Source organism: Lissotriton helveticus, chromosome 9, assembly GCF_964261635.1.
Source record: "Lissotriton helveticus chromosome 9, aLisHel1.1, whole genome shotgun sequence".
NCBI lineage: Eukaryota > Metazoa > Chordata > Amphibia > Caudata > Salamandridae > Lissotriton > Lissotriton helveticus.
In genome coordinates this window covers 455,511,947-455,584,035 of record NC_136070.1, presented here as the reverse complement: position 1 = coordinate 455,584,035, position 72,089 = coordinate 455,511,947, and positions in this window count along the sequence as shown.

Genomic DNA, 72,089 nt, shown 5'->3' with positions numbered 1-72,089 from the left:
TGTGTTGTGTTTTGATTTTTTTTTTGCATTGCATATATTTTCCTAACTTAAATGTGTCTGTTCAGGGTTCATAGCTCCCAGCAGTTGAGCCGAGGTTTAGATTTTTTTTAATGTGTGTTTGCCAACAGCAGTGGTTCCCAACCTGAGGTATGGGAGCCCCTTGGGGTCTGCGAAGCCTCCTCAGGGGGACTACCTGGAAAATTTAATTATATTAACAGATTATTAAACGTACTATAAATGTGAAGGAATTTGAAATTGGAGGCTAAAATTAAATTAGTATCATCAGATTGATTCGTGGGAGCAGAGCAGGTGCATCAAACAGAATAGAGTATGGACAATGAGCGACCAAAACGGAATTTAGAAAAGTACCAACCTTTCTATTAACATTTACATTTTTTTTTTATTATGTGTTTTCGGATTAAATATAATGTGTCATCATTTGTGTATTTAGTTGATGGATGCTTTTTTTTCTGTATTGTGTTATGGTTCAAATCAACAACAATACTTAGGCCCCGTTCCCAGATTCCAGTAATGTTTGGGTGGGGGGGGGCAGATTTTAAAAATGGTGCAGTGGGGTTCCCCAGGTTCCAATAATGATTAAGTGAGGGTCCGCAGAAGTGAAAAGGTTGAGAACCACTGGCCCGTAAATCAATGATATCCTTCACCCCTGTTATGCCTGCACAACAATAGGTTCAATACCTATGGGGTCACTCCAGTACACTCCGTAGTGCAAGAGGCAAACAGGGAGACGAGTCAGAATCACAAACATTAGGAAAGACTCAGTCAGTATATAGCGGGCCCCGGATGGCCCCGCGACGAGAATGCGACGAGAATGACTCACTAATAACTGTAGTATATCACAGCAGTCATCACTAAAACTTTTGTCATGGAACGTCACAGGTGCAAAGCACTAACTGTAGGATAACACACCACCAGATTATTGGAAAAACTACAAATTAGTAGCCCTTCAGAAAACATGGCTGATCATTCTATTCCAGGTAGCAGGTCATGTCCTCCACATTGTGAAAACAACAAGACCTCAATGATATGGTAGACCAAAGTGTGGGCTTGCCGTTTACATCTCCACTGCATTGAACATCGTATCAGCCCAAGTGTCCACCACAACAAATATGCAAATAATGAAAATGGACATTGGATCAAAAAAGTAGCAGGCACTATCATCCTTATCAATGTTTATGCATTCCCAAAGCAAGAGAACAAAAAAGCCTTATTCAATAAACTGACAATAGCAATAACGGAAATAAGGTTTGAACACTCAGCATAGGAAATAATTATAGCTGGTTATTTCAATTCACACTTAATACACAGACCAGAGGAAGATGATAATATAACAGCAGCAAATGCAATTTGTGCAGCACAACCTCAAGTAAGTTCAGTCCTCAAATGTCATATTCAAAGTGGACAGAAACTAGTGACAGACCTAGAACATCTAGGTATGAGAGTTGTAAATGGGAAAACTCAACAGGACAGACCCCCAACCTGCACATATCACAGTCTGTATGCTCGCTCCATAATAGACTATACAATTCTTACTCTATCGCTGCTCGCCCAAAGGAATTTTTGATCAAATACACCACCAATAGCGATCATTTGTGTAAACATCTCAAACTGATAACTTCCCTACCAAGGCAAATGATAGCACCACCAGAGGCAGGGTTAATATCAACGACTAATCTCAAACGCCTAAGATGGACTAGCAACTCACTCCCTGAAATAGCTACCAGGGCAAAGGAATTAATAACAAACAAAGACTCAAGGGAGGGCTCGATAGTAGAAGGCTGGGCTGCCTTTCTAACAAATTTACTAAAGGAGGCCTCGACAAACCATCCTGGAAGCCTAAGGTATAACTAACACAATTATTTGGTTAGAAAAGCCAGGAGCCTAAGAAAAGACCTAAGAGGTGCAATTAGATCTATTAGGGGGCGCCGTTGTGCCTAAAGCTACATGGAAACAAATTAAAAACTCAAGAAGCAGTACAAAAAGCTAATCTGGGAAGACAAAAGAACCCAATCAGACAACTTCTGGTCCAAACTTCTATTTAATGATAAGCAATCAAATCCACGAGCCTTCTGGGAGATAGTAAATGGCCTCCCAAGATCTCCAAAGGTAATAAATGTTGCAAGCGTTACGGAGTCAGCCTGGACACTTAATTTAACCTCCACTTTTGTTAAAGAGACCAATATAATAGACAAAGTTCTATAAATATCCAACCACTCCTTTACCAGGGTTCAAAGTATAAGAACACAATCAATCCCGACAAAGATAATCGCTGATATAACATCTTTAAAACTGGTTGGCCCAAAAGAGCATACTAAATCTCCACACACAACACTAATGATATCTAAACAATTAGGAGGTAATGCAAAGATCAAAATGGCAGTAGAACAGTCCCCAATCCAACACAGAGAAGAAAAAATATCTAAGGTAGTAAGAATGAGCCGACTAGACGGGGCACCAGGTCCAAATGGTATACCGCAAGCAATTTACAAATTGGATCCGGATTTCTGGGCGGCCCTGTTGTCAAGTCTGTTGCACGAAGTGGGCAATACAAACAAACTTCCAGAGAGTTGGAGAGGCTCAAAAATCAGCCCAGTGTATAAAGGAGGTGATCGTACAGATCCAGCGAATTACAGAATGATCACCGTAATAGACTCGGAAGCAAAATACTACACTGCACTGATCCTTAGGGACCTGGTAGACTGGATGGAGAATAATAATAAAATCCCTATAAATCAGTCTGGATTCCGTAGGGGCATCGGCACCACCACAAATATTCTTGCCCTGTGGCTAATGGCAAACAAGAGTCTTCGGCTGCCAAAAAATCTACATCTATATTTTATAGACTTTAAGGGTGCATTTGACTGAGTTAACAGAGGGCTACTGTGGAACAAACTCAAGCAGTGGGGTCTCCTGAAACCAATACTCACAGCCATAATGCAACTGTACACTACCACATGGCTGCAAGTCAAAATTGCCAATGGCAAGAGGCTCACAAGGAAAATGCGTACGGATGCCAGAATAAAACAAGGCTGTGTTTTAGTTCCTCATTTATTCAATCGTTTTATGGCTGATCTCTTGCCAACACTAGATCAGACTAACTTGCACCCTCCACACTTGGGAACAATACCTTTTACACATCTGTCTTATGCTGATGATATAGTACTGCTAAGCTACACAAGAATAGGCCTCCAAAGGCCAATCGATGAACTGGTGCACTTCACCAAGGCAAATATGCTAGAACTCAACACAACAAAAACAAAAGTCATGACTATAAGTCATTGCACCCAGAAACAACTACCATTCAAACTTGGCAATACCAAACTGGATGTGGTCAGCAATTACAAGTACCTAGGTGCATATATAGACAATCAACTGACTTTCCAAATACACAATGAGTACCTAATAAAAAAAGGGAAAGGCCTAATATCTACCTTCTGTTTAATCGCAAAGAACCAGGACCATAATTTGTGCCATTATTAGCAGTTATTAAAGTAAAACTTTACAGACTGTGGCATACGTGAGCTAAACAGTACGCAAAAGATGCAGCAATTCTGGATAGCATCCAAATACGGACATATAAAACAGTATTTGCTCTACCTCAGAATTCCTCGCCAGCACGGGTCCGGTTGGAATTTGAACTGCAGCAGCAGCATCTAGAAATAAGATGTGTATCAATAAAAACATGGTACAAAATCTGGATTACCCAACAAAACCCATTCAACAACGCTCTCAGGAGGGCACAAGAAGATGACCCTCAGTCTTCTTACACTAAGTACTTACAGTTATCTTTAAAGATCACAATAGTGACGGGCCTCTGGTAACAGAATGTAGCGCTCTCGTCCTTTCAATAAATATTTAAGAAAGCAGCAAGAATTCATTAATTAATGGAAGAGAAAATCACATTAATTAAGCAAACTCATGCATGCAATTTACCTCGGATTAACATTCTCCCCTTACTTAAAAACAGAGTTACTAGCAGTAAGTCTTGGATCATTACCGTCCACTGCAGACCAACCAAGCTGGAAATACAATGGACCAAAGTCATGCAGTCTTTATGGAGCATCAAAGCAGGATTTCATTCAACTGATATGCATTTGCCCAGTTTTAAAATCAAACCATATTTTACTATTAAAAAAACAGGGGCATCCACACCTGTAGATCTGCAATATTAAAATGTCTCGACCCAAAGGATCCACAACTCCATTCTAATTCAATATATTTTTACTTCCGTACGAGAAATTACTAAGAAACAGTTTGATGGGAAAAGCACAATAGCACTTTAAGATCATGCTGTACAAAACTGACTAAATATCTTTTCCTTTTTACTGTACCATAGGTAAAACATAAATGTTTAATCATCTATTCTAATTCACTTAGTTGTATTGGCATATTGTTATGGTTTCAATTAACTTAAACAATAAAGAAATATCAATATCATTAGCCTATAGGACCCTGGGACTTATTACTGGAATATACTCACATATTGCCCAACTAATAACCCATTTTCTTACAAACTGTGATGGAGTATAGGGATGACCCTTTCACTACACAGCCTCCTTGGAAATTGCAATTAGTCACAAAGTGAACATTGAGAGACAGAAAGACTGTTCTGAATAGCAGTGCGCATTGTAACTTACATTTTTTGTGGTAGCAAATCCTACGATAAAGAGAATCACGGGGCATATCATCAACAGCCAGCGATGATTATTGCTGGCCGTGTTTAGCGTGCAGAAAATTAACGCCGCCTATTGCCGGATTCTATCACCTGGTGAGCGCACTATCAGCAACGAGCATCACAGAGGAGATTGAAATCCAGGCAATATGGTGATAAGGGGCATTACCAATGGAATACCTGCGATGAAAAAATGAGTTAGAGATAAACATTGCTGATAGGGAGATGTGGACTCAGCATAATGATCCACCTCCCATTATGAACATAGCCAAGTAAGGGGCATATCATCAAGGGCTGGCGTTAAAATTATTGCCGCTTTTGCGTCCGTTTTCGGGCGAAAAGCGGCGATAATTTTAACACCCTATCAGCATGGACACGCTAACACGTGAATCCATGCCTTAGCACCCATAAACTTATCGCCTCGTCTTGCATCGCTAATGAGATGCGAGGTAGGCATTCCCTAGTGAAATACAGCGATTTCCATCGCTAACAGAGGTTCTCCCTATCAGCAAGGGAATCGCTAACTGGCTTAGCGACATTAAAACTAGCGCTAACCGGCTATATCCCAGGTTTCTTACGCCTGTTAATTTTCTTACTTGGCTATGTTCATAATGGGAGCTGGATCATTATGCTGAGTCCACATCTCCCTATCAGCAAGGTTTATCTCTAACTCATTTTTCATCGCAGGTACTCCATCAGTAATGCCCCTTATCGCCGATATTGCCTGGATTTCTATTGGCTCGGCGATGCGCATTGCTGATAGTGCACTCACCGGCCGATAGAATCCGGCAATAGGCGGCGTTAATTTTCTGCACGCTAAACACGGCCAGCGATAATTATTGCTGGCCGTTGATGAAATGCCCCTAAGAAAATTAGCAGGAGTAAGAAACCTGCGATATAGCCGGTCAGCTCTAGTTTTAATGTCGCTAAGCCGGTTAGCGATTCCCTTGTTGATAGGGAGAACCTCTGTTAGCGATGAAAATTGCTGTATTTCACTGGGGAATGCCTACCTCGCATCTGATTAGCGATGCGAGCGGAGGCGATAGGTTTACTGGTGCTAAGGCATGGATTCACACGTTAGCGTGTCCATGCTGATAGGGCATTAAAATTATCGCTGCTTTTCACCCGAAAACGGACGCAAAAGCGGCGATAATTTTAATGCCGGCCCTTGATGATATCCCCCAGCTAGACTGAACACTTTTTAGACCTTTGGCAGAAGAGAAGAGGACTGGAACTGCAGTTTGTAATCTGTAGGAGACCTGAAGGACTATACCACTCCTAATTGAATTCAGGACAAAGGGGTGGACTCCAATTGTCAGTTAGCTGACCTCCTGTGGGATTACAAGGGCAAATAAGCTACAAATTACCTTTTATCTGGACTGACCAGTGAATCAGTTACCATTGGAGCTGGACTGGAACTTGCTAGTGGCTTTGCTGGAGTGTGTTCAAGCCCCTAAGTGTTGTCCCTGAGTAATTAAGAACCTTAGAAGTGGCAACCACAGACATTTGAAAGTGGAGACTTCCAAGACTACAAGAGCTTCAGTGGGGCCTCATGGCAAATGTTTTTGATTTTAGAAGGACTTCTTTGGATACGTCTTCAGGTTTGCCCTATGGGAAGGTTTTGAGCACCAAAAAAGAGACTAAGGACCAGATTTCACAAAATTTGACACAGTGCAATGCAGTGAGACAACTTGCTGTGCTGCACTACTTCAAATGTAGAGAACTGGAAGGCACCATATCTATCAAGGTAGTGCATTCCTGCTCTATCTCTCTGCACTGGTGTACTTGTGGCTCCCTATCACCAATGAAGGCACACTTGTGTGATGGTGCAAAGGTGCCTGCATTGCAGGCAGCATTGTTTCTGTGCAGCAAGGCACATCTTCCTGCACAACATTAACCCTTAAAGGTTTTTTTGACTTTCTAACCATACTCCATTCAGCAGCATGCTTAGAAAGAGGAAATCATGAGGAGAAATTAAACCATTTCTCCTGATTGCGCCTCAGTCAAGAAGGCACACATGTTTAACACATTCCTAGGTTCATTCAACATAGAGCTTAAGGGGTTCAATACGGACCAGGTCAAACCCCCACTCATTAAGTACTACACAATGTATTTGACCTGACCCTTATGTATGGGGCAGATGAATTATGACCACCTGTGTGTATGTATTCACTATGCCTTTATGTAATACACTGGCACTTGTCAAAGTCCAAAATCTGCCAACATTGGTCCCTGCTCTCTTATGTGTCGTGTCCCTTAACTGTACTCATCTCAGTGTGTAGTGTAACATAGATCATTCTACACTATTGTGGAAAAAAACAACACATGTACTATACAAAGTAATAGACAAAAAAAGTGTACAAAGGTATGTAGTGTCTCACGGAAATAACCCCATGGGAGTCCGCTGATAGGTTCTCACCAGTGGACTCTGGTTCTCATCATTAGCACTTCCATACCAAACAAAAAAATGTGAAGACAAAAAACAATTTTTATATATATATGCAGTGTGCAAGTGCGGTGAGCAAATACTATCCCTAATCAGTGAGTTGTAATTAGCTGATAAGATAAGCTATAGGACGTAGCTCCCTATTGCTTAATTACTGACCCCAAACAATGTGAGACCTACTGCTATTAGGACCACCTTGTTATGTTAAAAATGAGCTAAACCATCACTAGCTACCATTCTTTGTTCTATGCCATGGGTTTTCTTAGTTAAAAGACACTCAGTTGCCTTCTAATTTTAGAGGGCCAACATGTTTCATTGCCTTTGATGACTTTTGGCAATTTCTTCAGGGCAAGGGTCAGTTCTCACCTTTCTGCTTTGATTCAGCAGTCAATGAGTACCTAGAGGACACAATTTAAAAAAACACACAGACAAAAAATAGTCAGTACAACCCGGGAGAATGAATCCCCATCACAGATATTGGTTCACACGCTTAGCCATTGTTTAATTACCGCTATGGTGCCCAGTATGGGCATACCGGTGACCCTTTGTTCGTGATCTTTTTCTCGGTCTTAATCCTCTGCTACCATCGGTTAGTCTGTGGAGATAACATTTATATAATTAAAACCAGTGCTCCTAGTGGTTATTAAATGAGTCTATATCATGACTGTCTGTCGGTGCCACCCACTCTGAATATATTCATGTAGGCGGCTCCGCCTTTAACTGGCATCCTACAGTGTTTGTTTCGGGTGCTTAATAAAGCTTTCTCCCGTTTCTGCCCATTATTTGCTCACATGCCAAAGTTTGTGGTAATCAGTAATTAACCGCCTGCATATATCGCGTGTCCTGGTCTAATGGTTCCTAGGTTTACCAGTCTCGGTAAATCTGGGAATGCACCAAAATACATGGGTGGATGCATGGAAACACCCGTGCTCCACCCATGTAATGGCTTTGCAAGCACAGAGTAACATAATGCAGGAACTTGAGTTCCTTTGCAATACTTCAGATTTACCAAGTCCACAGGGCCACTCAAGGTGTCCTTGCATGGCTTGGTAAATCAGACTAAAGGATTATGTTACCCTTGTGTCACCTTGTGTGATGCAAGGGCAACACCATTCTTAGATAAATCTGGCCCTCAGTTTGAAGGTAGGAATCTTGACTGAGTGAATACATAATACATATCAACATAATGAAAGAACTTTGGGATGGAGAAATATTTACTTTGTCAATCTGATCCTTTCCTCTCAAAACCAATAGAGTCCAGCAGCTATCTAGATTCAAATGGACTTCATCAAATAGAGCCTTTACCCTTGCCCTGCTGGAGGATTTTGACTTCCATAAAAAGGACTAAAGGCCTAGTTACGGGTACAATGGTCCACAGGACCGCCAATCACATGGTGGCAGTCGAATATGCTGGTGGTGCCGCAGCCAGTGCTGCCAAGCATATTCCGAGGTGCCATTTAATGTTCTTTTCATAGCGGTGAAGCCGCCATGAAAAGTGTGGCAGTATGCCAACAGGGAGCCCTTGTAGGGCCCCCTGCTGGATTTGTTTCTGGTGGGCAGGTGTGGGGGCACATGTAGTACCCACTTGGATTTGCACCCCCTTCCTGCTTGGTGAGGCACACATGCCACCCCATGCAGGAAGGTGCAATTGGCGCTCTGACTGCGGCTGTCTGCATGATAGGCTCTTCTATGAGCCTAGAAGACCGCTGCAGGACAGCCCTGCCAGGTCAGGATGTAACTTAAGTCCGCTGTATGACTGCCAAAGTCGCAATCAGGCCCTAAGTCAGAAGGTAAAATCTTTGAGTGGAACAATCCACTTGGTGTATCTAGTCTATGCTCCATTCCTGCCGGCATGAAATTGTGTCTAGGTCCCTGAGAACTGTGAACAGTTGATTCAGATTGGTGTTTACTTTTCTTGGCAGTTTTTGCCTCAAAACTTTAAAGATTCTTAGCTCGTGTCCCCCTTATTGGATTTTAGTCATTTTGTTGTCATTTTTTTATTGATAAATGTTTGTTTAATTTTTCAGAATGTGCTGTACGATTATTATTGTGTTGTGTTTTGATTTTTTTTTTGCATTGCATATATTTTCCTAACTTAAATGTGTCTGTTCAGGGTTCATAGCTCCCAGCAGTTGAGCCGAGGTTTAGATTTTTTTAAATGTGTGTTTGCCAACAGCAGTGGTTCCCAACCTGAGGTATGGGAGCCCCTTGGGGTCTGCGAAGCCTCCTCAGGGGGACTACCTGGAAAATTTAATTATATTAACAGATTATTAAACGTACTATAAATGTGAAGGAATTTGAAATTGGAGGCTAAAATTAAATTAGTATCATCAGATTGATTCGTGGGAGCAGAGCAGGTGCATCAAACAGAATAGAGTATGGACAATGAGCGACCAAAACGGAATTTAGAAAAGTACCAACCTTTCTATTAACATTTAAATTTTTTTTTTATTATGTGTTTTCGGATTAAATATAATGTGTCATCATTTGTGTATTTAGTTGATGGATGCTTTTTTTTCTGTATTGTGTTATGGTTCAAATCAACAACAATACTTAGGCCCCGTTCCCAGATTCCAGTAATGTTTGGGTGGGGGGGGGCAGATTTTAAAAATGGTGCAGTGGGGTTCCCCAGGTTCCAATAATGATTAAGTGAGGGTCCGCAGAAGTGAAAAGGTTGAGAACCACTGGCCCGTAAATCAATGATATCCTTCACCCCTGTTATGCCTGCACAACAATAGGTTCAATACCTATGGGGTCACTCCAGTACACTCCGTAGTGCAAGAGGCAAACAGGGAGACGAGTCAGAATCACAAACATTAGGAAAGACTCAGTCAGTATATAGCGGGCCCCGGATGGCCCCGCGACGAGAATGCGACGAGAATGACTCACTAATAACTGTAGTATATCACAGCAGTCATCACTAAAACTTTTGTCATGGAACGTCACAGGTGCAAAGCACTAACTGTAGGATAACACACCACCAGATTATTGGAAAAACTACAAATTAGTAGCCCTTCAGAAAACATGGCTGATCATTCTATTCCAGGTAGCAGGTCATGTCCTCCACATTGTGAAAACAACAAGACCTCAATGATATGGTAGACCAAAGTGTGGGCTTGCCGTTTACATCTCCACTGCATTGAACATCGTATCAGCCCAAGTGTCCACCACAACAAATATGCAAATAATGAAAATGGACATTGGATCAAAAAAGTAGCAGGCACTATCATCCTTATCAATGTTTATGCATTCCCAAAGCAAGAGAACAAAAAAGCCTTATTCAATAAACTGACAATAGCAATAACGGAAATAAGGTTTGAACACTCAGCATAGGAAATAATTATAGCTGGTTATTTCAATTCACACTTAATACACAGACCAGAGGAAGATGATAATATAACAGCAGCAAATGCAATTTGTGCAGCACAACCTCAAGTAAGTTCAGTCCTCAAATGTCATATTCAAAGTGGACAGAAACTAGTGACAGACCTAGAACATCTAGGTATGAGAGTTGTAAATGGGAAAACTCAACAGGACAGACCCCCAACCTGCACATATCACAGTCTGTATGCTCGCTCCATAATAGACTATACAATTCTTACTCTATCGCTGCTCGCCCAAAGGAATTTTTGATCAAATACACCACCAATAGCGATCATTTGTGTAAACATCTCAAACTGATAACTTCCCTACCAAGGCAAATGATAGCACCACCAGAGGCAGGGTTAATATCAACGACTAATCTCAAACGCCTAAGATGGACTAGCAACTCACTCCCTGAAATAGCTACCAGGGCAAAGGAATTAATAACAAACAAAGACTCAAGGGAGGGCTCGATAGTAGAAGGCTGGGCTGCCTTTCTAACAAATTTACTAAAGGAGGCCTCGACAAACCATCCTGGAAGCCTAAGGTATAACTAACACAATTATTTGGTTAGAAAAGCCAGGAGCCTAAGAAAAGACCTAAGAGGTGCAATTAGATCTATTAGGGGGCGCCGTTGTGCCTAAAGCTACATGGAAACAAATTAAAAACTCAAGAAGCAGTACAAAAAGCTAATCTGGGAAGACAAAAGAACCCAATCAGACAACTTCTGGTCCAAACTTCTATTTAATGATAAGCAATCAAATCCACGAGCCTTCTGGGAGATAGTAAATGGCCTCCCAAGATCTCCAAAGGTAATAAATGTTGCAAGCGTTACGGAGTCAGCCTGGACACTTAATTTAACCTCCACTTTTGTTAAAGAGACCAATATAATAGACAAAGTTCTATAAATATCCAACCACTCCTTTACCAGGGTTCAAAGTATAAGAACACAATCAATCCCGACAAAGATAATCGCTGATATAACATCTTTAAAACTGGTTGGCCCAAAAGAGCATACTAAATCTCCACACACAACACTAATGATATCTAAACAATTAGGAGGTAATGCAAAGATCAAAATGGCAGTAGAACAGTCCCCAATCCAACACAGAGAAGAAAAAATATCTAAGGTAGTAAGAATGAGCCGACTAGACGGGGCACCAGGTCCAAATGGTATACCGCAAGCAATTTACAAATTGGATCCGGATTTCTGGGCGGCCCTGTTGTCAAGTCTGTTGCACGAAGTGGGCAATACAAACAAACTTCCAGAGAGTTGGAGAGGCTCAAAAATCAGCCCAGTGTATAAAGGAGGTGATCGTACAGATCCAGCGAATTACAGAATGATCACCGTAATAGACTCGGAAGCAAAATACTACACTGCACTGATCCTTAGGGACCTGGTAGACTGGATGGAGAATAATAATAAAATCCCTATAAATCAGTCTGGATTCCGTAGGGGCATCGGCACCACCACAAATATTCTTGCCCTGTGGCTAATGGCAAACAAGAGTCTTCGGCTGCCAAAAAATCTACATCTATATTTTATAGACTTTAAGGGTGCATTTGACTGAGTTAACAGAGGGCTACTGTGGAACAAACTCAAGCAGTGGGGTCTCCTGAAACCAATACTCACAGCCATAATGCAACTGTACACTACCACATGGCTGCAAGTCAAAATTGCCAATGGCAAGAGGCTCACAAGGAAAATGCGTACGGATGCCAGAATAAAACAAGGCTGTGTTTTAGTTCCTCATTTATTCAATCGTTTTATGGCTGATCTCTTGCCAACACTAGATCAGACTAACTTGCACCCTCCACACTTGGGAACAATACCTTTTACACATCTGTCTTATGCTGATGATATAGTACTGCTAAGCTACACAAGAATAGGCCTCCAAAGGCCAATCGATGAACTGGTGCACTTCACCAAGGCAAATATGCTAGAACTCAACACAACAAAAACAAAAGTCATGACTATAAGTCATTGCACCCAGAAACAACTACCATTCAAACTTGGCAATACCAAACTGGATGTGGTCAGCAATTACAAGTACCTAGGTGCATATATAGACAATCAACTGACTTTCCAAATACACAATGAGTACCTAATAAAAAAAGGGAAAGGCCTAATATCTACCTTCTGTTTAATCGCAAAGAACCAGGACCATAATTTGTGCCATTATTAGCAGTTATTAAAGTAAAACTTTACAGACTGTGGCATACGTGAGCTAAACAGTACGCAAAAGATGCAGCAATTCTGGATAGCATCCAAATACGGACATATAAAACAGTATTTGCTCTACCTCAGAATTCCTCGCCAGCACGGGTCCGGTTGGAATTTGAACTGCAGCAGCAGCATCTAGAAATAAGATGTGTATCAATAAAAACATGGTACAAAATCTGGATTACCCAACAAAACCCATTCAACAACGCTCTCAGGAGGGCACAAGAAGATGACCCTCAGTCTTCTTACACTAAGTACTTACAGTTATCTTTAAAGATCACAATAGTGACGGGCCTCTGGTAACAGAATGTAGCGCTCTCGTCCTTTCAATAAATATTTAAGAAAGCAGCAAGAATTCATTAATTAATGGAAGAGAAAATCACATTAATTAAGCAAACTCATGCATGCAATTTACCTCGGATTAACATTCTCCCCTTACTTAAAAACAGAGTTACTAGCAGTAAGTCTTGGATCATTACCGTCCACTGCAGACCAACCAAGCTGGAAATACAATGGACCAAAGTCATGCAGTCTTTATGGAGCATCAAAGCAGGATTTCATTCAACTGATATGCATTTGCCCAGTTTTAAAATCAAACCATATTTTACTATTAAAAAAACAGGGGCATCCACACCTGTAGATCTGCAATATTAAAATGTCTCGACCCAAAGGATCCACAACTCCATTCTAATTCAATATATTTTTACTTCCGTACGAGAAATTACTAAGAAACAGTTTGATGGGAAAAGCACAATAGCACTTTAAGATCATGCTGTACAAAACTGACTAAATATCTTTTCCTTTTTACTGTACCATAGGTAAAACATAAATGTTTAATCATCTATTCTAATTCACTTAGTTGTATTGGCATATTGTTATGGTTTCAATTAACTTAAACAATAAAGAAATATCAATATCATTAGCCTATAGGACCCTGGGACTTATTACTGGAATATACTCACATATTGCCCAACTAATAACCCATTTTCTTACAAACTGTGATGGAGTATAGGGATGACCCTTTCACTACACAGCCTCCTTGGAAATTGCAATTAGTCACAAAGTGAACATTGAGAGACAGAAAGACTGTTCTGAATAGCAGTGCGCATTGTAACTTACATTTTTTGTGGTAGCAAATCCTACGATAAAGAGAATCACGGGGCATATCATCAACAGCCAGCGATGATTATTGCTGGCCGTGTTTAGCGTGCAGAAAATTAACGCCGCCTATTGCCGGATTCTATCACCTGGTGAGCGCACTATCAGCAACGAGCATCACAGAGGAGATTGAAATCCAGGCAATATGGTGATAAGGGGCATTACCAATGGAATACCTGCGATGAAAAAATGAGTTAGAGATAAACATTGCTGATAGGGAGATGTGGACTCAGCATAATGATCCACCTCCCATTATGAACATAGCCAAGTAAGGGGCATATCATCAAGGGCTGGCGTTAAAATTATTGCCGCTTTTGCGTCCGTTTTCGGGCGAAAAGCGGCGATAATTTTAACACCCTATCAGCATGGACACGCTAACACGTGAATCCATGCCTTAGCACCCATAAACTTATCGCCTCGTCTTGCATCGCTAATGAGATGCGAGGTAGGCATTCCCTAGTGAAATACAGCGATTTCCATCGCTAACAGAGGTTCTCCCTATCAGCAAGGGAATCGCTAACTGGCTTAGCGACATTAAAACTAGCGCTAACCGGCTATATCCCAGGTTTCTTACGCCTGTTAATTTTCTTACTTGGCTATGTTCATAATGGGAGCTGGATCATTATGCTGAGTCCACATCTCCCTATCAGCAAGGTTTATCTCTAACTCATTTTTCATCGCAGGTACTCCATCAGTAATGCCCCTTATCGCCGATATTGCCTGGATTTCTATTGGCTCGGCGATGCGCATTGCTGATAGTGCACTCACCGGCCGATAGAATCCGGCAATAGGCGGCGTTAATTTTCTGCACGCTAAACACGGCCAGCGATAATTATTGCTGGCCGTTGATGAAATGCCCCTAAGAAAATTAGCAGGAGTAAGAAACCTGCGATATAGCCGGTCAGCTCTAGTTTTAATGTCGCTAAGCCGGTTAGCGATTCCCTTGTTGATAGGGAGAACCTCTGTTAGCGATGAAAATTGCTGTATTTCACTGGGGAATGCCTACCTCGCATCTGATTAGCGATGCGAGCGGAGGCGATAGGTTTACTGGTGCTAAGGCATGGATTCACACGTTAGCGTGTCCATGCTGATAGGGCATTAAAATTATCGCTGCTTTTCACCCGAAAACGGACGCAAAAGCGGCGATAATTTTAATGCCGGCCCTTGATGATATCCCCCAGCTAGACTGAACACTTTTTAGACCTTTGGCAGAAGAGAAGAGGACTGGAACTGCAGTTTGTAATCTGTAGGAGACCTGAAGGACTATACCACTCCTAATTGAATTCAGGACAAAGGGGTGGACTCCAATTGTCAGTTAGCTGACCTCCTGTGGGATTACAAGGGCAAATAAGCTACAAATTACCTTTTATCTGGACTGACCAGTGAATCAGTTACCATTGGAGCTGGACTGGAACTTGCTAGTGGCTTTGCTGGAGTGTGTTCAAGCCCCTAAGTGTTGTCCCTGAGTAATTAAGAACCTTAGAAGTGGCAACCACAGACATTTGAAAGTGGAGACTTCCAAGACTACAAGAGCTTCAATGGGGCCTCATGGCAAATGTTTTTGATTTTAGAAGGACTTCTTTGGATACGTCTTCAGGTTTGCCCTATGGGAAGGTTTTGAGCACCAAAAAAGAGACTAAGGACCAGATTTCACAAAATTTGACACAGTGCAATGCAGTGAGACAACTTGCTGTGCTGCACTACTTCAAATGTAGAGAACTGGAAGGCACCATATCTATCAAGGTAGTGCATTCCTGCTCTATCTCTCTGCACTGGTGTACTTGTGGCTCCCTATCACCAATGAAGGCACACTTGTGTGATGGTGCAAAGGTGCCTGCATTGCAGGCAGCATTGTTTCTGTGCAGCAAGGCACATCTTCCTGCACAACATTAACCCTTAAAGGTTTTTTTGACTTTCTAACCATACTCCATTCAGCAGCATGCTTAGAAAGAGGAAATCATGAGGAGAAATTAAACCATTTCTCCTGATTGCGCCTCAGTCAAGAAGGCACACATGTTTAACACATTCCTAGGTTCATTCAACATAGAGCTTAAGGGGTTCAATACGGACCAGGTCAAACCCCCACTCATTAAGTACTACACAATGTATTTGACCTGACCCTTATGTATGGGGCAGATGAATTATGACCACCTGTGTGTATGTATTCACTATGCCTTTATGTAATACACTGGCACTTGTCAAAGTCCAAAATCTGCCAACATTGGTCCCTGCTCTCTTATGTGTCGTGTCCCTTAACTGTACTCATCTCAGTGTGTAGTGTAACATAGATCATTCTACACTATTGTGGAAAAAAACAACACATGTACTATACAAAGTAATAGACAAAAAAAGTGTACAAAGGTATGTAGTGTCTCACGGAAATAACCCCATGGGAGTCCGCTGATAGGTTCTCACCAGTGGACTCTGGTTCTCATCATTAGCACTTCCATACCAAACAAAAAAATGTGAAGACAAAAAACAATTTTTATATATATATGCAGTGTGCAAGTGCGGTGAGCAAATACTATCCCTAATCAGTGAGTTGTAATTAGCTGATAAGATAAGCTATAGGACGTAGCTCCCTATTGCTTAATTACTGACCCCAAACAATGTGAGACCTACTGCTATTAGGACCACCTTGTTATGTTAAAAATGAGCTAAACCATCACTAGCTACCATTCTTTGTTCTATGCCATGGGTTTTCTTAGTTAAAAGACACTCAGTTGCCTTCTAATTTTAGAGGGCCAACATGTTTCATTGCCTTTGATGACTTTTGGCAATTTCTTCAGGGCAAGGGTCAGTTCTCACCTTTCTGCTTTGATTCAGCAGTCAATGAGTACCTAGAGGACACAATTTAAAAAAACACACAGACAAAAAATAGTCAGTACAACCCGGGAGAATGAATCCCCATCACAGATATTGGTTCACACGCTTAGCCATTGTTTAATTACCGCTATGGTGCCCAGTATGGGCATACCGGTGACCCTTTGTTCGTGATCTTTTTCTCGGTCTTAATCCTCTGCTACCATCGGTTAGTCTGTGGAGATAACATTTATATAATTAAAACCAGTGCTCCTAGTGGTTATTAAATGAGTCTATATCATGACTGTCTGTCGGTGCCACCCACTCTGAATATATTCATGTAGGCGGCTCCGCCTTTAACTGGCATCCTACAGTGTTTGTTTCGGGTGCTTAATAAAGCTTTCTCCCGTTTCTGCCCATTATTTGCTCACATGCCAAAGTTTGTGGTAATCAGTAATTAACCGCCTGCATATATCGCGTGTCCTGGTCTAATGGTTCCTAGGTTTACCAGTCTCGGTAAATCTGGGAATGCACCAAAATACATGGGTGGATGCATGGAAACACCCGTGCTCCACCCATGTAATGGCTTTGCAAGCACAGAGTAACATAATGCAGGAACTTGAGTTCCTTTGCAATACTTCAGATTTACCAAGTCCACAGGGCCACTCAAGGTGTCCTTGCATGGCTTGGTAAATCAGACTTAAGGATTATGTTACCCTTGTGTCACCTTGTGTGATGCAAGGGCAACACCATTCTTAGATAAATCTGACCCTCAGTTTGAAGGTAGGAATCTTGACTGAGTGAATACATAATACATTTCAACATAATGAAAGAACTTTGGGATGGAGAAATATTTACTTTGTCAATCTGATCCTTTCCTCTCAAAACCAATAGAGTCCAGCAGCTATCTAGATTCAAATGGACTTCATCAAATAGAGCCTTTACCCTTGCCCTGCTGGAGGATTTTGACTTCCATAAAAAGGACTAAAGGCCTAGTTACGGGTACAATGGTCCACAGGACCGCCAATCACATGGTGGCAGTCGAATATGCTGGTGGTGCCGCAGCCAGTGCTACCAAGCATATTCCGAGGTGCCATTTAATGTTCTTTTCATAGCGGTGAAGCCGCCATGAAAAGTGTGGCAGTATGCCAACAGGGAGCCCTTGTAGGGCCCCCTGCTGGATTTGTTTCTGGTGGGCAGGTGTGGGGGCACATGTAGTACCCACTTGGATTTGCACCCCCTTCCTGCTTGGTGAGGCACACATGCCACCCCATGCAGGAAGGTGCAATTGGCGCTCTGACTGCGGCTGTCTGCATGATAGGCTCTTCTATGAGCCTAGAAGACCGCTGCAGGACAGCCCTGCCAGGTCAGGATGTAACTTAAGTCCGCTGTATGACTGCCAAAGTCGCAATCAGGCCCTAAGTCAGAAAGTAAAATCTTTGAGTGGAACAATCCACTTGGTGTATCTAGTCTATGCTCCATTCCTGCCGGCATGAAATTGTGTCTAGGTCCCTGAGAACTGTGAACAGTTGATTCAGATTGGTGTTTACTTTTCTTGGCAGTTTTTGCCTCAAAACTTTAAAGATTCTTAGCTCGTGTCCCCCTTATTGGATTTTAGTCATTTTGTTGTCATTTTTTTTTTTGATAAATGTTTGTTTAATTTTTCAGAATGTGCTGCACGATTATTATTGTGTTGTGTTTTGATTTTTTTTTTGCATTGCATATATTTTCCTAACTTAAATGTGTCTGTTCAGGGACCATAGCTCCCAGCAGTTGAGCCGAGGTTTAGATTTTTTTAAATGTGTGTTTGCCAACAGCAGTGGTTCCCAACCTGAGGTATGGGAGCCCCTTGGGGTCTGCGAAGCCTCCTCAGGGGGACTACCTGGAAAATTTAATTATATTAACAGATTATTAAACGTACTATAAATGTGAAGGAATTTGAAATTGGAGGCTAAAATTAAATTAGTATCATCAGATTGATTCATGGGAGCAGAGCAGGTGCATCAAACAGAATAGAGTATGGACAATGAGTGACCAAAACGGAATTTAGAAAAGTACCAACCTTTCTATTAACATTTACATTTTTTTTTATTATGTGTTTTCGGATTAAATATAATGTGTCATCATTTGTGTATTTAGTTGATGGATGCTTTTTTTTCTGTATTGTGTTATGGTTCAAATCAACAACAATACTTAGGCCCCGATCCCAGATTCCAGTAATGTTTGGGTGGGGGGGGGGCAGATTTTAAAAATGGTGCAGTGGGGTTCCCCAGGTTCCAATAATGATTAAGTGAGGGTCCGCAGAAGTGAAAAGGTTGAGAACCACTGGCCCGTAAATCAATGATATCCTTCACCCCTGTTATGCCTGCACAACAATAGGTTCAATACCTATGGGGTCACTCCAGTACACTCCGTAGTGCAAGAGGCAAACAGGGAGACGAGTCAGAATCACAAACATTAGGAAAGACTCAGTCAGTATATAGCGGGCCCCGGATGGCCCCGCGACGAGAATGCGACGAGAATGACTCACTAATAACTGTAGTATATCACAGCAGTCATCACTAAAACTTTTGTCATGGAACGTCACAGGTGCAAAGCACTAACTGTAGGATAACACACCACCAGATTATTGGAAAAACTACAAATTAGTAGCCCTTCAGAAAACATGGCTGATCATTCTATTCCAGGTAGCAGGTCATGTCCTCCACATTGTGAAAACAACAAGACCTCAATGATATGGTAGACCAAAGTGTGGGCTTGCCGTTTACATCTCCACTGCATTGAACATCGTATCAGCCCAAGTGTCCACCACAACAAATATGCAAATAATGAAAATGGACATTGGATCAAAAAAGTAGCAGGCACTATCATCCTTATCAATGTTTATGCATTCCCAAAGCAAGAGAACAAAAAAGCCTTATTCAATAAACTGACAATAGCAATAACGGAAATAAGGTTTGAACACTCAGCATAGGAAATAATTATAGCTGGTTATTTCAATTCACACTTAATACACAGACCAGAGGAAGATGATAATATAACAGCAGCAAATGCAATTTGTGCAGCACAACCTCAAGTAAGTTCAGTCCTCAAATGTCATATTCAAAGTGGACAGAAACTAGTGACAGACCTAGAACATCTAGGTATGAGAGTTGTAAATGGGAAAACTCAACAGGACAGACCCCCAACCTGCACATATCACAGTCTGTATGCTCGCTCCATAATAGACTATACAATTCTTACTCTATCGCTGCTCGCCCAAAGGAATTTTTGATCAAATACACCACCAATAGCGATCATTTGTGTCAACATCTCAAACTGATAACTTCCCTACCAAGGCAAATGATAGCACCACCAGAGGCAGGGTTAATATCAACGACTAATCTCAAACGCCTAAGATGGACTAGCAACTCACTCCCTGAAATAGCTACCAGGGCAAAGGAATTAATAACAAACAAAGACTCAAGGGAGGGCTCGATAGTAGAAGGCTGGGCTGCCTTTCTAACAAATTTACTAAAGGAGGCCTCGACAAACCATCCTGGAAGCCTAAGGTATAACTAACACAATTATTTGGTTAGAAAAGCCAGGAGCCTAAGAAAAGACCTAAGAGGTGCAATTAGATCTATTAGGGGGCGCCGTTGTGCCTAAAGCTACATGGAAACAAATTAAAAACTCAAGAAGCAGTACAAAAAGCTAATCTGGGAAGACAAAAGAACCCAATCAGACAACTTCTGGTCCAAACTTCTATTTAATGATAAGCAATCAAATCCACGAGCCTTCTGGGAGATAGTAAATGGCCTCCCAAGATCTCCAAAGGTAATAAATGTTGCAAGCGTTACGGAGTCAGCCTGGACACTTAATTTAACCTCCACTTTTGTTAAAGAGACCAATATAATAGACAAAGTTCTATAAATATCCAACCACTCCTTTACCAGGGTTCAAAGTATAAGAACACAATCAATCCCGACAAAGATAGTCGCTGATATAACATCTTTAAAACTGGTTGGCCCAAAAGAGCATACTAAATCTCCACACACAACACTAATGATATCTAAACAATTAGGAGGTAATGCAAACATCAAAATGGCAGTAGAACAGTCCCCAATCCAACACAGAGAAGAAAAAATATCTAAGGTAGTAAGAATGAGCCGACTAGACGGGGCACCAGGTCCAAATGGTATACCGCAAGCAATTTACAAATTGGATCCGGATTTCTGGGCGGCCCTGTTGTCAAGTCTGTTGCACGAAGTGGGCAATACAAACAAACTTCCAGAGAGTTGGAGAGGCTCAAAAATCAGCCCAGTGTATAAAGGAGGTGATCGTACAGATCCAGCGAATTACAGAATGATCACCGTAATAGACTCGGAAGCAAAATACTACACTGCACTGATCCTTAGGGACCTGGTAGACTGGATGGAGAATAATAATAAAATCCCTATAAATCAGTCTGGATTCCGTAGGGGCATCGGCACCACCACAAATATTCTTGCCCTGTGGCTAATGGCAAACAAGAGTCTTCGGCTGACAAAAAATCAACATCTATATTTTATAGACTTTAAGGGTGCATTTGACTGAGTTAACAGAGGGCTACTGTGGAACAAACTCAAGCAGTGGGGTCTCCTGAAACCAATACTCACAGCCATAATGCAACTGTACACTACCACATGGATGCAAGTCAAAATTGCCAATGGCAAGAGGCTCACAAGGAAAATGCGTACGGATGCCAGACTAAAACAAGGCTGTGTTTTAGTTCCTCATTTATTCAATCGTTTTATGGCTGATCTCTTGCCAACACTAGATCAGACTAACTTGCACCCTCCACACTTGGGAACAATACCTTTTACACATCTGTCTTATGCTGATGATATAGTACTGCTAAGCTACACAAGAATAGGCCTCCAAAGGCCAATCGATGAACTGGTGCACTTCACCAAGGCAAATATGCTAGAACTCAACACAACAAAAACAAAAGTCATGACTATAAGTCATTGCACCCAGAAACAACTACCATTCAAACTTGGCAATACCAAACTGGAGGTGGTCAGCAATTACAAGTACCTAGGTGCATATATAGACAATCAACTGACTTTCCAAATACACAATGAGTACCTAATAAAAAAAGGGAAAGGCCTAATATCTACCTTCTGTTTAATCGCAAAGAACCAGGACCATAATTTGTGCCATTATTAGCAGTTATTAAAGTAAAACTTTACAGACTGTGGCATACGTGAGCTAAACAGTACGCAAAAGATGCAGCAATTCTGGATAGCATCCAAATACGGACATATAAAACAGTATTTGCTCTACCTCAGAATTCCTCGCCAGCACGGGTCCGGTTGGAATTTGAACTGCAGCAGCAGCATCTAGAAATAAGATGTGTATCAATAAAAACATGGTACAAAATCTGGATTACCCAACAAAACCCATTCAACAACGCTCTCAGGAGGGCACAAGAAGATGACCCTCAGTCTTCTTACACTAAGTACTTACAGTTATCTTTAAAGATCACAATAGCGACGGGCCTCTGGTAACAGAATGTAGCGCTCTCGTCCTTTCAATAAATATTTAAGAAAGCAGCAAAAATTCATTAATTAATGGAAGAGAAAATCACATTAATTAGGCAAACTCATGCATGCAATTTACCTCGGATTAACATTCTCCCCTTACTTAAAAACAGAGTTACTAGCAGTAAGTCTTGGATCATTACCGTCCACTGCAGACCAACCAAGCTGGAAATACAATGGACCAAAGTCATGCAGTCTTTATGGAGCATCAAAGCAGGATTTCATTCAACTGATATGCATTTGCCCAGTTTTAAAATCAAACCAGATTTTACTATTAAAAAAACAGGGGCATCCACACCTGTAGATCTGCAATATTAAAATGTCTCGACCCAAAGGATCCACAACTCCATTCTAATTCAATATATTTTTACTTCCGTACGAGAAATTACTAAGAAACAGCTTGATGGGAAAAGCACAATAGTATTTTAAGATCATGCTGTACAAAACTGACTAAATATCTTTTCCTTTTTACTGTACCATAGGTAAAACATAAATGTTTAATCATCTATTCTAATTCACTTAGTTGTATTGGCATATTGTTATGGTTTTAATTAACTTAAACAATAAAGAAATATCAATATCATTAGCCTATATGACCCTGGGACTTATTACTGGAATATACTCACATATTGCCCAACTAATAACCCATTTTCTTACAAACTGTGATGGAGTATAGGGATGACCCTTTCACTACACAGCCTCCTTGGAAATTGCAATTAGTCACAAAGTGAACATTGAGAGACAGAAAGACTGTTCTGAATAGCAGTGCGCATTGTAACTTACATTTTTTGTGGTAGCAAATCCTACGATAAAGAGAATCACGGGGAATATCATCAACAGCCAGCGATGATTATTGCTGGCCGTGTTTAGCGTGCAGAAAATTAACGCCGCCTATTGCCGGATTCTATCACCTGGTGAGCGCACTATCAGCAACGCGCATCACAGAGGAGATTGAAATCCAGGCAATATGGTGATAAGGGGCATTACCAATGGAATACCTGCGATGAAAAAATGAGTTCGAGATAAACATTGCTGATAGGGAGATGTGGACTCAGCATAATGATCCACCTCCCATTATGAACATAGCCAAGTAAGGGGCATATCATCAAGGGCCGGCGTTAAAATTATTGCCGCTTTTGCGTCCGTTTTCGGGCAAAAAGCGGCGATAATTTTAACGCCCTATCAGCATGGACACGCTAACACGTGAATCCATGCCTTAGCACCCATAAACTTATCGCCTCGTCTCGCATCGCTAATGAGATGCGAGGTAGGCATTCCCTAGATAAATACAGCGATTTTCATCGCTAACAGAGGTTCTCCCTATCAGCAAGGGAATCGCTAACTGGCTTAGCGACATTAAAACTAGCGCTAACCGGCTATATCCCAGGTTTCTTACGCCTGTTAATTTTCTTACTTGGCTATGTTCATAATGGGAGCTGGATCATTATGCTGAGTCCACATCTCCCTATCAGCAAGGTTTATCTCTAACTAATTTTTCATCGCAGGTACTCCATCAGTAATGCCCCTTATCGCCGATATTGCCTGGATTTCTATTGGCTCGGCGCTGCGCATTGCTGATAGTGCACTCACCGGCCGATAGAATCCGGCAATAGGCGGCGTTAATTTTCTGCACGCTAAACACGGCCAGCGATAATTATTGCTGGCCGTTGATGAAATGCCTCTAAGAAAATTAGCAGGAGTAAGAAACCTGCGATATAGCCGGTCAGCTCTAGTTTTAATGTCGCTAAGCCGGTTAGCGATTCCCTTGTTGATAGGGAGAACCTCTGTTAGCGATGAAAATTGCTGTATTTCACTGGGGAATGCCTACCTCGCATCTGATTAGCGATGCGAGCGGAGGCGATAGGTTTACTGGCGCTAAGGCATGGATTCACACGTTAGCGTGTCCATGCTGATAGGGCATTATAATTATCGCTGCTTTTCACCCGAAAACGGACGCAAAAGCGGCGATAATTTTAATGCCGGCCCTTGATGATATGCCCCATTATGCTTTGCTATTGAAAAAAGGCTTTGTATATCAGGCCCTGTGTTCTTCTAGTTACAGCTCATGATTGTAGACCTCAGCATTGACCCTCCACAGTATGCACAGAAGATGAATGCTCCTGGATCCTAGAGGATCTCCAAGCATTGTCCATGTTGGGTTCCATAAGCTTCTTTCGATTAGTGTGACCTACTTACAGCTCTGTTTAAAGTGACTTGGTACTTATGAATTTCTCCAGCATTTAAAAGCTATCATGCTGCAGAAAACGTGGGTAATGGAGGAATTAAATTTGATGCATTTGAGACTTTCTAATGTTCGGCGAATGGAGGCAGCACGTGCCGCCCTCTGCTGGTTTATTCGTTGTTCTTTCGTATACTCTGTACTTTGATAAACTATGTATTATGATTAATTCAATGAGACATATGCGACTCATTGTGAAGTAGACACAAAAAAAACACTAAATCACCAGTATAAATTCTAATATGGAAGAAATCACATTGCATTGTACTCTACCAAAAAACATAACAGCTCAAAATGCAGGCTCTGTCTTCTCTGATGAAACAGAGTACCTTAGAGTCCAACATGGTGTGTAAAAAAGTGATAGCAATCTTAAATGTTGCTCAAGTCGTTTTTGTACATGTTACAAAAATATGCTTTGATTTAGCGCAAAAAAGTGAAATTTTAGTTTACATCTGACAAATCCACAGCTGCATTTCTAGGGATTGTCAGGAGGAGGCACTATTCATCTGAACACCTCGAATGACATCGGAATGGTCATGTAAATGTATAAAACAGCTTTCAGCTGAATTTTCTCCGTTTAGTGTGATGATGATGAGGAAAACCAGGATTCAAAGTGAGCGATTTAGAACTGCAGACATCACACCATAAGTCATCAATGAATAATTAAACGATTTGTAATTAAAGCCTAATTTGGTATTGATTGTATTCCACATCAAGGGCTGTCTCAGGACTCATGCTTTGTCCTCAGCAGGCTTAATCATGCCGGAGAAGAAAGTGCAATTACCTGAAAGCATCTCTGGCAAGAAATCACATGACAGGGAACAAGCTTTTCTGTATCCTACAAGTGTGGTGAACTTGTGGAACCAGTGTTAGTATAATAAAGCTTTGATTCTCCAACTACCAGTTCCTGAAAATGACCACTAAAAATGACTTTATAATATACATAATGAGTGTAAGCAGTAGTATAATTCTTCCAATTATATTCCATAGAGCCTGTGGCAGAATAAAAAATGCATTCTACTAATATTTTGCCTCATAAGTAAAAATACAAAATAAACCATTCATATATAAACCAGAGGTGTGTTAAATCTGCGTATGTTTCCTTATCATGATAACACACAATTTTGAGAAAATGACTTTAAATTACTTTAAGTATGTTAAATGCAAATCAGGCATTTATTGCCAAATGTTAGTGTGGACTGTATCCTCTAGGAAAGCCTTTCGCACTACAATATAGAGCCAAAAACAACAGGTGCTGAGAATGACAGCCGCTCTTGTTCTATTCGTTTGTTTTGGCAATGGCATAGTTTTGGGAATTTCACGTAACAATCTCGAAATTATGCAAATTACGCAGGCGTAATTACTATTTCACCTGGGCCTAATGTAAAGCTAAATATTTTTGCTGGGAGCCATCAGCACTCAGTAATAGTTCTCCATTACAGGCGAAGTATCTATATTTTTAGTGTGATTTTCGTTTGTTTTTGTATTTTTCCAATCAATTAAAATGTTTTCGTTTTCAACCCTACAAAAAATGAACAATCCAAATGGAACAGGTGGTTGGTTATATTTAAAAAATTTGCATCTTAACAAGAACAGGTGAATCATTTTACACGTAACAACAATTTAGCTTGAGATTCATTAATACTTGTCTGACAGTTCAAATATCAGAACATCAAATTAATCTACATAAATGTATGTGTTTCACACCTTGGGGGATATTCTCAAGAACGTGTGATAATCATCGCCAAAATCGCTTATCGCAATGTTTCATATCTCCGTCTATCGTGGGAAAATAACTCTGTGTTAACGTCCTATTCACAACACAGCGATAACATGCGATATGTTCCCGATAACACATCAAATGTCCGTGATAAAGTCACTGGGATGGCAATAAAAATCTAAACCACAATATGAAAGAAGTTGCGATGGGTCCAATACCGATAAAAAAAATCAGCGCTAAGCTGCGCCAGGCCGGCAATTACACACGTCAGGTAGTAAAAATCACTATAAAAATCAGAAATAAAACAAACAAAAACAAAACAGCGAAGGACAATGGAGGTAGCCAGAGCAAGTACAGAGGACAACCAGAACCCCACAAGCCCCCCGGAGGCCCAGCCTCGGACCTCGGGTCAGGGAAGGGCAAGGACAAGAAGAAGAGGAAGATGCAGTTCAGTCCGCAGGAAAACAGGATCCTGATAACGGAGGTGGTACAACACCATCTACTACTATACCTCACCTCCACTGTGTCATTGGCAACCAAAAATGGAACATGGCAGTCCATCGTGGACAAGGTGAATGCAGTTGGAGTGCTGAAGAGGACAATAGAAGAGGTCAAGAGGCACTGGAATGATGTGAAGCGCAAAACCAAGCAGAAACTTGCCAACAACTAGAAGGCAGCAATGCAGACTGGAGGTGGGAGTCCAGCGCCTCAGGAGGAGCTGGATGAGATGAAGGAAATGGTGTCCACAGACATCAGTGGGGAGACGGTGGCAGGAATTGGGGGGCCGGACATTGCTAAACATGACCTGACACAACAGCACTAGGGTGAGTAACCACCAGGGACTGGAGGGACGGGGGGAGATGGGCACAACGGCACACATGCACAATTAAGTAGAGCACATCTGAGGACAAACCATGCCCCAGACCCCCAACTCCCACCAAAAGACCAATGTACCCAAGTATGCAACATCTCAGCACTGTATAAGCACAGAAGTCAAAGGCACCCTGCTTGAAAGGGATAAGGGGCAGCAAAATCAGAGCTGCAGGGGCGACTCTCCCAACATGCAGCACACACACATAACATGCAGAGCACATCAACATTGACAACGATGTGGCACAAACCTCAACACGTCCACAACAGAACAGAGGACACAATTGGTGCTGCTTGTGTGTAGAAACTGGCCAATCTCATTTGGCATTGCATGGAAATGTGAGTTGACAATATACAAGTACAAATACACATCCGAGGTGTTGATGAAATGTCTACTGTCCTCCATCGAATAGGCAGCTCCTCCCAAACAGTCACAATATACCACGTCATGCAGTCTGTATGTAAACATGTACAATGCGTCAACATACAAGTGAACACAATGTTAAAATGTATCTCCCCTTCACATTGCAGAGGGAAAACCAACACCTCCTGCAGAACAGACCGAACCTCTATTCTCTGATGATGAGGACTACCACACAAACGACACCAAAGCCCTCCAAGAGTTCATTTACAGCTACGTCAACCCTGTGCAGCACAGCTGTATCGATGAGACTCCACCCCCTGCACAGACCATACTGCAGGCAGCACCCACCACCACGATTGCCTCCCAGGACCCCCATGAACAACACATGGCCTTCCAAGGCCATGTGTTGGGGTGCCAGGAGAAGCTGGTAGAACAGGTGCGGGTGGGGTTCGACCGCATGGCAATGAAACTAGATGCCATACGTGGGTGTCTAGGTCCCATAAGGGATCACTCACAATCCCTAACAGACACCCACAGTACGCTCCATGCTGTCCAACAATCCATGACTGACATCACTGGAGTCCTGACTCAGGGACAAGAACAACTGTCTCGTCAGAGTGGCTCCAGCAATGTCACCCGGGAGTTGGGACACATGCAGAGGATCATGGAGAACATGGAGCGGACACAGGCGGAAAGAGCGGCTGCCACGACTACACACCAGCGAGAGGTAGCTGAGTTCCTCAAACCCTAAAGATCCTCCTCATGGCATTGCTGCAACAAGGTCTGGTGCTGATGCATGCTGCTGCTACCACTCCCTCTACATCTCCGCCCCCTGAAGTGTCAGTGTCACACAGTACGGCAGACATTCCAATTCTGGCCCCTGAGGTTTCACTGCCACACAGTGCTGGAGACAGAACACCACCATCCACATGTGAGGCACATGAAACAGCAGAGCATGAAGATGCGGATGAATCTGCCTTCATGGTAAGAAGGATGCAGTAGCATTCATCTCATCCCGGCTTGCTTGAATCCAGTGGCAAAGTGAGCAAGGTAATCACGTCTGAGCATACCCTGCCACACTTATGGTGGCCAAAGCGGTACAAAAGGGGGTGGTGATGGACGGAGCATCTGAACCAATCAAACACTCACACCCAGTACCGCAGTGGCCGCCATAAGTGTGGCAGGGTATGCTCAGACGTGAGTCCCTTGCTCACTTTTCCACTGGATTCAAGCAAGCCGGGCTGAAGACGGCTGTAATGCCAGAAACCGGTCCTTGGAAGCTTGTTTCCGGTCCAGGGAAGGCATGGCTTGGCAGTTCGGGCTGGACTGTTCCCATGAGGCACAGGGTCAGACTGATTTGCATATAGCCTTGTCTGAACTGGGGTGGCAGAGTGGGCTAAAGAACGGTGATGGATCAAACCCAGATCTTTTGACTGGGTGTGTGTGTTTGATTGGTTCAGATGCTCCGTCCATCACCACCCCCTTTTGTAACACTACAACAGAAACACACGCTTTAGTTACTTCCTTGTCCAGCCCAGGACAGAACCAAGCCCAGAGCCCCATGGTCATTGTTCACACCCATACGCTGGACTGGCATACACCAGGCCAGCCCACTCCACTTACTCTTACAGAGGGATGACAACCCTACAAGTCCTAGGTCTTCCCTGTAGTGATCTGCTGATCACAGATCTAGTCGTTAGCACGCCACAGCTACTCCCTCATGGCTTTTACACCCACACCACACCCATCCAGCACACTCCTCACAGGACATGTGACCCTGACAATAAAAAGGGCCGGGCGCACGTGCTGGATGCCATTTCCACTCTCTATCTGGGTGTAACTGTGTGGACATTATTAATGCATGAGGGCCTAGGGCCCTCCCACACTACATTCCCCTGTGCCGATGGTGACATGATGGCGTCCGCACCACGAGACTCAATCATAAAGGGTCCATGACTTGCATTGCACAGACTTGGTGGCACCGGATACAATGCAGCTGGCACAGTCACACTGCCACGGGATGGTGACTTTCAGTGCACTGAGGTAGGGGCACCTTAAGTGCTGAGTGGGTGTGCAGCCTGCGATGATGCGCCGTCCTGGCAGTCCAGACTGATAAGGATTTTTGTGAGCCCTGCTGGACCGCAGTGTAGGCCTGAGCCAGCGAGCAGTGCGGGCCTACCACCACGTGGCGTTGCCTAAAGGGTCACAGAGTTAGTGGCACCTAAAGGGCTGAGCTGGTGTGCAGCCTGCGATGATTATGTGTGCACTGATATGATCTCTGGCATAGCGAAATCAAGACCCAGAATCAAGTGTGTGACCTGGTGGCCCGTGGTGCGGGGCTGCATGTTGTAGAGGCTTCCAAGGTCGCGGGCCCCGGGCCCCGGGCTTGGAGATTGCACCGGCACGTGGTGGGCCCTCTTACTGACACGCCGGTGGCGGAAGGTGAGCAGTGAGGCCTGGGTGCGCAGAGGCGGGCAGTCACTGCTGGAAAGTGGGAGGGGCTGGGGTACAGCAGCCTGTGTGCACAGGGGCGGGCAAGCGATGATGGCGTGTGCAATTGTATGTACTCTGCCATTCATATATCTGGACTGTGTTTCAGATAAGGAACCTGGTGGACTGCAGTGTATACAGGCACGTGGTTGGAGACACACCAATTGCAGCAGGTGAGCAGTGAGGCCTGGGTCCGCAGTGTCAGCACTCTCTCTCTCCCTCTCTTTCTCTCTCATTCTGTCTCTTTCACTCTCTCTTTCTCTCTATCCCTCACTCTCTTTTCCTCTTTCCCTCTTTTTCACTCTCTTTCTCTCTCTCTTTCTCTCTCTCCCTTACTCTCTTTCCCTCTTTCTCTCTCTCTTTCTCTCCCTCTCTTTCTCTCTTTCTCTCCCTCCCTCTATTTCTCTCTCTCTCCCTCTCTTTCTCTCTCTCTCTCTCTCTCCCTCTCTTTCTCTCTCTCTCTCTCTCTCTACCTCTCTTTCTCTCTCTCTCTCTCTCCCTCTCTTTCTTTCTCTCCCTATCTTGCCCTCTTCCTCTCTCTCTCACTCTCTTTCTCGCTCTCTCTATCTCTCTCTTTCTTTCACTCTCTCTCTCTGTCCTTTGATGAGCTCATGACACACCTTCTTATCTAGAATTTTTCTTGCAGGCTGTGACTTACTGAATGTCCTGAGAAGACCCACCTTGATTCTTCAAAATAGTTGTTTTGAGTTTATTTGAATAAAATGTTTTGTTTGGTAATTCAAAGATGAAGGAGTGATTCTCCTTTTTCTGACCCACACATGAATGTTAAGTGTTGTAATTGTGCGAATTGTTTTGTTCATGATTTCGTAAAGTTGATGTAACATATCTTTGTCCGGGGGGGTGCCCAAGGGTAGGGCCCCTGGGGGGGTTCCTAGGGGTGGTGGCGGTGGGTGTTGTGGCCCTCTTGAGTATCCTACCTGCATGATCAGTGGATCCATGGCATCTGTTGTTCTTCAGGTGTGGCTCTGGGCTGGGCTCCCTTTTCTGGTGCAGGCTGTCATCCGACTTTACACCAGGTAAGAGCAGGTGTTAAATCCATGCTGCTAACGTGCCTCATCGCCTGTTTTCTGATCTGATCTCGACTTTGGCTGAGATGAAGTGCCGATAACTTGGCGATAAGTCATTTAGAATATGCCGCCTAGTATGCTTCTTCCTTCTTACATGCAGACATAGAAGATGTGCGCAAGAGATTCTTTATCATAGAAGCAGAAGTGATACTTTTTGTCAGGATATATATATTTCTACCCATGGTCGACCACTCCTATGTCAAATAACCCCCATACAGAGCCATAGAAATTTTAATTTGGATGTCTTAGAAATGTCTTAGAAATGAGCATTAAATATTGTTGGAGACCAGCACTGAATAGTTGGTCACTGCAAATCGGTTGTGAGTTTTTGATTGAATGACATTCAAGGACAATTGTAGAACCATGTGATGGTACTTGAGAATTGCCTTGATGGTGATGTGCCATCGCAAGGATTGTGAATAAGTCAAGGTGATATTTTAAGGTCCCAATCTCCGCTCTTTTTAGTTTAAACCAAGGCTTTTGTAAAATTGCCCTTTAAGCCAGTGACTGCTCTATGAGGCCACATTTCACACAACTTTGAACTTCCCTAGTACAGTTTAGGAAATCTGAGAATTGACCTGTACTGCATGGACTGAACTAGGTTCAACCAACCTCGAACTTGTCTGGAAATGCTTCACAACCATACTCTAATGAAGGCAAGTATTGGGCACTAACTTCTCTGAGCAACCGTGAGCAAGAGCGACCTGTTAAATTATTTGTCACTTTGTTCAATGTGATTGCATTCTCTTTGGCCTTGTTTTGAAGCAATGCTATTTGGAGTTTGCCAGACCAAGAAATTTGAACTCCAAAATATTTATAAGAATTTACACTGGTTGGCCTAATTTCCATGACAAAATTGCCTCTTTCATATTCGAAAAATGATGATGACTTTGGTTTTCTCAAGGTTTATCTCTAGACCATATTTCATACTTCATAGTCCAAAATATTTTCTCAGTTTTTCCTTTTGTTTTATTTTTACTTTTTGGGAACCTTATATTTCTATTATCATATCCAGCATTTACAATGCAGTTTTGTGATCTTTAACACAGAAGAGTCACTATGTTGGGGAGAATGAACATGTGTTTTAGGAATTGGTGAAAATATTTGGTGTAAGGACAGAAATTAGCTTACCTGAAAAAACAATGTACAGGTTGTGACAGAAGTGTCTGCATAGACTGATTTAATATTTTAATATATGAACTCAGGGTTGGACTGGCCAAAGAGGCAATCTGGTATTGTTTGAAGGGCTGGTTTTACAGATCAGTGCATCGATTGGGACTAGTGGCTCATTGTGGGCCTCTTTTATGGTCCGCTGAACTATTTGCTAATGTTGCTTTTTCTGATATTACCACAAACATTATCTGAAGCAAGCACAAATAAATGCAGTCTTGTCTTGACAAATTTTGAAACTGCTCTGATTTGCAAGTGTGAGGCACTTTTGTAGCTATCTGATTTCGGTCACATTTAATTTTGTGACCCGGTCTATTTTCTGTCTCAGTCCAACCTAGTTTGAAGTTTCAAATAAGTATAATAAGTTTCAACCAAAAAAAGCTATCTGTTCTTTTTAGATAAGAAGTGAAATGGAGCCGGAGAGCTCAACAATGAGTAGGTTACAGCAGGGCAGGACCTTTGAAGAATGTGTGACTACAAGGCCTCCCTCCTGCTCTCCTTTGGGAATCAAAAGCCCTGATTACATGGGGTAATTCCTCATCCAAAACCGGTAGCAAGTATTAGGCTTGCTCCTATTTTTACACTTAGAAGTGCCCTAAGCAAATAGGGCATGTGCTCTCACGTCCCTGGATGAAGTAACCTCTTTATGTCCCACCCTGACGAAAGCCCAGGACTTATTTAGGCCAGTTAAGGAGGGCTGAAACAAGTTGGTGGTTATTCTAGGGTCATAGGACCATCACATCCTGATACCAGATTATAGTATATTATTAACCTTCCCTCCCACTCCATTAATAAAGAATTCTTTAGGAGTGGGTGAGGAATTTTATCTTTAAGGGTACACCTTAACTTTAAGTGCTCCCTGAAAGATGGTTGAGCCCACCCTGACCTTTAGGAGTTGGGGTGAGCCCAATGATGAAGCATGTCACTACTAGAGTGAGTGGGGGCTATAAAAAGAAAAGGTTATCTTTCCCTTCCCACCCGTAACAACGGGTTTGCCACATATATCATATTCATTGAGTACTCAGAGCTTGGACCATTTTTAAAGAGTAAATTCAACCCTAGCGAAATAAGTGACATTATTGACACGCAGAAGAATACAAGACAAACATTACGGTGAGGATTAATTTAGATTTTTCACAGCCTGCTGGGCAGAAAATCTGGATTTTATTAAAGACACGGAGGCTAATATTATGCAAATTCTCCTTTATTGCCACAGCTCTCAGCAGTAACAATGAGAGAACATAGCAGAAATGAACATTCTAGAAGATGTATATAGCTCATGAACACACAGCCATCATCCTTCTTTGTCTAATGCTGTGAATGAATAGAATAAGGTCAACAAAATTCAAACTTGAAGTAAGACGTCCAATGAGCCATCTTCATTAAACAAAGGTATGAATTCTTATTCTGAAAAGAAGGAGACATAAAAGGTTAAAAGATATAACCCTTAGGGAGGGTCGGTTAGTGGAGGGATAATATTAGCCTCTGTGTCTTTAATAAAATCCAGATTTTTCTGCCCAGCAGGCTGTGAAAATACTACATTTTATGGCATGACACGGAGGCCAACATTATGCAAGTTCAACATGAATTGAGAACATTGTCAATCACATTATTAATTGGTCTAAAATAACATTTTTTACACATACTTTCATTAGACCAGTCAGCGGCTCTTAATATATCATGTAGCCCACCACCAAGCATAAAAGCTTTAGAAGCTGATGCACCCCTAAGAGAGTGTGCACCAAAAATAGAAATGTTGACATCGCATTCACTCATCACTTCTTTCACCCATCTTGCGAGAGTGGGAGAAGAAACTGGTTTATGAGGAGATCTATGGGAGATCAGGAGTTGTGTTTCAGTACCTCTCAATTTGACAGTCCTGTTTTCATATTCTTTAAGACATTTGACAACACACAAACTTTCATTCTCAGGAAAGAAAGGATAGAAGATAGAAGAAGACATAGTCTTGGTCCTTAACAAACTCCCTCAGGCTGAAAGGCCCTGCTAGTAGCATATAAGGCCTTAACATCTGAAGTTCGCCTAAAGGAGACCAAACAAAGTCAGACGGTAAGTTTATAAGAAATACGTTTGAGAGAGAGGACATCGTTATCTCCCCATGAAGAGATAAGGTGCAATATGTTTCTGACGTCCCACAAGGCTGAATATTTACGAGTTGGAGGATTGAGAACACGCATGCTTCTCATAATCTTTTTGGTCAAGAGGCTTTGACCAACAGATACACCATTGACTAAGGAGTGTCCTGCAGCTATTGCTGATCTATAGACATTAACGGTTCTATAACTGAGGCCAGAGCGAAAAGCTCAGAAAGGAAATTAAGTACATGAACTAAATCAATTGAAACAGGATCATAATGTTGTTGAAGACACCAGGAACCCACTTGTTCCAGGCCAATCGATATGCCTTCCTTGTTCCAGAAGCCCAGGATTCAGATATGAGTCGGAAAGGATTGTGCGAAAGGCCAGGGATGTGCCACTGTCGCCTGAAATCTTCCAGGCCATCAGGACTAAGATGCCTTGGTCTAGGAGGGGGTGAGATTCGCCCTGAGGGCCCAGGAGAAGACGACTGAAAGATAGGATCAGGATCGGTAAGTACATGGTCATCTCCAAGATGACCAGGAACCATGCTTGAGACCTCCAGTGGGGGGTTATCGCTACCATACTCTGAAGGTATCTGCGAGCGTGGAAGTGCAGGCGTGGAAGAATTACAAATGACGGGAAGGTATATGGTTTTAACTTTTGCCAATTCTGGAGGAAGGCATCCACCCCTGATGCCTGAGGGTCCGGCCTCCAACTGAAATATTTCGCCAACTGAGTGTTTAACCTGTCTGCAAAGAGGTCCGTCCCGAAGGGGCCCCACTGCTCTTGAATGCTCAAAAATATCTCCCTGTTCAACTTCCAATTGCTGGAACCCCTGACCTTTCGAATGCGGTCCTCCCAGTTTGTTGTCGTATCTTACCGCAGAGACATTGTCCATGCGGAGCATTATAGAAGGTTTCATAGTTATCTGTGTAAAGCTTTGAATTGCAAAGGAACCAGCTAAAAGTTCCAGGCAGTTGATGTGTAGGTTCCTCTCCTCGCGTGTCCACCGCCCCCCTGTAGAAAGGTTGGCGCAAGATGCGCCCCAACGCTCTAGACTCGCATCCTATTCTATTATCAAGTTTGGGGTTTCCCCGAAAATGGCTTTCCCATTCCAAGCCTCTGCATTTTTCAGCCACCAAGAAAGTTCTTCCCTCGAATCTATGTCCAAGCTGGTCATCTGAGTATAGGATTGACACGCTTTCAGAGTCTTCGCTTTGAGTCTCTGAAGGGCCCTGTAGTGAAGAGGGCCCGGGAAGATCGCTTGAATGGTTGAGGAGAGGAGACCCAAGATTCTCACTAAGAGTCTCAAGGGGAATGTTTCTAGAGCGAGTATCTTTTTTAACTCTTTCCTGAGTTTCTTTATCTTTTCCTTTGGCAACTTTAACACTCCAGATAATGTGTTTACCATGAATCCCAGGAATTGGGTCTCTTGTGAAGGGACAATGCAAGACTTCTTTATATTTATGACAAAGCCCAGTTATTCTAGGAGCCGGATGGTAAGATCTGTGTGTCGAGAAATTGTCGACTTGGATTGAGCCATGATAAGGATGTCGTTCAGGTAGATTATCAGTCTCACACCCCATTCCCTTAACCATGCCACCACTGGGCGCAGCACTTTGGTGAAGCACCATGGGGCTGAGGACAGACCCAAAGGGAGGCTGCAAAACTCCCAGAGTTTTCCCTCCCAAGTGAACTGTGGGAACTTCCTGTTAGGGGGCCAAATAGGAATGGTCAAATAAGCGTCCTTTAAATCCAGGCGCGTTAACTAATCGCCTTTCCTCAGGACATCTCTGAGTTGGTGTATTCCCTCCATTTTGAAATGGTGGTAAGACACCCACCCGTTTAGACTTTTTAAGTTTATGACAGGCCTCTGTGTCTTGTCTTTCTTTTCTACCAAGTAAAATATTGCTGATGAAACCTCTTTGAGAGTTCTCTCTTATAGCCCCTTTGGTGAGAAGATCTTGAACTTCTTGAGAAACAAGTTTCTTTTGATCTTGGGAGAATATTATCTCCCGGGGAGGTTTTAACTGAAAGGGAACATCTATAAAGTCTATTTTGTAGCCTTTGACGGTTTGTAAGACCCAGGGATCCTGAGTTATCAAGGTCCATTTGCCCGTGAAAATGTCTCTCAATGCACCTACCTGTCGAGAAGGTCTTGTTCCTTCTTTCGCCACGCGAAAATCTTCCCCTGATGCGTTGTCTCTGGGGGTAGAAGGTTTGGTTCCCATAGAACGACGACTGTTGATACCTGGATCCTCGTCCAAAAAAGGGTCTTGAAGAGGATTGTCCACGGCTGGGGAATTGACCCCGCATTCTCCCGGCCCATCCAAAAATCCTATCCTGGAACACCTTCTTAATTTCGCGTTGGGACTTTTGGATCAAGCTAAAAGCTCCAACGTATTTCGCCATATCGCGTATGAAGTCTTCTCCGAATAGGAGTCCTTACGAGTTGGGTCCTGCCTCGTTATTTGCCAACTCTATGAGTCTTGGGTCTATTTTAAGTAGTATCCCTTTTCTACGTTCATTAGATATGGCAGTGTTTGTGTTGCCGGGAAGGCAGATGGATCTCTTAACCCATTCACGTTGCTCTTTGGGATCAATAGGGATGGCTCCGACATAAGCATTTTTTGCCAAATCAAAGATTTTGGTTAGGGGACCAATAATATCAAGTAGACGGTCCTGACATGACCTGAGTCCCTTGTCTACGCTCTTCCTCGGGTCTTTCGCACCCTTAGCTATAAATGCAACGACCTTAGGGTCGAGTTCGGGGGTGAAGGCAATTTTATCTGGAAGGGATGGGCGAGGGCATTCTGATCTCAATCTCGATCTCACTTCTTTGGGGATCTCACTTCTTAGCCAAAAGCTAATGTATTCTGCGACGTGTTGGGATGGCAGCCATTCAGGAGAAAGGGGATGTTTGATTAATAAGGGATCAAACATATTGTCCCCAAAAGGGTCAGTGATACCCATTTTGGATCCCTGTGCTTTGCTTGTACCATCAGAGTCCTCTATGGAGTTGTCTTCCCGGATCTCAATATCCGAATCAAAGGGTGACGAGCAGGAGAGGTCTATCTCCGCATCATTTTGTTCGTCACTATCGATATGTATAGGTGAATCTGGACCTAATTCTTGTCCTTCTGTGATGCCCGAGGTACCACTCTGGTCTCTGCCCTGATGGCGAGATTGAGCCGATTTTGATGACACCTTATGTTTTTTGGAAGACAAGTTAGGTTGTTTCCCCGTGTTTTTTTTTCTTTCTTTGGGGCCTTAACTGCCCCTTCCTTAATGCCTGAGGTGTGAGCACTACTAGTAGGAGGCCATGCCCTCGTAATAATTTCAACATTTTTATTGATGGTTTCATTAAAAGAGCTCATGGCTTTATCCATGGCTTTAGAAACCAGTAGTTCTAATTTTCCATCTAGTGAGGCATCAGGGTTGGAAGACATGATTAGATATAAATGTATAAGGACAAGTGTGTCCAGCAGTCTTCAACCTTATTTATTTATTTTAATATAAAGTTAACACAAATGCGTTATATTAACTAATTTAGTATAGAGCTAACACAAATGCGTTATATTAATCTTTCTCTCCCTTAATATTAGAGGTAGTAAGGATGTGGTATTTAGTCCTACCTTAAGTCACACCTGCCTCCTTTTCCCCCTTTTTTTTGCCAAGATATTGCCAAATACACTGCTAGTCAAGAAAAATGGGGGCTACATTAGGTTGGAGGAGCTGTAAAAGCGATTGAGATCGGGTAAAGGTCGAGTCAGATCAGCAACTGCCAAAGGTTTGCTGGTAACCCGGGTAACCATGCACAGAGACGATTGTGGGCATTGCTAAGGGCTTTTCCTTTAAGCTACGTCCTCTCTACGGCACGCGAACGAAGGCGCACCGCGGAGGGGAGAAAAGCCGAAATCTGGCGGAGGAAGTGGCTAGGTAAGAGCGAAATGGAGCGCCTAGCAGACCCACAAAAGAGAGGGTTCGCAGGGCGCCGGGATATCTCCGGCCCTGTCGCGCCGCGGCGGGTGTTGTTGCCAGGCAGTGAAGGGCGCGCTCGCGTTCAAAATACGCGAACGGAGAGAGGCAGTGAAGGGCCTGGTTGCGATTAAGGGGGCAACGTTTGGAATAGAAATTCCGGGAGAAAGCAGCTGAAAAAACCAGCGTAATCAAAATAGCGAAAAGCTACAACGGAGCGATAGAGGGAGACAGAAATATAAACAAGGAAAAACATAGCAGTTGTTAGAGAGACAAATAAACAATAAACGAGCGCATGGTAGGGTCAAGTGGACCCAGATATGTGATAACAAACATGAAATCAAGCAAGCACACGCACCAATAAGCACGAGTGAAAGGGAGGTACTTATATGTATGAGCAGCAGCAACAAAGAAGGATGATGGCTGTGTGTTCATGAGCTATATACATCTTCTAGAATGTTCATATCTTCTATGTTCTCTCTTTGTTACTGCTGAAAGCTGTGGCAATAAAGGAGTATTTGCATAATGCTGGCCTCCGTGTCATGCCATAAAATCGTAATTACGGTGAACTTGCATCTAAGGAATAGTGACACTGGCATAATGATTGTCATGTAAAAAAACATTTATTGACATTTTATGCTCTGTGCAACCTTTAATTCTATGTATGCTTCTTTAAGTGTATTTTTTTCAAGAGGGCAGGTGAATCGGAAATCGGCTACAAGATCAGCAGATAGTAAGTTTGAGTTATATATGTGATTATTAGAGGAAATGTAAAAAGGGAATGCTGTCAGAATTATAAGTCTTGATTCTTTTGTAGGATGATCACTCTCCGTCTGAAAAAGTTAATTAAACAATAGCAAAAGAGATTATATTCAGAAGCACAAAATATCTAGCAGTAATAGGTTTGATATATAATGTGCATTACAGAAATATATAACACACTCTGAGTAATTCATATGATTGCTCATATGTATCTTCTTTTCCTTGGTTATTTTGTTACAATACAAAGAACAATTTCTATGAACAAGAGTTGCACATACCCTGAAATTCTTGACCCTTGATATCCAAGGTTGTTCCAGATATTCCGAGGGAGAACCTTCCAGTCCAGTGAGACATCCCGGTATTTTAGTTTCTCTTGTCTCTCTTTTTTCATCCGAATCCCCTTTCCCCCTGGGGGCTTCCGGATTGGCAGTGTGCATTTCTACTTTTTTCCGTTCTGTTAGTCCCCAAAGGAATTATTGTCACCAAAGAAGAACAACCTAGAGTGCAGGTGAGTGGCATGTCATAACACCCTGGGTGGGGGCTGGGGGCACCCCCTATAAATCCCTGCACTGTGTGGCAGGCACTGGGAGGTGCCTGCCACACAGTGCAAGTCTTACAGGAACTCCCATTTCTCTATGGGAGCTTAGGCTGCATCAGGTTTACGACTACTGCACAAGCTCTCATAGAGCCATGGGAGTTTGCAACCACAACAACTGTGGTTACATTGTAATAGGGTGTCCAGCACCGCCTACCTACGGTCGGTCAGTTCCCACACTGAAAGGTGTTGGTCAGACTCAAGTCCCCCCACATCATAATTAGGGCCTTAATATTAAAACAATCGCTACAAACACATTGGTGTACATTTTATTTATAAAAAAGAGCAAGTGGATAGGGTGCAAGGGAACCTTCCTATGCTGTCTTTGATGTAGGGGGAGCTAAAGTTATCTTACTACTGAATCCTTTCATAAATGTTTTTCTTAATTTAGATGTAATTTACATGTAAAGAAGTCAAAGCTGTTCTCCAATTTCAGGTCTTTGGGGAGATTGTTACAAGGTTTCATCCCAACCACTTCTAATTGACCTTCATATTTGGATAAGTGCCATTTGGGGATGAGTGATTTTTGGTCAGTGTTCCATCCCAGATGTGTGCCCAATTGATCAAAATGAAAGAGATATAGCCTGTATTTTGGGGCATTTCCATTGATTGATTTTTAAATCAATCTGCAAGTTCTGTATTAGATCTCTTGGGAAGTCTTGCTCCAAAAATTATTCTCCATGCAAGAAGTGATGCTTAAGAGATATTCAAAAATAGAACCCAGGTAAAACACTGCGCAACTACTGACATTTTTCAGAGGTTCCTATCTATTATAAGAAGCCAACTACAAAGGAGAAATGTTTTTAAATGTATTTGAGCGCAGGGGTGGCAAAGACTTATTCACATCATTTTATAGCAAAGTGAAAATGTAATGAAAACAATTCAAAGAAGCTCGAAAAGTGAGGGTCCCAAACAATTCAAAGAAGCTCGAAAAGGGAGGGCCCCAAATTACCTATCAAACAACTCCTGCATTTCCCATCTTAATTGTGCCCAAAATAAAAGGGGACTGGCAAAGAGGAGGTAAGGTGAGGGGAGACAGATTTTCACCTATGCTACAGTTTCTGGAAAGAACAGGGGTGCATTGTTGAGTGGCAGTGCATGTTTTTTTTTTAAAGAGCCCTTGCACATCATATTTTGGGTTTTTGTGTACAGTAATTCGAGAGGTTTAAATCCTTTCCCAACAGCATGAGTAAGACTGTTTCAGATGCATGGCATATATCTATAGTAAACGCTTCAAAATAGTTTTTGTACCTTATTTTTCTCGACTTCAGGACATTTCCGACTGAAGAAGTCTTATTTTACATCCATTCTGGTTCCTCCAAGCATTTCACCTCCATGAGTTTGTGTTGCTATGTTATTGTGTTCTCGAGTAATCTTTTGACTCACTTTAGCAAACACAATATGGCTGATGTTATTTTTCCAGATGTCTACTTGTTCAGGAGCTTATCTTGCCTAATCACCCTGTATATCCTAGAAACACTTCTTCTCATTTTGGGGCTGTGAGCACTCATTATGATTATGATTATGGATTTAATTGCTGGCCCTGATAAAACTGCACACAGGTTATTACAGCAGTGAAACATGAACAAATACTTGTTTGTATCTTAATACAACCACATACATGACAATCATTCAACTGTTGAAAGCTTAAGAACCCATAAAAACATAGGTTGAAATGAAATCTATCATCACCTTCTTCCACCTAAATCATCCATTTAGGAATTGTCTTTTATCTTATAACTTCAACACCATACGCCTGTACATACCGATTCTCTTTCTAACAACTCCATCACTATCCTTATTCTAATAGACTTAAGTGATGCATCTTAGAAGGTCATCTGTGCATCTTATTTCAAATGTTTTGTTGCAAGAATCTAATTGACGTATCAATATTGGTCTTTGCCATACACAACACAATTACTCTCCATATTTACATTTCAATAATCCAATAGCTTCACAAATTGTGAGGTTATAAAACTGTGTACTTACAGGAGAATTTAAGAACCTACATTCTACCTATTAGTAATTAATACCAGAACCTCAGTAAAGTTCAACCTCAAATGCATTGACACCTGTACCAAGATCCTATTGTATAAAATATAACATGGTAACTGGAAAGTGTGTTGCAGGGATATTTGTAAGTAGTCTGGTTATTAAATATGCAAGAATTTCCCCTTTCTATTTACATATAGCATTTAAGATATAGCTGAAATATATCCGCAAGTTTAAGACTGACAGCACATACGGCGTTTGTGAAACAAGAGGATACTCAATAGAAACGAAAGTATGTAAAAAGAAATAACCACTCATCAAAAAAGGAAAATACACCGTGTAGTCATTGTACTTGATTTGGTCACAAAATATTTACTGCCATGTTTTGGAACCAGATTTGTGGAGATGGTAAAATGGGACAAGAATATTTGTTCATGTGTGGTGTGTTGTGCGTTTTCTGGAGTGTATTGTACTGTTTTTGCACTTTGTACTTTGATTGTTGAGTTGTATTGTAGATTCTCTGTTTTGTTGTGTTTTACCTTTTTGTGTTTTTGTTGTGTTGCATTTCATTTTTGTGCTGTGTTATTTTACTGTACTCTGCTGTGCTCGATAAGTACAACGGATATGCCAAATATTGATGCCATATTTCCAGCCAAGAAAAGCACATCCCTTCAAAGTTCCAATGACGAACAACCACTGTCTAAGAAGATAAAGTACTAGTAATCCCAGGTTCCAAGTATTTAGCACAATGGTCTGCCAAAAACTGTAGCAGGGACCCTGTCTTAAATTAGCACCTCGGGTGCTCACTCTTTGTGATAGGGACTATTTCGATTTGTGTAACTGAGAAGATCTGAGCTGCAACAAAAATAAAAGGACAGCTTATGTTCATGAACATTAAAAGCTACTCCTTCGTGGGCTGCTGTGCCTGTGCACCCCAAATATAGTATAAGACATGAAAGCTGTCCCTGTGGTTCTTATATACTGCATAATAGTCATACGATATGGTTCAAACACATAGATGAATTGCAATTGTTTAAAAGAAAGAAAGCCAAAATGCCTGAAACTACAGATTGTTAATCAAATCAGGCTGCCCACTTTTCAACTAGAAGCTGTCTATGATAGCAGCTAGTGGCTGCAAAAATGCATGCATTGCATCCCACTTATTGTGGATGGGCATGTTAATCACAGGGAATCTTGTTGCAGTCTGTGGCCACTGTGGGATTTCACCCATGATTCTGGCCACCATTTTCCTTTTTGCGGGAGTGCAAAATAGATCCCAAAATTCATATTTGAGTAGTAATCAACTCCTCTCGACCATGAAAAATGTAAAGCTGACCCACCATAATCTTCTGTATGTACACTGAACAGCATCAGTCAAAAGAGAATAAGTTAGAAAGGCTACTGCTTTTATTCCTTTTTCAAAATATAGAACAAGCAATTTAAAAACTCAAAACGATAAATACTAAGATGTTTATCTTTGTTTTGGTTTAGAGTAATGTCATTAATGTCTCCTAAACCTGCAAGCTCTATTTAGCTCCACTGAATAACCCATGAACTCCTTATTGAGCAGCACTGTAAATCCTATTTTCAAAAGACAAGATTATGTAGACTCTTCATTTTACAGTTGTAAGATACAATATCAATCTCAAAAGTATTGCTGTGAAAATATTGTTGCAAAAACACCGATTTAAAAAATATCAACTTTTTCACTACTCTATGGGGCAAGGTAACGTTCAGAAAAAGATAACGCTATGCATATTATACATCAAACATCAACAAAAGCTGAAATATAGAGCCAAATAAACAGAAATATCAATATACTAAATACCTTTAAAAAACATTAACAATACTGATAGTAATTACTCAACAGATTCTAACAACCACCAAAAGCATTATAGATAAAATTGATGAAAATAAACTTTATACATATATTCCATTTCAATTAGTGTCAAAATGTAAATATTAACCAATGAAATACAAAAGCCGGAGAATTAGCGAATAGAACTTTTATTTAGCCTCTTCCCTGCTCATGACGAGCTCAGCTCGTCATGAGGTACGGTTGAGCTGCACTCATGACGAGCTGAGCTTGTCACAGTCGTTGGAACGTTCACACGCAGGGATAATTACCCCGCTGTGCTGAACGTTCGAAAAACGGGTGTGGTTGTGATGAGCTCCGCTCATCATGAGTGCAGCTGCACTGTGCCTCATGACGAGCCGAGCTCGTCACAAGCACAGCGGTGCCGTGCGTGGCCCCCCTCCCCTCCGCACAGGGGGGGAAAACACCCCGCAGTGAACGGGTTAATACTCAGTATGAAAGCAATAGAGACCAAAATCATTCTGCTGCATTTTACCTAAGTCTCACTCTGACTGAGCATACCACCTCCAGCTCACTAAAACACTACTGAAAATTACTGTTACAAATATTGAAAACTGACTACAATAGAACCATAAATTCATTTAAATATGTATTACTTATTAAAATAATGATAACATGATGAATGTGAGAACAGAATGCTATAAAGGAAAAGTGCAACACAACTACAGAAATGATGAAAATATCCTAAAACAGTCAGAGATGACGAGTGAACATTTCACATCTGAAAAAGGCAAAGCAAATAGAAGTATAAGAATATGTCTATTTGGAATTGTTAAAAGATATACAATCTCTGTTCGTATGCTATTGATAACATATAGAAACTACATTATTCACTTTTATTTCATTTAAAGATTATATAGGGGCTATGCACAAATGTAACCTACACCTGCGAGTACATTATGCATGTCACTTTACTCTTACACTTTTAATTAAGGTTACTAATTTTAGCTGTTCGTCATTTACAATTTCAAAGTTAATCAAAAGTCTGATTTGTTTCATTTCAAAGACTTATAGACAGGATGCTTAGTTTTTGTGATATACTGGTTTTGGATCGTTTTATTCTACACTATTCTTGGTGTCACACGTTTCAATATTTCAATAGTTAAGCCACTTTTAACTGCCTACTGTGTTGTGTTTGGGATAACTTTGTCTACAAGATCACGATTTCTATGTATTTATGTATGTTGTTATATCTCAAATGTTTTTGTTGTTTTGAATGTTGGTTAATATATAAAGCAGATTTGGTACTTGTGCTTATGAAGGGATGTTTCAAAATATAGAACAGTTTTGTGAAAAATATAACAGTTCAATTGATAAAAAATGTTTGTTTTGGTGTTCATACAGTAGATTGAGGTGTTCTGTATATGTGAGAAAACCTGAATGTTTGCAGTGTGAAAGCACTTATTTGCATTCATCCTTTTGGAACCTTGGCATTTGCTTGTCCTAACCATTTGGTGCCTGCAGCCTGTGTCCTGGATCACATGACTAGGTGTACCTGACAGTTTGTCTTTCTGTATTGCTCAGTGAAATAAAGGAGCATAGCTATTGGCAGGATGGGCCACCACTGACTTAATGGGAGTGGCTGTCACCTACCACATTTTCACATCACAAAGGCTCTGCCTGAGCACACTCGCAAAGGGATTGACACTAGTTTATTGTGACCCAAGTCAAGCTGGGGCCAGGGCAGGCATGCTGGAAATTTAAAGAACCTCTAGAGGGTTGAAACCTCTAGAACCTTCTCCGACTTCAAAGTGGGCACCAGGTATAAATAATGAACCCTTAGACCTAACTCTTCAGTATACCTCTGGGCTTTTTGAAGACTCAAAAGGACTGCTCTACTACTCTGCTTTCCCTGCTGCCTGAGTGAAAGGACTGTGTCCAGAATCATCAGAGTGACTCTAAGGGCTGGTTGACTGGCCTCCTGATCAGAGCCTCAGTGACAGAAAGGCTCCAACCATTTTGAACCCCATACCTGTACCCGGTCTGCTATGTTAAATGTTATGTTTTTGTACTTGTATAACGCACAGCTACCCGCAGTGGGTTTTCCTGCGCTTGTACGAATACCGCAAGGGAACCTTTCCTGGCTTTCCCTGTGAAGTGTCAACTCCTGGGCACCCCCATGGTGCAGACCAGGCATCCCTCGCGTTGTGGGGGCCGTTGTGGAGACTAAGCAAGCTATTGCCCAGAGTTGCAGCACGGGACCCATGATCAGAATAGGCACTGAGGCGAGAATATCCGGTCAGGGGAATTAATGAGCCTGAGACCCACCGAGGCGGGAATCGAACCCTGGTCCCTGGCTAGAGCTCTGCATCGAGGTCCCCCTGCTCTAACCATTGAGCCGCACTTCTCCGCTATGAGAGTACTACCCCTTAAGTGTTGCCACATCAGTCCTGGATACTTGGAAGGTAGCCTGAAGGTTCATTGCCAGCCCAATTGTGGTCCTGTGGACCGAAGAGATGAGGAGCAACTCATCTTCTCCCAGCTCCACATCAGAACCAATGCAGTGCGACGCAGCTCGGCTTGAAAACCCCTGCAGCACAATGCATCCCCTATTCCACAACACAGCCTAAAGTCCCCTCAGTGCTGCAGGATGCATTATCAATACAGATCTTCACATTACATCGCAAGCCTTGTCAACATCATCCTCAATGATGACGCAGAACTCCACATCGCAGCCCTGCTATTTCTTCAGAACCACTGGCACATGACGCATCTTTAACAAAGGACTTCACATTGCAAGCCCCTCATTGATGCCATCCTTGAAAATGATGCAGGGCCCTGTATTACACCCTCACAACACCTCTGAACCACCGCTACATGATGCATCCTCCACATGGCATAATGCAATGCTCTGCAACTGGGATTTAAAGACATTTGTTCAGACATCCTCACTTGGTCCCTGTATCCAGTATCCATCACAGTCAGCCTGAACGTTTGACTTTGTCCTGGTTCTGCGTAACCAGAAAGCCACAGGTGGCGCTTTATGCTTGTAGGCACTATTTTTACTAAAAACTTTGAAATTGCATATCTCCGATTCTACGGATTGGATTGTTGTCATTTTGGCCTTGAATACTTTTTTAATTTTTTCTCTATTTTTACTATAAATTAGTGTGGGATTTTCCTTGTGTTGTGTTTTCACTTTAATACTGTTTGAAGTACTGCATACATACTTTACTCATTGACTCTAAATGAAACGTGACTGATTTGTGAAAAACAAACAGAGGGTAAAGCACAGGTTATTTTGGGGTTTGCTTCCCTGACAGTGATTGTTGTCACGGCTTGAACAGTGTTTCAACCCCCTCAACCAGTAACCCAATTCTCAACAGTGTGCATTACACGTGTGCATCACGATATGCTCATACATGATATGTGCATGTGTAGGTCATGTGCGTGCATCACCACACATTTAAGTCATGAAAAGTGCAGATGCATGTGTGATGAGACAGGTTGCCATTTTTTATTTACTGCTCTAACAAGTTGAACTACCATGTTAGAGGTGTACAAACAAATGATAATACAGTGTTTGAGAAGTACAATAAAGGAATTGAGACCCTGGCTCCAGTTGCCAGTTGCTAGTCCTCATAAAAATCTAACAAGAATGGAGGTAGATGGTAGGAAGCATCAAGAAGGAGCGATAAGAGAGAGGAGAAAGAGGAAAAAGGAGAAAGAGCAAGTAAAACCTTGTATTTTATGGAGTGATACATAGTAAATAAAAGAAAGTTACCTCAAGTATGATGTGGAATGATACAATCCATCCAATCAAAGTACTCCTGCGTGGGACAAAAATAGGAATATGGAAGAAAGCCATCAAATCAGGTGCAGACATCTTATAAAGACAACAAAGCCATCCAATCTTGAACAATGCTGACCCAAAGCCCATTCTGATTATATGATTTGTAGGGGTGGGCGTCACATTTCCTTCTGCTTGCGGAAATTGCGCTAATTTGAAATTTTCGCATTCCGCAGAAAGCGCAAAAATGTCAAAATTTGCGCAATCCTCATCTTACCGGAAATTTTTGTCTTGCTCGCGCTGTAAAAAAATACATTCTTGCACACGCGCGATCGCCTTACCTGAATCCCCGCGTTCGCCGTCAATTTTTCCCGATCGGTCGCGTTCTCCACTAGATGTTGGATTGTGGTAGCCATTTGCGCTATCTCGCAAGAGTTCGTGCCCGCATTAACATCATTTGTCGCGCAAACACGTCATTCGTCGCACGATCACGTCTTTCTTCTCGTGATCATGCACGCGAGAGTATGAGATGATTGAGTTCTTGAACACGTCATTCTCCACTGCGCGCGAGAGAGTGAGGACGTGGACACGTCATATCCAATGCGACAGGGAGCAAGAGAACGCGATGACGTCATTTTGGACGCGCCGGCGGAAGTAATGTGATGCTCGAGAACTCGAACATGTGAAATTTTCAATTTGGAGAAGAATATCAGCTGTAGCAGCATGAAACCTTCAGCAAATGATGATTTGGATGAAAAAAACTCCTCAGATTGACATTTGGCTGTCCTTTTTTGTGCAAGGAGTCCTTTTTTGAAAAAGGTGGGGAGAAGGAGGAAGTGCCACAGAATCTCCAACTTCCTGTTCCTGTCCAGCAAGCTCCTCCCAGTGCTTTGTCCATCTCCTGGTCATTCTGCCTTTGGATTTTGAGCTGGAAAGATCACTCTTTTTGTCTGCTGCATCATTGCAATTGGGTTTGAGGATTTTTGAATTGGATATTTTACAAGTAAGTGGTTGTTGTGTCTGTTTGATTGGGGGCATTGCAGTTGTTGCAACTACAATTTAATTTTGGTAACTATCATTCCTTTTTTTTTTTTTAAATGTCGTGGGTAGTAGTCAGTAGTAGGCCCTATCTAGTCATGGCCTCATGGGTGTGTGCATGATGAAACAACTGTTCCTTTGGTGTTTTTTTGAATGTGTTTAATTTTCAAGCATCATTTTGGGCCTGGATGGCATTGGATTGAGTTGGGGTATGTGTTTTTTTGGGGTGGGTGTTCTGATGTTGGGCCTGGCCTAGTGGCTGGTGGCCATTTAGAAGCCTAGGCCAGCAAGCTTGTCTGGCCTTGTCTGCCAACAGGCCTGCTTTCATCCAGTAGGCTCAGAGCAGGTCGCCACAGCTTTATTAATCACGTGTTTCTGTGTGGTCTGTTGAATATAGACATCATTTAGGGCATGGATGGCATTGGATTGAGTTGGGAAGTGTGTTTTTTGGTGGTGGGCTTTCTGATGTTGTTGGGCCTGGCCATGTTGCTGGTGGCCATTTTGAAGCCTAGGCCTGCAAGCTTGCCTGGCTTTGTCTCTGCCAACAGGCCTGCTTTCATCCAGTAGGCTCAGAGCAGGTAGCCACAGCTTTGTTAATCAAGTGTTTCTGTGTGTGGTCTGTTGAATTTAGACATCAATTAGGACATGTATGGCATTGGATTGAGTTGGGAAGTGTGTTTTTTGGTGGTGGGCTTTCTGATGTTGGGTCTGGCCATGTGGCTGGTGGCCATTTTGAAGCCTAGGCCTGAAAGCTTCTCTGGTTTTGTCTCTGTCAACAAGCCTGCTTTCATCCAGTAGGCTCAGAGCAGGTAGCCACAGCTTTATTAATCAAGTGTTTCTGTGTGATCTGTTAAATTTAGACATCATTTAGGGAATGGATGGCATTGGTTTGAGTTGGCAAGTGTGTTTTTTGGTGGTGGGCTTTCTGATGTTGTTGGGCCTGGCCATGTGGCTGGTGGCCAGTTTGAAGCGTAGGCTTGCAAGCTTGTCCGGCCTTGTCTCTGCCAACAGGCCTGCTTTCATCCAGTAGACTCAGAGCAGATAGCCACAGCTTTATTAATCAAGTGTTTCTGTGTGTGGTCTGTTGAATTTAGACATCATTTAGGACATGTATGGCATTGGATTGAGTTGGGAAGTGTGTTTTTTGGTGGTGGGCTTTCTGATGTTGGGTCTGGCCATGTGGCTGGTGGCCATTTTGAAGCCTAGGCCTGAAAGCTTCTCTGGCTTTGTCTCTGTCAACAAGCCTGCTTTCATCCAGTAGGCTCAGAGCAGGTAGCCACAGCTTTATTAATCAAGTGTTTCTGTGTGATCTGTTAAATTTAGACATCATTTAGGGAATGGATGGCATTGGTTTGAGTTGGCAAGTGTGTTTTTTGGTGGTGGGCTTTCTGATGTTGTTGGGCCTGGCCATGTGGCTGGTGGCCAGTTTGAAGCGTAGGCTTGCAAGCTTGTCCGGCCTTGTCTCTGCCAACAGGCCTGCTTTCATCCAGTAGACTCAGAGCAGATAGCCACAGCTTTATTAATCAAGTGTTTCTGTGTGGTCTGTTGAATTTAGACATCATTTAGGGCATGGATGGCATTGGATTGAGTTGGGAAGTGTGTTTTTTGGGGTGGGCTTTCTGATGTTATTGGGCCCGGCCATGTGGCTGGTGGCCATTTTGAAGCCTAGGCCTGAAAGCTTCTCTGGCTTTGTCTCTGTCAACAAGCCTGCTTTCATCCAGTAGGCTCAGAGCAGGTAGCCACAGCTTTATTAATCAAGTGTTTCTGTGTGATCTGTTAAATTTAGACATCATTTAGGGAATGGATGGCATTGGTTTGAGTTGGCAAGTGTGTTTTTTGGTGGTGGGCTTTCTGATGTTGTTGGGCCTGGCCATGTGGCTGGTGGCCAGTTTGAAGCGTAGGTTTGCAAGCTTGTCCGGCCTTGTCTCTGCCAACAGGCCTGCTTTCATCCAGTAGACTCAGAGCAGATAGCCACAGCTTTATTAATCAAGTGTTTCTGTGTGGTCTGTTGAATTTAGACATCATTTAGGGCATGGATGGCATTGGATTGAGTTGGGAAGTGTGTTTTTTGGGGTGGGCTTTCTGATGTTATTGGGCCCGGCCATGTGGCTGGTGGCCATTTTGAAGCCTAGGCCTGCAAGCTTGTCTGGCCTTGCCTGCCAACAGGCCTGCTTTCGTCATCCAGTAGGCTCAGAGCAGGTAGCCACAGCTTTAATAATCAAGTGTTTCTGTGTGGTCTGTTGAATTTAGACATCATTTAGGGCATGGATGGCATTGGATTGAGTTGGGAAGTGTGGTTTTTTTTGGGTGGTCTTTCTGATGTTGGGCGTCATGGCTTTGTTGTGTGTGTCTGGTGTGTGTTGGTATGCAATGCACCCTCCAGACCTTTTTGGGGCCTGTGAATTTTTGTATTTGCATTTTGTTGCATTAAAAAGGCAGAGCAGTGGGCTTTAGCATGCATCCTTTGCCTGGCTTTTATAGGTCTTTTGTCAGCTCCTGGTGAGTCCCAGGTCCCCTGCTTGTTGCTTGTGATTTTTTGAGTGTCCTTGTGGCTGGTGGCCTTTCTTTGTGTTGGGAGTTATTAGTGTCCTGCTTTTACCATATAGACGTGCATGGTTTTCCTATTGGCTTACAGCTTCCGTCCATCCACCCCCTTTGCCAGCAGCAGCTCCATGAATGATGTGATGCTCTAATAATTTAATGGCAAATAGGGTCCACCCCACTTCCATTACATTTTTAATTTGGTGGTTCTTATTCTCTTTCCTATCCTTCCTGAGAGTGTAGTGTGTGCATACACAGTAGTATAACATAGCCCTTGTTGACAAAGTCTCAGAAATGGCTAGACTATATCTTTTGTACAGTAGTAAGTAACTGAACCACAACAACAAATGCAACATTTCACTGATGTTCTTCTCCTGGCTTATTTGCTTTTAGGTGCACACAAAAGCCAGAGGAGGAGGAGTCATCATCATCACCTGTTGTACTGCCAGCCAGACAGAAGTCCTGCTGCGCATCACGTCCACATGTGAACACAACTTGTTGTGAATCTGCGTCCTGCCTGACATCTGAAGAAGATGGCCCCCAAAGAAAGGTTCCAGGTCCAGTACCAAGGAAGTTGCTGGTGAGAAGAAGGAACAGAAAAAGGAAGTGCGATTAACCACAACTGGTGTGCCGGACAATGTTTTTTTTGGGAGCAAAAAAGTTACGCCTGCAGCAGCATTGTCCGGGAACCAAGCTGGGAGAAGCACCTCCGCACCAGCATTCCAACCCCACCAACCTAGGCCCAAGCCCTTGAGTGTCGTAGAGGTAGCCAGTCTACTAATGAGCAGCGATGTTGAAATGTCATCATCGCAAAGTAGTACACAATCAACGCAGGCAACTCAGCAGATAAGTGTGCAGCCGCAACAACAACAACAACAGCAGCAGCTACAACAACAACAGCAGCAGCCGCAACAACAGCAGCAGCCGCAACAACAGCAGCAGCCGCAAGAACAACAGCAGCCGTAAGAACAACAGCAGCAGCAGCAAGAACAACAGCAGCAGCCGCTAGAACAACAGCAGCAGCCACAAGAACAACAGCAGCCGCAAGAACAACTGCAGCAGCCACAAGAACAACAACAGCAGCCACAAGAACAACAGCAGCAGCCGCAAGAACAACAGCAGCAGCCACAAGAACAAAAGCAGCCGCTAGAACACCCCACAATAGTAGTTGTTGCTCCTGACGTAGGGGCATTTCAGAAAATCGATCTTCCTGCAGACAAAGTGGAGCAAACCATTGTTTCGGAAGATCTATTGTCTTCCAGACCACCAGCAAGGAAACAGAGGCTTAGTCCATCATCTTCTTCTTCAAGCCCCGCTTCTGATGACCATGATGCCACTTGGCAACCACCAGGTCAGTCTGAGAGTGATGCACGCCACAAGACAATGCTTCTGAAAAGGAAGGTTCCCGAAAAACGTACAGTTATGGAGGTAGATGTAGAAGAGGGGGATGATGTCGATGAAGATGATTCAAACAAAAGAAGAGGGCCAGTGGTATTCAAACAATAGATTAAGATGAGCCACTCATCACGCACATCACTACCACACCAAAGGGATGGAGACCAACATTCTCACCCTATCCAGAAAGGCTGCTACTGAGCGGGATGTAGCACGGATACCACCAATACAGGTTAAACCACCACGATCTCCAGCTGTCATATTTTCCCAGGCCCGGCAGGGCCCTACATCCAACTCAACCATCTCAGTAGGTAGTGGTAGTAAAAGTCACAGTGTAGCTGCACAGAGTCATCACATTCCAAGCACACCCTCCAGTTCTTCTGGTATTAAAAGTGGCACATCCAGCAGAGCCAGAAAGTATTCCTCCCCAGTTTGGGACTTCTTTTCTGTTAGCATCAGTGAGGAGAACATTGCTATATGCTCAATTTGCCGCACTGCTGTTCGGTGCGGTAAGCTTGGTACAAACTATGGTACCGGAGGCCAAGCAAGTCATCTCAGAATACACCACACTATTGTGTGGGAGAATCACCTACTTCAGTTAAAACAAAGTAGAAAAACTCAACCCATTGAAGTTGGTCAGGAAGAATCAGGGGACAATATTGCGGTGGAAGGTGAAGGAGAGGAAGGCATTTCTAGCCCTGTCTCCAGTAGTGTAGTGGTACCGCCCACATCCTCCTCAGTAACATCTGAGTGGCACCGCAGTAAGAGCCATACTCAGAGTCAGGCTGAGACACCATGGCGACCGAGTACCGCAATGAGACAAACTGCGTCATTGAGCCTAAGTGGGTTAATGAAAACAACAGCACCACAAAGGAAAGGAAAGTAATCCAGCCTACCATTGAGAGCATGCTTAGGTTGGAGGGGCAGTTCCAACGCAACTACCCAACGGCATGGTTGTACAATGCAAAGCTCGCTAAAATGTGGAAGGGGTGGGTTTCCTTGAATTTGTGTCAGCCATCTGCCCTAAATGGAAGGTTTCCAGCCGTTCCTATTTCACAAGAATTGCTGTTCCGGCACTACATCATGATGTGCTGGAATTGGTTTGACAAGCTTTGCAGCAGAGTGCTGTTCACAATATCCACCTGACAACAGACATGTGGACCAGTTGCCAAGCCACAGATTACATGTACATCACTGCACACTGGGTCTCTTTTGTGGGGGTTAGAGATAAGCTATCTGAACGAGGTGCTGTTGACACAGCTGAGATTTTTAAAGCTACTCGGAAACATGCAATTGTAGCCATGTTCACCATGGAGAAATCTCATACTGCTGTAAACATTTTGCAAGAGTTTTGCAGCAAGGTTTTTGAATGGCTGCCCCCAAGAGGGCTTAGTATTGGTTTTGTTGCCACAGATAATGGCAGTAATATACTTAAGGCCATGGATCGTGGTTCCTATTTCAGGGTTCCATGTTTGGCGCACTGCATAAACATTATAGTTCAAGACTTTCTGAAAAAAGAACCCATAGTCAGCAACTTACTGACCATCTGCCGAAGAATATGCACTCATTTCAGCCATTCTTTTAAAGCTCGGAAGCAGCTGAGGATCATTCAATGTGAATATAGGATGCCATTCGAAGCACTTATCCAGGAGGTGGCAACACGTTGGAACTTGACGTATTACATGCTTGATCATCTGTTTGAGCAGTACAGGCCACTCATTGAATATGTCATGCAAAGAGGGGATGCCAATGTGAAAGGCATGACCCTTCAGATGGAGCAATGGGGCCTAGTTAAATTCCTGACTGAGATGCTTCGTCCTTTTGAGGTCTTAACACGTGAAGTCAGCAAGGAGGACTGTACAATGGGCCAAGCTATCCCATTATTGCAAATGCTAGAGCATCAGCTGAAGAAGGTGTCCGAATGATACAAAGGTATAGAGGACAAAAAGGAAGCCTATGACTTGGTGGAGAGCTTAGCCCGTCGCTTAGCTGAAAATACAAGGATTGAAAATAAAATTTTGTCACAAGAACATTCCATTTCTGCCACAATTCTGGATCCACGAGCAAAATTGGGACTGAAGACATTCTTTCCTTTTTCAGAGATTGATGTTGCCCGCTACAAAACTTGGATAGCTGAGGCAACGAGTAAGTTGGAAAATGGACGGCTGTTAATTAAAAGCCCGCAAGATCAACCCACAAGAAGTACTGCAGTAGGGCATGCAGCATCAAGTGCAACTTTGTAGGCTGAGGGCAGTGCGTTTGGATCACAACATTCACCATCACAATCGACAACAGCAACAATACCTGGATCATTAGGCCCAGTAGAATCGTTAGACAATTGGTATTTACAGTTAGGCATTAATAAGCGCAGTGCTGATGCACAGTGAAAAGAGCCCGAAAGGTTAGCAGCAGCACCCCTGAACATTGAGCAGATGGTCCAGGCCTATCTGGATGACCCAACAGAGGCGTACATTGATCAAAACCCATTGCAGTATTGTATAGGAAAAGGGCTGAATGGCCACTGCTCAGCAGGCTGGCGATAAGCTATCTGGCTTGCCCTGTCGCAAGTGTCTCTTCCAAACGTGTTTTCAGTGCTGCTGGTTCCATTGTAACAGTGAGAAGGACAAGTCTCTCGCCCAAAAACGTGGAGAGGTTAACATTGATCAAAATGAATCAGCACTTCATACCACCCAATTACACAATACATGAAGCAAGGGAGGAAGATGAGGAGGACAGCGGAAGTAGTGTGTCACAGGATTACCTACTACTGGCTGAACCCCCAGAGTTTGAGGACGAGCTATACTTCCCTGACAATTAGGCTTGCATTTACTGTCTTCCTCCCTTTTTTTCCTTTATTTGTGTGTCTGTCGTTCCGGTTACAAACTTGTGAATCACAACAAATTCATTCCATTACCATTGTCTTCTACTCTTCTTATTTCAATACACAACTTTCAGGTGTCTGCATTTGACAATACAGTCCTCCGAATCCAGCTCCTCTGCTCCATCATACTGAATCTCCCGCCTAAATCCATTGTCCTCATGATGATTGGATGATGGAAAATAGAAGAAAAAATAAAAACTCTCCTAGTCCCGCCAAAAGAAGTGGAACATGATGACTACTATAGCTATCCTCCTTTCAAAGCCGAGAGAGACTGGCCATTAACTAAAAATGAGATGGAACAGGTAATGATTGATGCCATGCATTGGACACAGAGTCGCAGACTGAGTGATTTTGTTGTTGTTTGTTGTGCATGAAGTTATGTCATCGTGCACTAATCATCTTTCTACAGTATACACTTTTGATTGAATACCGGAAGGGGACTCAATCTGCGTACTAAGTATGACAACAGCACCGTCCATGATGATGATGGCAAAAAAGACGGCCCGTTAACCTAAGAAGAGAAGGAACAGGAAATGAAAAAATGAATGGCATGCATTGGACACCTGACTCTAAGCGATTGGTGTTTGTGTTTTTGTTGTTTGTTTGTTGTGCACAAAGTGGTCAAAGTGTACTAGTAGTCTTACTGTACACACTAAAGAGTCACTCAAGTCAATAATAGTTCTAGTCTTGTTGTGTAATAACAACATTTTACTTCTAATGCAGGCCGACCTTCACAGTCAGTCAGTACAAGTATCGGAGATGATTGATGGAATAATAGCAAGCCAGGAGGACGTTTCATGCGTGGCATAAAAGCCTAATGGTAAACACATCAACAACAACCACAGCAGACTCAAATGTCTGTATAGAAGTGGAGTAGAGTGTAGCGGTGGGATGACTGCGGTGCTTTTAACTAACTTAAATTGTAAAATGCTAAGTTTGGAATGGATATGTGCTTTGCCTTTGTCCCCCAAAAAAATACTCTAAACGGAGGATGTGCTAAGAAACGTGCCGTCAGGACTGTCACTGTGGGCCTGCTCTGTCCTGTTGTTGTTGAAGGTCAATGCTGGAAACAGACTAGAGTAGAAATGATGCATACATGCCGCCTCTGAAAGTGTTCTTGTGTTGCACTACGCCATAACTTGTGCATTTGTTTCAACTTTGTTTCTCAATATCCCTTTGTGTTTCCATCTACAATTACAGGCCGGGCCTTGCCCTATACTTGGGAAAACATTACAACGCACACTTACCTTACCAATAAATCTACATTTTTTTCCAGGCGGGCAGTGGTGACTGGCAAGTGGCGACACCCAAGATTGATGGACAAGAGGACCAAGAGGAATGCCAAGATGCAAATCCAGGATAACACAGTAACAGTATCAACTTTCACCTTCTTTTAAATAATTTGATTCATTTTTGTGTCTACAATCTTTACAACAGTGTGTTCTTCTTGTTGTTGTTATTATCATTAGGTTTGCTCTCTGTTTATGATTCACCCCTACCAATATTTCAAAATTCTATTTGCTATCTGTAAAAGTATTAAGCCCGGAACAACAGAACAACAAGTGTATGTAATCCGGGTCTCCTTATCAATCATCATCATGCATGCATTTTCTTTTTCTCCCATAACATATTGATATGGATATGGTAATTTTCAAATATTGTTGGCTGTCTGTCCATGCGTGCTGTTTTTCACTGTCAAACCCTTCCCATCCATTCAACAAACCCTAACCCTCTTCCCCCGAGCTGTGTGACTTAATGACGTGTGACTAAATTAAATGTACACCAATAATTAATCACACACTTGCTGTGGCGGATGTGGCAAAAGCAACAGTACTTCAATTTCAAGGCAGAGCGATGTTCTTCTTCGGCTTGCCCACCCATGAGCAGTATATTTTAGAGCTGATTTTTATTTAACAAAGGAACATATACCTCAGCATTAATTGCCGGCATTGATTGGATTTGTTGTCATTCCTCATACACAGCACTAACTGTTACGCTGTAGGCCTAGTCAAGTGACTCAACTGGGATGATGCAGTGAGCTAAAAAACGGTGTTGGATCTAGCCCTGATCTCTTGACTGGGTGAGAGTTTTCTGCTTAATTTAGAGACTCTGTCCATCACCACCCCTTGTTGTAAATTATTTTGTCCACCCTAAGCGTGGAAGGGTATGCTCAGACATGAGTCCCTTGCTCACTGCACCATCAGGATTCAAGCAAGCCGGGCCGAAGAGGCTGAAATGCCAGAAACCGGTCCCCGGTAGCTTGTTTCCTTTCCAGCGTAAGAATTGGCTTTGTAGTTTGGTTTGCCCTGTTCCCATCATGCACTGGGACAGGAACAGACTAATTTGCATACAGCCAGGTTCTGAAACTGGGATGATGCAGTGAGCTAAAAAACGGTGTTGGATCTAGCCCTGATCTCTTGACTGGGTGAGAGTTTTCTGCTTAATTTAGAGACTCTGTCCATCACCACCCCTTGTTGTAAATTAGTCAAGTGACTCGACACAACTGTAGTTTGTAGCTCTGTCTAGTAGGCTATCCCCACCACCATTATGTTTTGTTGTAAAATAATTTAGCATATTATTGTTGCTCGGTAAGTTCGGTACTGTACTTCATTCTGCTACTCCTCGAACAGTCTCTCAAAGGCGACGGACTGTCAAATTTTTTTTTTTGCAAATGCTGCTGCCCTGCCAGTGTCTACTACTACTACTACTATACTACCACCATCACCCCAAGCATGGCATGTTACAAAAAGGAAACCATCTTCACCATGCAGCCATCGCTGTGCCTAATTTAAACATCTAGCTAAGGTAAGAGACGTTTGGGGGAGGCATAATTAATAATATACACCCCTTTGAGTCCAGATAAAGAATGCATAGACTAGAAGAGAGAGACAAAGTACCGGTAGGACAACTCAATCAGTGAGGGGTGTTGCATCTATCTGTTTGTGTTTTACACAGTCAGCCAATTATTTAAATCAAACACTGGCTATGGGCGGACCAGCACCAGCAAGGTAACAGTGTGATGTAAAACAGTAACCCCACCTACAAAACATGAACAACATTGAATGTATAATATAAATATAGATTTAAATTACCCTAACGAAAATAAACTATGTAAAACCCACAAAAGCTGACCCACCCCCTCCCTAACCCCAACTAATGTCTGTAAGAAACTGATGTCCAAATGTAAAAAAAAAAACAACGCCCAATTCCCACCCACCCAAAGAAGAATTAAAAAAGGGGCAGAAGACAGGGACTCTAAGAGGACGACACGCATCTGCTCCTCTAAACGGACGACACAGCGCTTGAGAGCTAGAGCAACAGTGGGGGGGGCACCAGAGATGGTATTGCGGCGGCGGGCGGCCACCAGAAGGTGGCGCCGTACCGCTGGAGGGCGGTGGCTGAGGCCTGGGGCACTGGAGGAGGCTTCAAGTGCTGCAGCAGTCTCCTCCTCCTCTGCCAAGACCACCAGCCGCCAATATTCGCACTGGATTGCCTCCAGTTTCCGGTGCCGTGCCTTGGCGGCCAACTCCTTCTGATCAACCTTGGAAGGAGTAGCTGTATATCAAAAAGAAAAAACAAGACAATTGTTAAATATACTCTTAAAAAAACAAAACAGTAAGACAAGTTAATTATACACATAGTGGCATGGTAGCACTATAAAGCACAGTACATAACATTTAATAAATTTCGCCCGTCCTTCGTCCTTCCACCCGTCTTTCACTTTTAGTTGAACACCAGGTGATCTGATCTGACTTTTAGACTTCTCCATAAAATTTTCAAAGCGGAGTTGAAAAATCACAGATAGATGAGGCCATTGGTTACTCAATACTCCCGCCCCTATGCCAATTAACCCCTTGGCCGTGGCGGTAATTCCGCCGCGGCGCTAAGGGGCAGGGGGGGCAGCGCGGTGCCGCCATGCTCGTGACGGAACCACTCCGTCACGAGCCCTGGTGGCGCTGTGCTTGTGACGGAATGGTTCTGTCACGGCCACGCCCGCTCAATAGAACCCGCAGCGCAGGCGTGAAATCAGCACCGCGCAGGCGCGGTGGCCGGGCCATGACGGAATCGTTCCGTCACCAGCACAGCCCCATCGTGGCTCGTGACGGAATGGTTCCATCACAAGCGCGCAAGAGTTTAAAGGGTGTCTTCACTCTTCAAACATTCACAACAACTCTTACTTACTTAGGGCATCGGATGGCGGGCAGACAAAGTCCGCCCGCCATCCTCACGCTAAAAAGGGACCACCTGCCATAAGGGCGAGGGTTCCGTGGGGACATTTAGGATGCGCCCGCACAGTGGCGGGGGCATCCCGTATTTTGAACATTGTGGTGGGCGGTGCCGAAAGCACCGCCCGCCGCAATGCTAAAAATACATGTTCTGAGCATCAAAGGCCGCAGAATAAATGTGCTTTGTATTTGTCAACATATTTTAAATTCCCGTCTTATTAACATTTTTAAAGTAAAATGATTCTGGATTTGAAACATTATACCCTGCAAAGTATGAAAATTTGCCAAAAAATGTTTTTGAGCTACCCTATGGTGGCGTAGGACAATGTTCCCATTGATTATAAGTTAATACATTTCTAGGATTTGCAGATTTATGCAAGAAATGATGATCATAGTGATTATAACAATACATTTGTTCATAATCTGATGTACCTTCTAAGTATTCATGATTTGTACATTTTGAAGACATTTCTAAGTCTGACATCATATTATTAACAGTCTTGAAGTCCCAATCATCAGAAAAGGTACTAGATGAAACAAAGTCACTCAAGGAAATCTTGAATTGATGTGGAATCTTCAACAGCTCTGCCGGACCGAAGAATGTCATATTCAGTTCTGTCCCAAACTATAGGAACGGCTGTGATGTTCACTGTTAGATCTGGGGGTCTCTAGTTGGCAATGGTATTCACCTTTGTCCAAATAGGGACCCTTACTTCTAAGTAGGGATAAGGGGATTACACTCCTTAATAACCTCTGTTCACCCCCTTGGTAGCTTGGCACGAGCAGTCAGGTTTATCTCAGAGGCAGTGTGTTAAGCATTCGTGAATATACACAGTAATACAGTGAAAACACCACAGATGGACACAACACAGGTTTTATAAAAATAAGTATTCTTTATATAGACTTAAACACAAGACCACAAACAACACAAATCCACAATACTACACTTAAGGTTGCTTAAAAGATGATTAAAGTTGCTTATTTCAAGTTGATGATAAATGTGACAAAGTTCTCAACAAAGTACATGGATGCGTAACGCAAAGTAAACAAAAGGCTCGCAAAAGGGGAGATGCGTCGGTTCCGTGATCTGGGGGAGATGATGCGTCGGGTCTCAATGCTTGCACAGAGTAGGGGATGCGTCGTGCTTCTTACCGGTGCGGAGGTGATGCGTAGATTCTCGGCCTGAGGGCCCATTGCGGTGTGCAAGATGGCGACTTGATGCGATGCGATGATCCGGTTGCGATGCGAGAGGATGGTACCCTTGATGCGGCGATGCGGTAATGATGCGATGACGCCCTGGCAGCCTTGCGACGACTCTGTACTTTGGAGCCGCGAAAGGCCCTGCGACACTCTTCTCCGGCGATGTGATGGCGACTCTCACGATGGCGTCAAGCTTCTCCGGTGATACAACAGCAGGCAGCTTCGATGAACACACGCTTCCAGGGAGATGTGGCAAAGGCTCGCTTCTCCGGCAATGCGACCATTTCAGCTGCGGCGGCGACACGTTTCTTCTCGATGCGTCGCGCTTCCCGCTCCCAGCGGCACGCAAGTGTCTGGAGTCAGAATTCCCAGCAAGGAAATTCGGTGGGGAGCTGGAGGTGAAGCATTTTTTCCCCTGAGACTTCAGCAGGAGGAAAGCACAGTTCAAGCCCTTGGAGAATATTCTGTAGATGGAAGTTCTTACAAAGTTCCTTCTCCTTTCCCTCGGAAATGAAGCAACCGCTGCAAGCCAACCCAGCAAACAGCACACTGGCAGAGGGGCAGTACAACTCCTGCAGCTTCCTGGGTACTTCTCCTTGGCAGAAAGGTTTCTTGTCCAATAGTGATCTAATTTCTTGGGATCAGGTAATTTCTTGGGATCAGGGCCCCAATATTTATACCCCAAAATCCTTTGTTCTATGAAGGCAGAGAGGCCTCTGCCTAGTCCAAACCAGGTCCTGAGCACTTTGTTTAAATGACTGTCTTCTTCCTTTCACTGTGCAGGGCAGAGACATCAGACGCCCCACAGGAGTTGGAGCCAGCACAGGGGAGGCAAGATACAGCTCTGGAGCACTCTGTTACCATGATTCCTCCTCTCCTTTCACAGTGCCGGGCAGAGACATCAGACAAGCCACAGGGGGTGGAGCCAGCATTGTAGAGGGAAGGCCCAGCCATATTCAGGTCCCAGGTGCAACTCCTCCCTCCCATCTAGATGCAGGTCTCTCTATTCACCACCGGGCTGCCCCAGCCTGTCTCCTGGAATCCCCCAGCCTTGTCACTCACAAACCCAGACAAGGAATACACAACCCAGCAGAGGCAGGCCTGGATAGGTAGGTATTGGTAAGTGGTATTTTCAAACACAGAATATTAAAACCAACTTTACTAAAATATGTATTTTATTATTCTGAGTTCAGGCATACTAAATTCAAATTTCTACCATGTTCCCTGAGTCAGTTAGGATTATAAGAATGTGATAATCTAACTGCCCATTCTGGTTAATGGAGAACAAGTAGCCTTCAATAGTGAAAAACGAAAATGGCTGTAATTCACTATTAGGACATGCTACAGACATCAGAGCTAGTCCTACCTTATACTTACAATGCACCCTGCCCTTGGGCCTACCATAGGGTTGTCTAAAATGAAGCAAAGGGAAGGTTTAGGGACTGGCAAGTGGGTGCACTTGGCCAAGTCATCAAGGCAGTGCTACACTTCACACAGGCCTTGACAAGCTGCCTCTGTGGGTGGCACAACCAGTGCTGCAAGCCCACCAGCAGCATTTGATTTACACACCCTGGGCACACATTTTGGATTGTACTAGGGTCTGACAGATAAATCAAATAACCTAAACATTGAATAACCAATTAGTACATGAATTTAACATAGGGAGCACTTTCACGGTGGCACTGATCAGCAGTGACACAGTGCCCAAAGCATAAATCCAGCAAAAACATATCAAAACAGAGGAGGCAATCTGTCAAAATGGAAGGGAGACTCACGCCAATGATGCCAGGGCTAACATTCACTGATGGCAAGTCTCTTTGTTCATGATGAGATGATTTGTATGGCTTGAGGAGTAAGTTGTTGTTCTTACTTGCTGTGTCCTTTTTAACATATCTTCCATTTATCAGCATTCCCAAAGTAAATACAAGAGTCAACCAAAGTAGAAGAAAATGTACACCCAACACAATCCAAAGTTCAATCCATGGTGAAACCAGATAAGTTTTTTCCAGTTGATGAAAAAGTACTGTCGCTTGTTCTTTGAAGATTCTTTCAGCTGGCGTCGTTTCAGGTTCGCTGGGATCCTCGTATCAAAGTTAATGAAATAGCCAGAGGCAGTTCTGTCAATTGTAGGGATTGCATCAGGATTTGTTGAAATCGCTGAAACCACTTGATCACTTGTTACATTTGTATAGTCAGTTGCTATTTTATTGTAGACAGGCATTTCTTGATGAATGTTATTTGGGTCTCAAGAGGTACAAGTTCCATGGCTTTGTTTCCTAGTCTTCTTTTCGCACTGCAGATTCTTCAAAGGTGATGAGTCTCTCAGTTTGAACCTCTTGGATAGTAGCCAGATTCGGGCGTCTGATACATCTTTGGAGTCCACTTTGCCTACAACTTATGATTGGCCACATGATGGGGTTTGACCAGGTCGATGGACACAAACATGTTCTCCTTTCTTCCAGCAAGGGGCAGCAGTAACACTGTTCTTGATCTGCGGATGGCTAGGATAGGTACTGGTTGTCTGTAAGAAGGCCAAAATTCCTTCTCGTACGCGATCTTTTCTCTGACCAGATCCCCAATCTTTGGAATCCAGACAGTTCTTGCTGGGATGGATGGTTTCTCTTCAGTGGTTGTTGGCTTCTGAAGTACGTTACTTTGTCTGGATCTTATTTCATTTAAGTCCTGCAAAACAGCCAAACGATCTTTGATATCAAAGGGTTTTTGTTCCACCACTGAAGTGTGACAATCGAGGTCCTGCACAATCAGTCTAGTTCCAAAAAGGATTTCATATGGAGTGATACCCCCTAGAGAACTTCTTGGCAGATTGTCAAGACTATGTTGGACACTTATTAGATGTTTGACCCACCCGTCATCTAAGCCTAGTACCCTAGCTATTATTTATTGCTTTATATCCCGTTTTTTTCTCTCCACTACCGAATTTCCCTCAGGATGGAATGGACTAGAATACTGCAAAGCAATGCCCATGCTGGTTATGGTCTCTTTGTAAGTTTGAGAGCTAAACTCAGGACCCTAGTCAGAATGTAGCGTGCCGACTGCGTATGTGTCGATAAAGACTCGCAAATCTTTTATAGCAGTTCAAGCTTCAGCCGAGCGCTGAGGCCACATCCAAATGAATCTTGTCTTAATATTTATGGGACCGCATATGTCCATAGGGACGTCTGCGTGTAGAAAGTCTAATGCTGTCTAACAATGGTGTCTGTACTGGGCTGGCTACACTGTAGTCAGGTATCTGGCGGCGTTCTCTGCTGCGATCTCTGTTGCAGTCATGGCACTTAATTGCAAATGGGTGAATGTGACCAATTATCCCTGGCCACCAGTACGTCTCTTTTAATTCTAGTATAGATTTAGAGATCCCCTGATGTATCAGACCCTCTCCCAAGTGTGCTTCATGTATCAAAGCTACTCTACGTTTCCTGTTTGGAATTACTCCATCCCCCACTCCAGGGATTCGAGCAAAAGGAACGGAGTTTGCGTCAATTATGTATGAATATTTGAGTAGATAGCCTTTTGGTAATGTTTTACCACTGTCTTTGCTTGAAGCATTGACAGCTTGCATCATTTTGCCGACTATTTTCGTTTTTGAACGAGTGATTGCAGCTACGGAAGCCGTTTGCACAGCTGCCTTCGCGGCTTCATCAGCCAATAAATTCCCTTCAACGTGAACGCCATCACGTTAATTACTCAGTGTATGGATCACGTGAGCTTTTTGTAGTTCTTGTCGTAACTGAACTACTTGTTCCCGAAGCAACTTATGTTTGATTGTGCCAACTTTTGCATCTTTGAAACCGTTTTCAATCCAGTTCTGCAAGTATTCATTAAAAGATTGAACGCAATAATATGAATCACACAGTATAAGTGTGGGGAATTCGTGATCAGTATTTTCAAGCGCAATCTTGAATGCTTGTAGTTCAGCTCGCTGAGCTATACAATCTCCTAGAGATTGAGTTTTAGTGACCATTGGTCGGAATTTGCCATCTCGCTAGCAACCTTTTACGATCGTGCACGCAGCACTATAAGCTTGTTTACCCCCAATAGCGTGCTGTGCTGATCCGTCAGTATAAATGATACATTCATACTGCTCTAGAGGCAGAATCTCAGTAGGCAGAGGACATTCATGTTCATATTGTAGAAATTCTTGTGTTTTCAAATAAGGGTCAAAACTTATTCAACCTCTGTTGCAGCAAAATAATTAACTTATTGTATCCATCTCGGATGTAAAGGAATGCTCGCTTTTGTCACTGCCTCTAGGCCAGGTACAGGAGTAACAACCATTATGCGCTTACCCTGTGCGAGGGCTCTCTCTTTTGCTACTGCAGTTTGAACCGCTGTCAGAATTTTTTCTGTAGGAGTGAATTTCATTTCTGCTTGAGTGTACAAGTGTGAGTTGTAAGCTATTGTTACTTTTTCCCCTTCATTAAAGGTTAAGTATGTGAATGCGCCGCTTCCTGGGATGATTCGGATCACTAAGTTGCATATGTTTAAGCAAGTCTGTTAATGTGTTGTTGCCAACATGTCCATTTGGACTGAACGCAAAATTTCTGTGTGTTTTTGTGTCCAATTGATTTCTTTGAAATCTGGTTTGATTAGTTTGTAGAGAGGTTTAACCCTTTCTGCGTAATTTAGAATGTAAGTTCTTCCAAAATTTAGGAAACCTAGAATAGACTGTAAGTTTTTCAGTGTTTTTTGAGGTTGGAGCAGGCACATTTCTCTAGAAGGTTTGCTGCCAGGCAATTCTCGATTTCTTAAAATTTAATTTGTACCCTTCAGAGGCGAATCCCAAAATAATGGTGTTCACTCTGTTCAAGTGCCTATCCAAGTCTTCGTCTGTAAGATAGATGTCATCGACATATGATAATGCCTCAGCATCATAGGTTTGTAGTAACTCTGTTACGCTGACTGAAAATAACCCTGGACTATTCTTGAATCCCTGGGGAGACAACAGAATTGACGCCGTGTCCCCATGATTGAGAAAGCGGTCAAATACCTACTTTCATGTGCAATGTTTTGACAGAAGAAACCATTAGAAATATCTGATGTGGCTTTATATTTTTTACTCACAATGTTATTCATTACATCAACAGAACAACAGAAGACCTGGTCCATCAAGAACTGAAGAATTTTGTGGAAACGCACAATATTCTGCATCCTCAGCAGTCGGGCTTCCGTCCTAGGCACTCCACTGAAACAGCCCTTATTGAACTCTCCGATTCCATCAAATTCTTACAGGATGAAGGGAAAAACGCCGTCTTGATATTATTAGACCTATCGGCGGCGTTCGATACTATTTCACATAAATTCTGATTGACAGGCTGAGAACAAATGGCATTACAGAGGTTGCCCTTGATTGGTTAAACTCTTTTTTATTCCAGAGAACACAAACCATCTCATTAGGTTCCTTCCTTTCGAAGGAAAAAAAGGTAACATCTGGGTTCCACAAGGCTCCATTTTGAGTCCACTGTTATTTAATATATATATGGTGCCTCTAATCACCCTAATCGAATCGTATGGGATATTTGTGACTTTGTATGCCGATGATACACAAATGATTGTATCGTTAGATAAAAACACCACCAGTGCAGAACAAAATTTCCAGAATTGTCTGACGGACGTTTTTCGGTGGATGGACGATAACCACCTGAAATGTAATGCTAACAAGACGGAGATATTACCTATGGGGAAACATGTCAACTTTAACCCAAATAAATGGTGGCCAGAAGGTTCCACTGCACCGCCCAATTCGGTAGAAGTAGCCAGAAACCTAGGGGTCCTTTTTGACTCCTCTCTGTCATTCTACCATCATGTTAGGAATGTGTCTGGCAGTTGCTTTAGTATTATTAAATCTCTAAAGAAATTTTTTGATTTCCTTCCTACCGATTCTAGAAAGGCGGTTGCAGTGGCCCTCATAATTTCCCGTTTGGACTACTGTAGCGGTCTTATGGCAGGGGTCAAAAAGGCCACTCTGAAAAAGCTACAGAGTGTACAACATGCAGCCGCAAGACTTGTGCTTAAATTACCCAGAACGGCCTCCGCATCCGCGGCCCTAAAGACTCTGCACTGGTTACCCTTGCACAAAAGGATTCTGTTTAAAATCCTTCTAACTACTTTTCGAGCTTTTAACAACATCGGCCCTAGGTATCTCTCAAGAAGATTTACTTGTTACAAGCCATCCAGAGTCTTGAGATCAGCAGGTGGCAACCTGATTACCATACCCAGGTTTCGCTACAAAACCATGGGGGGAAATCCCTCACGGTCTTGGCCACCAAAGCCTGGAATGCCATGCCCATGGAACTCAGACTTCTCAATCCAGAGAGTTCTTTTAGGAAACAATTAAAAACTTGGATTTTCAATCTTTCAGCTGCATATGTAATGGACGCTATCTAACTCTCACGGTTTGTTGCCTCAGATGCCCCGCAGCAGCAGGATGCTCCTTTCGGAGTGGCAGTTAGCGCTCTATAAATACCCCATACAAATACAAATTAGCACTGCACTGTGTGCATTCTGTACTACAAATGTTTTGCAACAAGAGTTTAACTGTCTGTAATCCAATACTAGATTATATGTATTGTCTGGTTTGGAGACAGGAAACAAAGGATTGTTCATGGACGAGGTGCATATCTCAACCACTCCTTGGTATTCAAGTTGATCTAATATCTCCCTGACCTGTTTTTTAGGGCCATATGTATCAAGCACTAATGCGTTTACATACGTCGAAATTCACAGAATTTCGGCGTTTGTGAACGCATTGGTGCAAAATGGTATGTATGAAAGAAATTTGCGTGCAAAGTAAGGAATCGCAAAATTTGCGATTCCTTATTTTGCGATTGCATTTAAGGAATTGCAAATTTTGCGATTACTTAAATGCAATGTAAGAAGCATTAAAATAATGCAAATTGGCCTTAAGGAATCGCAAATTACCACCAACTTCAAGTTGGTGGTAATTTGCGAATTCCTTGAAAAATGCACTTTTTTGCATTTTTCAAAGTGCAATGTGAAGCACATACATGCCCTAAGGGCATGTATGTGCGCCACATGTGCACCCATGCTAATTTCAGGGGTGAAACAGGGTGTCCTTTGGACACCCCTGCACCCTTGAAATTATTCTCAATTTGCGATTCTCAAATTGCGAATCGCAAATTGAGAATAACTTCCCATTCATTCCTATGGGCCTCCTGGCCCAAAGAAATGAATGGGAAAGTATTCCTTAATTGCAATTCGCAATTTGCTAATCGCAATTAAGGAATACTAAGAAATCTCCAAAAAATTGCGATTTTGTACATACATCCCTATTTGCGATTCTCAAATAGCGATTTCTAAAAAAATTGTAATTTGAGAATCGCAAATCAGGTTGTTGATATGTATGGCCCTTAGCTTCTTGCTCAACTGGATACTGCCTTTGTGCAGTAGGTTGATTGCTTAACTGGATTTTATGTTGAGGAGAATCCTCATCCCATCCTACATGATTTTTATATAATGCAGGAGCCTGCGCTACTGCCCATTTCCTGGCATAGGTATATTTTTTATGAATCAGAATATGATTGGAGAAAGCTGGCATAATGATTTCTTCACCATGTGGGCACTCCCTGATGAATTCAGGTGGCCAGTCTTGTTCAGCTAAAAGTATGTCATAACCCTGAGAGAGCTTCTCCCAAAAGAGTGTGATTTTTTGACCTGCTACTTTCTTTTTGGTGAATTGAGTTTTCTTATTTTTTGGAACATGTTGATCATCCTTGGACTTCATGCGTTCCTCTTTTTGTTCTGATCTTTGCGATTTCTGAGAGGATGTCTGAAAAGTACTAGAGGAACGTGTATCAGTATCTTGATATCTATCAGGCTTTCTCAAATTATCCCTATTCCTGAGGTTATACCTCCTTTCAGAGGGCTCCTTTCGAGGAGACCTACCTCGGGATTGAGAACGCTTCTCTTTAGAAGTTTGTTAAGTGTTCTCCCACTTCTTTTTTGGTGGAGTAAGAATGTTTTTAATAAAGACCTTTACCTATATACCTCTACTAAATTCTGTATATTACTTAGTAATTCATCGTCTGACATTGCTTCTATGTCAGGGTCAGGTCTGTAGTTAGCTAAAGCTAGCCATGTTGCTCCTGGTCTACTTAGTGGACCGAGCCTGGTAATGTGATGCATATGTTTTAGGGTGCCTTTAAACTAGAGCGCATGCTCTTGGTATGTTAGTAGAATTTCAAAAGGAATTTATTCCTCTGGAGCTTCATCTTCTTTGTAGAAGTGAAACACTTTTGATACAGGATTTGCTTCAGGGAAGATTATCCATGAATAGAATACCTCTGTCTGATGATACTCATGTGCCTCTTTCACAAAAACTACCCTTCCACCTCAGGCCATTTCTTATAAGATTATAGCATCCGGGTCGGTCTCTTGGAAACCTGTTATGTCAAAAGCTGCTGGATTTTCTTCAGCTCCACCGGTTGCGTTGTTGTCGCCGTTAACGGACATTGTTTAATGAAAATTGCAGAGAAAGTTTCAAGGAAACAAAAATAAGGTGCACAATATTTTGGAACACTGTATCCTTCAATGTTGAGCAAACCAAAAACCAATACGTAGGAGTTTCGTCCTACTCAGTTATGGCGGATATTTTATTCCTTTACCCACTCCAGACGTCTATTGGAGTATTTTACGGGAAAAGGGGTCCCTGAGAAAAGCACGACTGAGTTACTTTAGTGTCTAGCGTTAAATTAGTGCCTTACCAAACGTTGGGCGCCATGTAGTGTAGTTCCTATATTCCCAATAGGCTCTGCGCATTGGAATAATATATCCTATAGATTAGACGTAGGACTGAGGTTGACTAGGTCTCTATTGAATATACTAAACTTAATAGTGAGTGCCAGCTAGCTCAGAGGTCACTAGAAACATTCTCTGAATTCACAAGAAGGGATTCGTTTCTGACAACCACATAAACATGACAACTTTGTTTTCTAAAAATAAGAAATATATCTCTAGAGTTGCAGTAACAATAGATCAGTCAATCATGCATGCTTCGTTTTAACAGAGCTTATAGAGAAATAGAGAGACGGGCGTTTTCAATAAAAAGGTTTATTGAACAGTCTTCTTTCTCATACAAGATAAGTGAACTACTACAATTGTTAAGCAGACTGCAAAGTATAATGCGTACAGGGAGAATAGTATTATAAAATAATACTGTAAAAGAAGTGTATGGTTTGTAAGCCATATACAAATACAGACATAAATAACATTAACTAAAATACTCAACTGGTGCTTCTAAATACTCCTACCCCAATGTACCTAACCTAAGTCTAGTATGCGGGAAGAAATAAGTTTTGTGTAGCATAGGTTTTAGTTGTTTTTGCCAAACATCTATCAAGGCTTCTAATCAGCTCCATACCTTGGTTTAGAATGAAGGAGGTCTGGTATCTCTGTCTCAGGACTCGATTTCCCAACACCCTGCATGGGGAACTTGGAAACACTGGAGCTGGATTCTCAGTGAGAGAAAGGCAGCCTCTTGATCAGTGCGTCAGCTGGAGGGTCAGCTTCCTTCGGCACTTGCTGTAGCGAGCTGCGTCGGGCAAGTAGATAGTCAAACTGCTCCTAACCACCATAGTTTGCTATAGCAAGTGAATGTATATTTATACCTTGAAGGTTTTAGGAATGCCAGAGATTAACGTAAAGTCGGGCATAATAAACGCAGGAAAGAACCCCTAGGGAATAGTTGTTCTTTGCAAAGTACATGAGTTCTTGGACAAATCAATATTCAAGCAAGGGGAAGTTCCCTAACTGCTTAAGCCAATTTTCCAAGAAATCGTTGTGGCGTTTGTTATGGGTGGAAGTAGCCAGGCCTGCATTTGGTCTGCATGGGCTATGTCTAAATTAGGGATTGATTTCGATGCCTATATAAGGGCAATGTGAATTGTACCTATATGAGGGCATGAATTGGGAATATTTACTCAGAGCTCTAAACGCCACACAACAACATTTAAATATTTGGTTGCAAAATTAGTGTCTTGAACATTGCACTTTATCATATACTTCAGCGATGATTGGGTGACATTTTATAAATGGAGCCAGATCATTTGTTGGCCCTATACTAAATATTCTTACCAGATAATGAAGTTTACAACACCTCTAGGTTACAATTGTTATGTGCTGACTTTGAAATGCTGGCCTAACGTGCACTTTCAGGTGGAAATCAATTGATAAGATAATGTTGAAGATTACACTGAACCACAGAGCCCCAAACTGGGCATGCTTTCTTCTATTAGTCTGCAACTCAGAATTGATGGCCAAAGATAAACCACTGAGGGGCATATTTACAAGCCCCTAACGCCACTGGAGCATCACTTTATTTTACGCTACAGTGGTGTTGCGCTATTCCCCATATTTACAAGGAGGCACTAAGCCACTTAACGTGGCTTAATGCTACTTTGTAAATACACTGCTTGTCACCACAGTCTGCTGCAGCAAAGGGGCGAACAATGGGTGTTGCTGTGGCCATTCTACCACAATACCCATTACTTTTGACAATGCCCCAGATTTACAAGGCTGGGACAGTGCCAAAAACTAAGGCCAGGTAAAACATTGTCTTAGAATCCCGATACGAGGACAAACTATTATTGTCTCCTTGTTTTTTGTTCTTTCCATGTGTGCTGTGTTCTGCAGCACACATAGAAAGAGCAAATCTCCATTATTGATTGCTTATGTGCAGGAAAGTTGTCTCTTCCTGCAGATAAACAACACCCAGGCAGCATGGCCACCCTTGCAATACGGCGCAACTGTGCCTGCGCTGGAACTACGCAGCTTTTTTTAGCGCCAGCACTAGGGGAAACGCAGGGCAGCACCGTATTTTTGTAAATATGGCGCATACCTGCATTTTGAAAATGTCAGAGTGCAGCAATGCCAAATTTGGAGCAACACAATGCTCCGGCATTTTCTTGTACATATTTCCGTGTTTTTAGAATGTTGTATTGCTGAAGAAGAGTATTGGAGTATTTAAACCCACGCCTTAGGGTGCAGCTCACAAAATAAGTTCAGGCACACAGAAACCCACCAAAATTGAAACCCCTAAATGACAAAAACAAATTCTTTTTTGGCTTAGCTCTTTAAAAGCACACAAGTTGATTCGGTGAGTTGATTGATTTCCGCTAAAATATGTAGTGGTCTGCAGGACATACATTTGAATTTTGACAAGAGCAGAGCAGCCTTCCATACTTTTCAATCAATCAATCAGGTCATTTGTAGAGCGCACTACTCACCCGTAGGGTCTCAAGGCGCTGGGGGGGGGGGGGTGCCGCTACTGCTCGAACAGCCAGGTCTTGAGCTTCTTCCTGAAGGAGAGGTGGTCTTGGGTCAGGCGCAGGTTGGTCGGAAGTGAGTTCCAGGTCTTGGCGGCCAGGTGGGAGAAGGATCTTCCTCCTGCTGTCGCTCTTCGGATGCGGGGGACGGCGGCGAGGGCGTGGTTGGTTGATCTGAGGAGGCGCTTGGGAGTGTAGAAGTTGATCCGGTTGTTGAGGTAGCTCGGGCCTTGGTCGTGTAGGGCTTTGTGTGCGTGGGTGAGGAGTCGGAAGGTGATTCTCTTGTTGACC